At 47.4% G+C, this 65312-nt stretch overlaps 2 protein-coding genes across 2 annotated transcripts; one reads left to right on the forward strand and one right to left on the reverse strand.

Annotated features, from left to right (window-relative positions):
* Nucleotides 1-3749: 3749 nt before the first annotated feature.
* On the reverse strand, nucleotides 3750-10733 carry YAE1 (YAE1 maturation factor of ABCE1). The gene is made up of 3 exons (XM_038745365.1): nucleotides 10555-10733; nucleotides 4959-5080; nucleotides 3750-4231 (listed from the first exon to the last, which is right to left on the reverse strand). The coding sequence occupies exons 1-3, from the start codon at nucleotides 10675-10677 to the stop codon at nucleotides 3796-3798; spliced, it is 681 nt and encodes a 226-aa protein (XP_038601293.1). The 5' UTR covers nucleotides 10678-10733; the 3' UTR covers nucleotides 3750-3795.
* Nucleotides 10734-28652: 17919 nt separating this feature from the next.
* Nucleotides 28653-60263, forward strand: RALA (RAS like proto-oncogene A). The gene is made up of 5 exons (XM_038745368.1): nucleotides 28653-28760; nucleotides 46174-46318; nucleotides 49308-49516; nucleotides 56169-56343; nucleotides 59837-60263. Exons 2-5 carry the CDS (start codon nucleotides 46205-46207, stop codon nucleotides 59957-59959), a joined length of 621 nt encoding a protein of 206 aa, XP_038601296.1. The 5' UTR covers nucleotides 28653-28760; nucleotides 46174-46204; the 3' UTR covers nucleotides 59960-60263.
* Nucleotides 60264-65312: the final 5049 nt, after the last annotated feature.

A 65312-nucleotide genomic window follows, 5' to 3' on the forward strand; every position in this document is an offset into this window, starting at 1 on the left:
GTTCTCAAGCCTTTGGGTCGGCTGAGCACAGTTAGCTAAGGAGTAGAAAAGGAGCTTTCTACTCTGCCGTGTCCCCTATCTGCGATTTAAGATCTGTCTCTCCCACTGTCAGCTCCTCGAAGGCAGAAATCATGTCTACCAAATCTATTGCACTGCACTCTCCCAAGCAGGGCTCTGCACATGGTAAGCACTCAGTAAACGCCATTGATTGATTGAATTCATTCATTCAGTCGTATTTATTGAGCGCTTGCTGTGTGTGAAGCACCTACTATGAGCTGGAAAGCCAGCGGTTGAAACAGGAGCTGCAGGGGGAAAAAAAGATTGACTCCTGAGAGAAGCAGTGTGGCCTGATAGCAGTTCTGCTGCGTGACCTTGGGCAAGACACTTAACTTCTCTGTTTCCTCATCAGTAAAATGGGAATCAAATCCTACGCCCTCTTACCTAGACTGTGAGCCCCAGGTGGGACAGGGACTGTGTTCTACCTAATTATTTTGTATCTACCCCAGCACTTAGAACTGTGTTTGGCACATAGTAAGTGTTTAATACTATAATAATAATTATTATTACCTATGGGGACTGGGACTGTGAGCCCACTGTTGTGTAGGGACCGTCTCTATATGTTGCCAACTTGTACTTCCCAAGTGCTTAGTACAGTGCTCTGCACACAGTAAGCGCTCAATAAATACGATTGAATGAATGACCAGATTTTCAGGGGCCCACGGTAGGACAGGGGTGTGGTAGAGCAGAGAGAGAGGAGGGGAGGAAAGGTGGAGAGACAGGAATACAAGGGAAGAGATTGAGAGAGGTAGAGGGAGAGAAAGAGGGATAGATAGAGAAATCAGAAGAGAAGGCCAGAGAAAGAGGGTGTGAGGGGTCTGGCATACTACCCTCATCATACTGTGGGCAGGGAATGTGTCTATTGTTGTATTGTACTCTCCCAAACACTTAGTACAGTGCTCTACAGACAGTAAGTGCTCAATAAATACGGTTAAATGAATGAAAGAATGACATGCATGAGACCCTTCTGGAAACTCCAGCAATGGGCTGGGAAGGGCCAACAGTAATAATGATGGAGTTTGTTAAGCACTTACGGTGTGCCAAGCACTGTTCTAAGCACTGGAGTAGATACAAGGTAATCAGGTTGTCCCACGTGGGGCTCACAGTCTTAATCCCTATTTTTCAGATGAGGCAACTGAGGCCCAGAGAAGTGAAGTGACTTGCCCGAGGTCACACAGCAGACAAGTGGCCGAGTCACAAGTGGCAGGAGGAGCAGCAGGGAGTCGCTGCGTGTCACTGAGGGAGGCGAAGGCATCAGCACACTTTCCGCCCCAACCCCCATTGCACACTTGTTCCCCCGTCCCCCGTCCTCCTACTTCTCTCGCAGGGCCGCCGTCACCACAACCCTACCACCCGGTCACCGGGTCCCCCTCTCCGCATCGTGGCCGAAAGCGAGAATATAAGTTCTGCCTAGAAGCCTTTAGGGGAAAGTGTCCCATCCCCTTACCTACGCCGGGCTCAGAGGGGCCAAGTAGGGAAGAAGCATGGCCTAGTTGATAGAGCCCGGGCCTCGGAGTCAGAAGGACCTGGGTTCTAATCCCAGCTCCGCCACCTGTCTGTTTGGTGACTTTGGGCAAGTCGCATCACTTCTCTGTGCCTCAGTTGAACCCCATGTGGGACAGGGACTGTGTCCAACCTGATTAGCTTGGGTCTACCCCAGCGCTTAGAACAGTGCTTGACACATTGTAAGCGCTTAACAAATATCATCATTATTATTAGAATGGGAAGCTGGAGCACCGGAGTTGAGGAGAAAGGCTTAGGAGAGGGGCCGTGGGATCAAGCTGGTTATTTTCAATTGCTTCTCTGTGGTGACTCGGTAGAGTGCCGCGGCAGTTAAAGGTTATTTGCTTTTTGTGAGTGCTAATTCCCTACTTTGGCTTTAAGATTTCACAAGCAATTAGACATTCACAAGCATTCACAAGGCATCGAGAAGCAGCGTGGCTCAGTGAAAAAAGCACGGGCATTGGAGTCAGAGGTCATGAGTTCTAATCCTGGCTCCGCCAATTGTCAGCTGTGTGACTTTGGGCAAATCACTTAACTTCTCTGGACCTCAGTTACCTCATCTGGAAAATGGGGATTAAGACTGTGAGACCCCCGTGGGACAACCTGATCACCTTGTAACCTCCCCAGTGCTTAGAACAGTGCTTTGCACATAGCAAGCGCTTAATAAATGCCATCACCATTATTATTATAAAGCAGCTAGCTCATGACAGGGGCTGCATGGTCAGGAAAGGAGGGATCAATCCGGGAAGCCCTACAGTGGGAAGTTGTTGCTGTTTTTTCCAAAGGCCTGTGAGATGAGGAGTGTGACTGGGATGATTGGAGGAGGAGAGGAAGTTCCAAGCAGGAGGAAAAGCGACGAGTCAGAGGTTGGGAGTCAAGAGTAAGGCACAATTAGGATGTTAGCTTGGAAGCAGCAAGGACAAACTGGAGTGAAGCAGAACAGAGTGGAAGCTAAAACGGAGGAAATTGGTGGCAAGGTGGGGGCTTTTAACCCAATGATTAGTAGTCAAATTTATGGAATTAAAGGACCACTGTGTTTTCACAAGAGAAGGGAACGGACCCCTGAGCTATATGGGCAAGACTCCCCTCCTCAAAAATCTCCAGTGGTTGCCTGTCAACCTCAGAATCAAGCAAAAATTCCTCAATCTCTGCTTCAGGGTTATCACTTTGCCCCCTCCTACCTCACCTCCCTCTTCTCCTTCTACAGCCCAACCCACACCCTCCCCTACTCTGTGGCTAACCTCCTCACTGTGCCTCGTTCTCACCTGTTCCGTCGCCAACCTCCAGCCACACTCTTCCCCCGGCTTGGAATGCCCTCCCTCCACACAACTGCCAAACTAGCTCTCTTCCTCCCTTCAAAGCCCTACTGAGAGCTCACCTCCTCCAGGAGGCCTTCCCAGACTAAGCCCCCCCCTTTTTCATCTCCTCCTCCCATCCCCCCCACCCCCCCCACCTCCTTTCCCTCCCCATAGGAGTTGTGTATATTTGTACATATTTATTACTCTATTTATTTGTACATATTTACTATATTTTATTAATGATGTGCATATAGCTATAATTCTATTTATTCTGATGGTATTGACACCTATCTACTTGTTTTGTCTTCATGTCTGTCTCCCCCTTCTAGACTGTGAGCCTGTTGTTGGGTAGGGACCATCTCTATATGTTGCCGATTTGTACTTCCCAAGCGCTTACTGAAGTGCTCTGCACACAGTAAGTGCTCAACAAATACGATTGAATGAATGAATGGCAGCGTCACCATGGCCTGAGGGAGTGCTCGAGGGTGAAATGTCTCTAAGAGCAAGACCGAAGGATATCTTCAGTCAATAGCGCAAACGTTTTGGGGTCAAAGCAGAAGCACACATAGTGAAATGTGTGCTGAGAATCAGCCTTCAAGTGTATGAAACCAATTCCCCCGAGGAGATTATGCAGACTGAAATACCACTAAGGCTCAGGAAATGTTTCCATAACTTCAGAGTAATGAGTGGGTCTGCAATGAGTTACTAAAGAAAGCAGAGAAAGGGGCATCTCTAGGCAGCCTGCTCTGGCAATACAAGAGCCATCATGCCCTCCTACCCCTGGAAGATACCCACGGGGCGATGACAAGGACAATAACACTACTAATAAATTGTCCTACACTGTAAACACCACTGATAGAACAGCATCGGCATGAATGAAAGACACAAGAACGCGCCCGCAAAATAATTTTATCGTATTTTTGTTGGAAAAGCGAACTTAGTTTGTCGATTTCTTGATGTGCTCTAATATGTCCAACGGTATACCGAGCTGCTCCATTAAAGTGGAGGTTTCGTGTACAATCCAGGTGAAAGTCTCCTGCGTGGAACGTATGTGCTCCCGTGTTCTAGGACCTGTAGAGAGTGAACCGTCCGTTCCCCCATCAATTCTGCTACATTTTTTCTCCAGCTCGGCACTGTTCTCCGCAGAGCTTCCCTCTTCAATTTCATCCTCCCTTTTCTGGGTTGGAGCTGCGGCACAAAGGTCCATACCCTGGATAGAATCCAAGATCTCCACAACGTGAACCTCGGAAGTGACAGAAGTCAAACACCTGAGCGCCGAGTCTTCGCACTGGCCGAGCGCGTCCAAGAGGCTGTTGAGTGTCCCGATGGCTGCTGAGCCGTTATCTTGAATGCGACACCAGGAGACCAAGGCGCTGAGAGAGGTCAAATTAAAAAAAAGAGAGTTAAGCAGCGTGGTCTAGAGGAGAGAGCCTGGGACCCAGAGGAACTGGGTTCTAATCCCGGCTCCGCCACCCGCCTGCTGTGGGACCCTGGGTAAGTCATCTAACTTCTCTGGGCCTCAGTTTCCTTAGCTGCAAAATGGCAATAGGACACCTGCTCTCCCTCCTACTCTTATTTTAAAGATATTTGTTACGTGCTTACTGTGTGCCAGGCACTGTATTAAGCACTGGGGTGGATACCAGCAAATCACGTTGGCCACAGTCCCACATGGGGCTCACAGTCTTCATCCCCATTTTACAGATGAGGTAACTGCAGCACAGAGGAAGGGAAGCGACTTGCCCAAGGTCACCCACCAGACAAGGGGCAGAGGCGGGATTAGAACCCAGGTCCTTCTGACTCCTAGGCATATGCACTATCCTACTGAGAAGGTGAGTCCCACGTAGGACAGGGACTGTGTCCGACCTGATTCACTTGTCCCTCCAACAGTACAGGACAAGGAATAAACACTGAACAAATACCATAAAACAAAAACACTACAAACACCCACCACCAGCTAAAAAACCAAAAGACGGAGCAGAGGGCCGCCTAAAAGCTACAGGGGATATCGGTACCATTGTCATCATCATCCATCTCAATCACGTCCTGGGTGCCAGAAGGGGTGCTCAGTAACCGCTAACGACGATGACGTGCTCCCCTTACCTCAATGTTCCCCTGAGCTGTCCGTACACCAGAACTTTCTCGGCCGCCTCCTTGTAACCTTGACGGAAGCCTTCCTGAAGCGCAGAGGCTTTACCTGCGTCCACTCCCTCTCTGTAACCTTCCTAGAAGATAAACAACAAAGGAAAGGACAGTAAACAACCGATGAGAATATGGCATCCTTGACGAGTGGCACAGGCCGAGTGAACTCCGTAGGCCGCGGGAGGAGGGTGGGGAGTCAAAGCAAACATCAATCAATCCGTGGTATTTATTGAGCGCTTACTATGTGCAGAACACTGTATTAAAAGCCGGAAGAGTACGATGCAACAGAATTAGCAGACACATTCCCTAAATTGAAGGGCATTTGGAGAGTGTGGACCTCACGGGGGACAGGAATTCTGCCTGATCCGATTATCTTGGATCTTCCCCCGGCCTTTAGAACAGTGCTCTGTGCACATAGCGCCTGTCAAATTCCACAATCATTAAGTGACACCATCAACAGAAGACTCTCCCAACTCTACAGGCTAGGATGCCCAGCGAATATCTCTGAGTTTGGCTTCCTCAAACTGCTGTAATGCCCCAGGAGGCACAAGCGGGATAATTAAGAGCCGCTTTACCAGCACAAAAATATGAACCAACACGAGGCTGCCCCAGACTGAAGTTAGGAAGCAGGCTGTTTCTGGAAAATCCAAGTACCCAGAGATTTTCATCCAAATATTGGGACGGACTTCCAGGTAGGCGGCTCACTGTCCAGTGAGGCACGAGGGGATGAGGAAGAAGAAAACCCAGGCCTGAAAATTAAAGTGCTTTTGAAAGACTGGGAATTTAGGGACAACAGGGAATCGAGAGGTATCCCGAAGATGCTCAGATCAAGGCATCCAGGAGAGGACTGAGTGTGGATTTTATACTTTTATGGTATTTTTTTTAACTTCTTTGTGCCTCAGTTCCTTCATCTGTAAAATGGGGATTGAGCCTGTGAGCCCCACATGGGACACGGACTGTGTCCAACCCCATTTGCTTGTATAATAATGATGGGATTTGTTAGGCTCTCAACTACGTGCCCGGTACTGTACTAAGCGCTGGGGTGGATACAAGCAGCGTGGCTCGGTGGAAAGAGCCCGGGCTTGGGAGTCAGAGGTCGTAGGTTCTAATCCCGGCTCCGCCACTTGTCATCTGTGTGACTTCGGGCATGTCACTTCACTTCTCTGTGCCTCAGTTCCCTCATCTGTAAAATGGGGATTAAGACTGTGAGCCCCACGTGGGACAACCTGCTTACCTTGTATCCACCCCAGCCACTTAGAACAATGCTTGGCGCATAGCAAGTGCTTAACAAATACCATTATTATTATTATTATTATTATTATTATTATTATTATTATGGGCCAGGCACTGTACTAAGCGCCGGCGTGGATAGAAGCAGATCGGGTTGGACACAGTCCCTGTCCCACATGGGACTCACAGTCTCAATCCCCATTTTATAGATGAGATAAAGCGGCGGGCCTGGGAGTCAAAAGGCTCTAATCTCGGCTCCGCTTGTCTGCTGTGTGACCTTGGGCAAGTCACTTCACTTCTCTGGGCCTCAGATACCTCATCTGTACAATGGGGATGGAAACTGTGAGCCCCATGAGGGACAGGGATGGTGTCCCGCCCAATTTGCTTGTATCCACCCCAGCGCTCAGTACAGCGCCTGGCACAGAGTAACTGCTTAAAAAAAAAAAAAGGTGACTGGTCCAAGGTCACACAGCAGACGAGGGTATCCACCCCAGCGGTCAGAGTAGTGCCTGGCCCGTCGCAAGCCATTCACGAATACGGTGAGTATTGATTTAGGGTTGTCTTCGGAGGGGGCCCTCAGTTACAGTAGAAGCAGCGTGGCTTAGTGGCAAGAGCCCGGGCTTGGGAGTCAGAGGTCGTGGGTTCTAATCCCAATTCAGCTATGTGACTTTGGGCAAGTCACTTCACTTCTCTGTGCCTCAGTTCCCTCATCTGTCAAGTGGGGATGAAGACTGTGAACTCCATGTGGGACAACCTCATCACCTTGTAGCCCCCCCAGCGCTTAGAACAGTGCTTGGCACACAGTAAGCGCTTAACCAATGCCATCATTATTATTTTCTCTGGGCCTCAGTTCCCTCATCTGTAAAATGGGGATGAAGACTGTGAGCTCCATGTGGGACAACCTCATCACCTTGTATCCCCCCCAGCGCTTGGAACAGTGCTTGGCACACAGTAAGCGCTTAACCAATGCCATCATTATTATTTTCTCTGGGCCTCAGTGACCTCATTTGTCAAATGGGAATGAAGAGTGTGAGCCCATGTGGAACAACCTGATTACTCTGTAGCCCCCTCAGCGCTTAGAACAGTGCTTGGCACACAGTAAGCGCTTAACCAATGCCATCATTATTATTATTATTAACTTCTCTGGGCCTCAGTTCCCTCACCTGCAAAATGGGGATGATGACTTAAGAGTCCCACATTGGATACCCTGATCACCTTGTATCCCCTCAACGCTCAGAACAGTGCTCTGCACACAGTAAGCGCTCAATAAATACGACTGAATGAATGCATGAATGAACAGTGCTTGGCACACAGTAAGCGCTTAACAAATGCCATCACTGTTATCATTAACTTCTCTGTGCCTCAGTTCCCTCATCCGTAAAATGGGGAGGAAGAGTGTGAACCCCATGCGGGACAAACTAATTACTCTGTATCCCTCCCAGCGCTCAGAACAGTGCTTAGCGCATAGTAAGTGCTTAACAAATGCCATCATCATCATCATCATTCATTCAGTCATATTTATTGAGTGCTTACTTACTGTGTGCAGAGCACTGTACTAAGCGCTTGGGAAGTACAAGTTGGCAACATATAGAGACAGTCCCTACCCAACAGTGGGCTCACAGTCTGAAAGGGGGAGACAGAGAACAAAACCAAACATACTAACAAAATAAAATTGAATAGATATGTACAAGTAAAATAAAGAGTAATAAATATGTACAAACATATATACATATGTACAGGTGCTGTGGGGAAGAGAAGGAGGTAAGATGACTCTAGACTGCGAGCCCTTCTAGACTGTGAGCCCGCTGTTGGATAGGGACCATCTCTGTGTGTTGCTGACTTGTACTTCCCAAGCGCTTAGTGGGGTTTGTATTGTATTGTACTCTCCCTAGTGCATAGTTTCAGTCTAGAGGAGGGGGTCCTGTGGCATCCCAAGCACATACAGTAAATGCTCAACAAATTCTGTGGATTGATTGACTGATTGACTGACGACCTAGTGGAAAGAGCAGGGACCTGAACAGTGCTGTGCACACAGTAAGCGCTCAATAAATACGATTGACTGACTGATTGATTAGGCCCGTTGTTGGGTCGGGACCGTCTCTCTATGTGTCGCCGACTTGTACTTCCCAAACGCTTAGTATAGTGCTCTGCACACAGTAAGCGCTCAATAAATACGATTGATTCACTGATTGATTGATTAGGCCCGTTGTTGGGTCGGGACCATCTGTGTTGCTGACTTGTACTTCCCAAGCGCTTAGTCCAGTGCTCTGCACACAGTAAGCGCTCAATAAATACGATTGATTAGGCCCGTTGTTGGGTCGGGACCGTCTCTCTGTGTGTTGCCGACTTGTACTTCCCAAGCGCTTAGTCCAGTGCTCTGCACACAGTAAGCGCTCAATAAATATGATTGATTAGGCCTGTTGTTGGGTTGGGACCGTCTCTCTGTGTGTTGCCGACTTGTACTTCCCAAGCGCTTAGTACGGTGCTGTGCACACAGTAAGTGCTCAATAAATACGATTGACTGATTGATTGAGGGGGAGGGAGGGAGGAAGGAAGGGGAGAGGGAGGGAGGAAGGAAGGGGCCTAGAAGGGGGAGAGGAAGGAAGGGGAGAGGGGGAGAGGAAGGAAGGGGCCTAGAAGGGGGAGAGGAAGGAAAGGGCCTAGAAGGGGGAGAGGAAGGAAGGGGAGAGGGGGAGAGGAAGGAAGGGGCCTAGAAGGGGGAGAGGAAGGAAGGGGCCTAGAAGGGGGAGAGGAAGGAAGGGGAGGGGGGAGAGGAAGGAAGGGGCCTAGAAGGGGGAGAGGAAGGAAGGGGCCTAGAAGGGGGAGAGGAAGGAAGGGGAGAGGGGGAGAGGAAGGAAAGGGCCTAGAAGGGGGAGAGGAAGGAAGGGGAGAGGAGGAGAGGAAGGAAGGGGAGAGGGGGAGAGGAAGGAAGGGGCCTAGAAGGGGGAGAGGGAGGAAGGAAGGGGCCTAGAAGGGGGAGAGGAAGGAAGGGGAGAGGGGGAGAGGAAGGAAGGGGCCTAGAAGGGGGAGAGGAAGGAAGGGGCCTAGAAGGGGGAGAGGAAGGAAGGGGCCTAGAAGGGGGAGAGGGAGAAAGGAAGGGGCCTAGAAGAAGGGGGAGAGGAAGGAAGGGGCCTAGAAGGGGGAGAGGAAGGAAGGGGAGAGGGGGAGAGGAAGGAAGGGGCCTAGAAGGGGGAGAGGAAGGAAAGGGCCTAGAAGGGGGAGAGGAAGGAAGGGGAGAGGGGGAGAGGAAGGAAGGGGAGAGGGGGAGAGGAAGGAAGGGGAGAGGGGGAGAGGAAGGAAGGGGCCTAGAAGGGGGAGAGGGAGGAAGGAAGGGGCCTAGAAGGGGGAGAGGAAGGAAGGGGAGAGGGGGAGAGGAAGGAAGGGGCCTAGAAGGGGGAGAGGAAGGAAGGGGCCTAGAAGGGGGAGAGGAAGGAAGGGGCCTAGAAGGGGGAGAGGAAGGAAGGGGCCTGGGAGGGGGGAGAGGAAGGAAGGGGAGGGGGGAGAGGAAGGAAGGGGCCTAGAAGGGGGAGAGGAAGGAAGGGGAGGGGGGAGAGGAAGGAAGGGGCCTAGAAGGGGGAGAGGAAGGAAGGGGAGAGGGGGAGAGGAAGGAAGGGGCCTAGAAGGGGGAGAGGAAGGAAGGGGCCTAGAAGGGGGAGAGGGAGAAAGGAAGGGGCCTAGAAGAAGGGGGAGAGGAAGGAAGGGGCCTAGAAGGGGGAGAGGAAGGAAGGGGAGAGGGGGAGAGGAAGGAAGGGGCCTAGAAGGGGGAGAGGAAGGAAAGGGCCTAGAAGGGGGAGAGGAAGGAAGGGGAGAGGGGGAGAGGAAGGAAGGGGAGAGGGGGAGAGGAAGGAAGGGGCCTAGAAGGGGGAGAGGGAGGAAGGAAGGGGCCTAGAAGGGGGAGAGGAAGGAAGGGGAGAGGGGGGAGAGGAAGGAAGGGGCCTAGAAGGGGGAGAGGAAGGAAGGGGAGAGGGGGAGAGGAAGGAAGGGGCCTAGAAGGGGGAGAGGAAGGAAGGGGCCTAGAAGGGGGAGAGGGAGAAAGGAAGGGGCCTAGAAGAAGGGGGAGAGGAAGGAAGGGGCCTAGAAGGGGGAGAGGAAGGAAGGGGAGAGGGGGAGAGGAAGGAAGGGGCCTAGAAGGGGGAGAGGAAGGAAGGGGAGAGGGGGAGAGGAAGGAAGGGGCCTAGAAGGGGGAGAGGAAGGAAGGGGCCTAGAAGGGGGAGCCAGGCAACCAAAGCAAACACGTGGACAGGCGTCAAGTCGTTCGAATAAACAGAAGTAAAGGTAGATGCCCACGATTAATAGGGCTAGTATTCTCATTTGGTGCGGGCTGGACCTTGAGGCGGTGGTGCATTCGCCTGCGCCAGTCCCGCCGGGACGGCAGCGTCTCGTCCGCCTCCTGGTCGAACACGTCGTCGTCGTCGGGGCCGCCCGAAGGGACCGCCGACACCCACCACATCGCCCGGGACGGGACGGGCCGGGCCGAACGGACCCGAACACCCGAGCCGAGGCCGAACGGAGCCGAGCCGAGCCGAGCCCACCCGAACCCTGCAGGGCTGGGGGGGGGGGGGGGGGGGGGGGCGCGCTCAGCGCCTAGTCCTTCCGGGTCAGAGGGCGCAGCCGTACGGCGGAAGGGCCGCGGCCACGGCCGCCGCCATCTTGACTACGGGTCCCCGGGGAGCCCATTTCCAGCGGGTCCGCCCTGCCGCGTGAAATCAATCAGTCGATCGTATTTATTGAGCGCTTACTGTGTGCAGAGCACTGGACTAAGCGCTTGGGAAGGACAAGTTGGCAACATATAGAGACGGTCCCTACCCAGCAGTGGGCTCACAGTCTAGAAGGGGGAGACAGACAACAAAACATATTAACAAAATAAAATAAATAGAATAAATATGTACAAGTAAAATAAATAGAGTAATCAATCAATCAATCGTATTTATTGATCGCTTACAATCAATCAATCAATCATATTTATTGAGTGCTTACTATGTGCAGAGCACTGTACTAAGCGCTTGGGAAGGACAAGTTGGCAACATGTAGAGACGGTCCCTACCCACCAGTGGGCTCACAGTCTAGAAGGGGGAGACAGACAACAAAACCAAACATACTAACAAAATAAAATGAATGGAATAGATAGGTACAAGTAAAATAAATAAATAGAGTAATAAATATGTACAGACGTATATACATATATGCAGGTGCTGTGGGGAAGGGATGAGGTAAGATGGGGGAATGGAGAGGGGGACGAGGGGGAGAGGAAGGAAGGGGCTCAGTCTGGGAAGGCCTCCTGGAGGAGGTGCGAGCCGCCGCACCCACTGGAGCCTAGTAATAATGATAATACGACTATATGTCAAGTGCTTAATAATCATAAGAGTATACGTCAAGTGCCTAATGATAACAATAAGAAGAAGAATATATGTTACTATGAGACAGGCACTGTAATAATAATAATGATGGTGTTTGCTAAGTGCTTACTTCGTGCCAAGCACTGCATTGATAATAATAATAAGTATATGTTAAGTGCTTACTACATGAAAGGCTCTGTAATAAGAATCATGATGATTCTTGATTCTAAGCGCTTACTACGTGCCAAGCACTGCATTGATAATAATAATAAGAGTATATGTTAAGTGCTTACTACGTGAAAGTCGCTGTAATAATAATCATGATGATGATGGTTTTTCTTAAGCGTGGGCACTTGATAAATACCGTAAGACAAGAAGAAAGCAGAGAAGATGAGAAGGCTCCTGAGTCATTTCTGAAGCTTGACCTCAGCGTCAGCTATTCCCTCCCATCATCTGCCCAGAGGAGGATCTCCAGGAAAGGTCTTCAGACAGGACCGGGCCTTTGGAAAGACATAAATTAACTTCCCATTACCAAAAGGGCTTTTCAAGTACATATTGAATACTGTTATCATTGTTATTATTATTATTATTATCATCCCTCACAATCAATCAATCGTATTTATTGAGTGCTTACTGTGTGCAGAGCACTGTACTAAGCGCTTGGGAAGTACAAGTTGGCAACATATAGAGACGGTCCCTACCCAACAGTGGGCTCACAGTCTGAAAGGGGGAGACAGAGAACAAAACCAAACATACTGACAAAATAAAATAAACAGAATAGATATGTACAAGTAAAATAAATAAATAAATAAATAGAGTAATAAATGTTACTATGAGACAGGCACTGTAATAATAATAATGATGGTGTTTGCTAAGCGCTTACTACGTGCCAAGCATTGCATTGATAATAATAATAAGAGCATATGTTAAGTGCTTACTATGTGAAAGGCGCTGTAATAGTAATCATGATGATGATGGTTTTTCTTAAGCGTAGGCACCTGATAAATACCGTAAGACAAGAAGAAAACAGAGAAGATGAGAAGGCTCCTGAGTCATTTCTGAAGCTTGACCTCAGCGTCAGCTATTCCCTCCCATCATCTGCCCAGAGGAGGATCTCCAGGAAAGGTCTTCAGACAGGACCGGGCCTTTGGAAAGACATAAATTAACTTCCCATTACCAAAAGGGCTTTTCAAGTACATATTGAATACTATTATCATTGTTATTATTATCATCCCTCACAACACAGGTGTACCTACCGATTGTATTATACTTTCCCTAGTGCATAGTTTCAGTCTAGAGGAGGGGGTCCTGTGGCATCCCAAGCACATACAGTAAATGCTCAACAAATTCTGTGGATTGATTGATTGATTGACTGATTGACTCATGACCTAGTGGAAAGAGCAGGGACCTGAAAGGCAGAGGACCTGGGTTAACATCCTGACTCCATCACTTGTCTGCTGGGTGACCTTGGGCAAGTCACTTCACTTCTCTGGGCCTCCGTTCCCTCGTCCGTAAAATGGGGATTGAGATTGTGAGCCCCACCTGGGACAGGGACTGTGTCCAACTCGATTTGCTTGTATCCACCCCAGCACTTAGTACGGTGCCTGCCACATAGTAAGCACTTAACAAATGCCGTCACTGTCATTATTATTATTACTATACCTGCTGTGTGACCTTGGGTAAAGCACTTCACTGATATAGCTTTGGGGACTGAATCGTTCATTCATTCATTCAATCGTACTTATTGAGCGCTTACTGTGTGTAGAGCACTGTACTAAAAGCTCGGGAATAGGATAGTATATAGCATATTACACTATAGTATAGTACAGTATAGAGAAGCAGTGTGATTCAGTGGCAAGAGCCCGGGCTTTGGAGTCAGACGTCAGGGGTTCAGATGCCGCTCCACCGCTTGTCAGCTGTGTGATCTTGGGCAAGTCACTTCACTTCTCTGGGCCTCAGTTCCATCTGTAAAATGGGGATGAAGACTGTGAGCCCCACGGGGGGCAACCTGATCACCTTGTAACCCCCGCAGCGCTTAGAAGAGTGCTTCATTCATTCATTCATTCATTCCGTCGTATTTGTTGAGCGCTTACTGTGTGCAGAGCACTGTTCTAAGCGCTTGGGAAGTAGGGAAGCAGTGTGGCTCAGCGGAAAGAGTCCGGGCTTTGAAGTCAGAGGTCATCGGTTCAAATCCCGGCTCTGCCACTTGTCAGCTGTGTGACTTTGGGCAAGTCACTTCACTTCTCTGGGCCTCAGTTACCTCCTCTGTAAAATGGGGATTGAGACTGTGAGCCCCCCGTGGGACAACCTGATCACCTTGTAAATTCCCCAGCGCTTAGAACCGTGCTTTGCACATAGTAAGCGCTTAATAAATGCCATCATTATTATTATTATTAAGTGTTTACTATGTGCCAAGAACTGTTCTAATAATAACAATGTCCTACTTATTTTATTTTGTTGGTATGTTTGGTTCTGTTCTCTGTCTCTCCCTTTTAGACTGTGAGCCCACTGTTGGGTAGGGACTGTCTCTATGTGATGCCAATTTGTACTTCCCAAGCGCTTAGTACAGTGCTCTGCACATAGTAAGCGCTCAATAAATACGATTGATTGATTGATTGATTGATTGATTAAGCGCTTACTATATGCCAAGCACTGTAATAATAATAATAAAAAGTATACAAGTGCTTACTACGTGAAAGGCACTGTAATAATAATGTTGATGATGGTTTTTGTTAAGCGCTCACTATATGCCAAGCACTGTAATGCTAATAATTATAAAAAGTATATGTTAAGTGCTTACTACGTGAAAGGCGCTGTAATAATAATCATGGTGATGGTTTTAGCGCTTACTATGTGCCAAGAACTGTTCTAATAATAATAATGATGATGGTTTTTGTTAAGTGCTTACTATATGCCAAGCACTGTAATGATAGTAATAATAAAAACTATACAAGTGCTTACTACGTGAAAGGCACTGTAATAATAATGTTGATGATGGTTTTTGTTAAGCGCTTACTATATGCCGAACACTGTAATGATAATAATTATATAAAGTATATGTTAAGTGCTTACTACGTCGCTGTAATAATAATCATGATGATGATGGTTTTTGTTAAGCACTTACTACGTGCCAAGTACTGTTCTAATAATAATAATGATGATGGTTTTTGTTTAGCGCTTACTATATGCCAAGCACTGTAATGATAATAATAATAAAAAGTATATGTTAAGTGCTTACTACGTGAAAGGCACTGTAATAATAATGTTGATGATGGGTATTGATAAGCGCTTACTATGTGCCAAATACTGCTCTAATAATAATAATGATGATGTTTTTTGTTAAGCGCTTACTATATGCCAAGCACTGTAATGATAATAATAATAAGAGTATATGTTAAGTGCTTACTACGTGAAAGGCACTGTAATAATAATGTTGATGATAGTTTTTGATAAGCGCTTACTACGTGCCAAGTACTGTTCTAATAATAATAATGATGATGGCTTTTGTTAAGCGCTTACTATATGCCAAGCCCTGTAATGATAATAATAATAAAAAGTATATAAGTGCTTACTACGTGAAAGGCACTGTAATAATAACGTTGATGATGGTTTTTGATAAGCACTTACTATGTGCCAAGTACTGTTCTAATAATAATAATGATGATGGTTTTTGTTAAGCGCTTACTACGTGCCAAGCACTGTAATGATAATAATGATAAAAAGTATATAAGTGCTTACTACGTGAAAGGCACTGTAATAATAATGTTGATGATGGTTTTTGATAAGCGCTTACTACATGCCAAGTACTGTTCTAATAATAGTAATGACGATGATTTTTAAGCGCTTACTATATGCCAAGCACTGTAATGATAATAATAATAAAAAGTATATGTTAAGTGCTTACTACGTGAAAGGCACTGTAATAATAATGTTGATGATGGGTTTTGTTAAGCGCTTACTATGTGCCAAGTACTGTTCTAATAATAATAATGATGATGGTTTTTGTTAAGCGCTTCCTATGTGCCAAGCACTGTAATGATAATAATAATAGTATATGTTAAGTGCTTGCCAACTTGTACTTCCCAAGTGCTTAATACAGTGCTCTGCACACAGTAAGCACTCAATAAGTACGATTGAATGAATGAGTGAAAGGCACTGTAATAATAATGATGATGATGATTTGTAATAAGCACTTACTATGTGCCAAGTACTGTTCTAATAATAATAATGTTGATGGTTTTTGTTAAGCGCTTATTATGTGGCCGGCACTGCTCGAATAATAATAATAATGAGTATGTGTTAAGTGCTTACTATGTGAAAGGCACTGTAATAATAATTATGGTTTTTGTTAAGCACTTACTATGTGCCAAGTACTGTTCTAATAATAATGATGATGTTGGTTTTTGTTAAGCGCTTACTATGTATCAAGCACTGTAATGATAATAATAATAAAGAGTGCCAAGCACTGTAATGATGATGATAATAATAAAGAGTATATGTTAAGTGCTTACTATCTGACAGGCACTGTAATAATAATAAAAAAATGATGGTTTTTGTTAAGCGCTTCCTATGTGCCAAGCACTGCTCTAATAATAATAATGATGATGGTTTTTGTTAAGCACTTACTATGTGTCAAGGGTTGTAATGATAATAATAATAAAGAGTGCCAAGCACTGTAATGATGATAATAATAATAAAGAGTATATGTTAAGTGCTTACTATGTGACAGGCACTGTAATAATTAATTAAAAATGATGGTTTTTGTTAAGCGCTTACTATGTACCAAATACTGTTCTAATAATAATAATAATGATGATGGTTTTTGTTAAGCACTGTAATAACAATAGTAAGAATAATGATGGTATTTGTTAAGTGCTGACTATGTGCCAAGCACTGTTCTAAGCGTTGGGGTAGATACAAGATAATCCGGTTGTCTCATGTGGGGCTCACACATTCTTGAGTCATCCCAAGCCTGGGTTCTTTCCACTAAGCCCCGGGAGTAATAATAATGATAGCATTTATTAGGAGTAGTTACAACCTAATCCTGTTGGACACAGTCCCAGTCCCACGTGGGGTTCACAGTCTTCACCCCCATTTTACAGTTGAGGGAACTGAATAATAATAATAACAATAAGTACGGTATTTGTTAAGCGCTTACCATGTGCAAGGCCCTGTACTAAGTTCTGGGGTGAATACAAGCAAATCTGGTTGGACACAGTCCCTATGCCACATGGTTCACAATCTTAATCCCCATTTTACAGATGAGGTAACTGAGGCCCAGAGAGGTGAAGTGACTTGCCCGAGGCCACAGAGCGCGCAAGCGGCAGAGCCAGAATTAGAACTGAGGACCTTCTGACTCCCAAGCCCGTGCTGTATCCACGAGGCCGTGCTGCTGGGTTGGATGTACTGAAAGGTAAAGTTTCCAGAATCCGGAACCCCAGTCTCTGGAGTGAGAGCTTGGTTTTTGGCAGGGAATGTGTCTGCTAATGCCGTTGTATTGTAAGGATCAATGGTATTTATTGAGCACTTACTATGTGCAGAGCGTTGTACTAAGGGCTTGGAAAACTCCATTACAACAGAATTAGCAGGTGTGTTCCTTACCCTCCCAAGTTCTGCACACCGTAAGCGTTCAATAAATACTAAGTGATTGATTGGTTCTTGCCAAATCCAACAGCCTCTACTTCATCCTAATTGTCCTTGACCTCTCACCTGCCTTTGACACTGTCGACCACCCCCTTCTCTTGGACATATTATCCAACCTCGGCTTTGGCGGACACTGTCCTCCCCTGGCTCTCCTCCTATCTCTCCGGCTGCTCACTCTCCGTCTCCTTCACGGGCTCCTCCTCGGCCTTCTACCCCCTAACTGTGGAGTCCCTCAGGGTTCAGTTCTGGGTCCCCTTCTATTCTCCATCTACACCCACTCCCTTGGAGAACTCATTCATTCCCTTGGCTTCAACTGCCATCTCTATGTGGATGATGCCCAAATCTGCATCTCCAGCCCTGACCTTTCTCCTTCTCTGCAGTCCCATATCTCTTCTTGCCTTCAGGACATCTCTCCCAGACTGAGCTCCCTTTCTTCCTCTCCCCCTCATCCCCCTCCCCATCCATCCGCCTTACCTCCTTCCCCTCCCCACAGCACCTGTATATATATTTGTACATATTTATTACTCTATTTTACTTGTACATACTTACCATTCTATTTATTTTATTTTGTTAATATGTTTTGTTTTGTTGTCTGTCTCCCCCTTCTAGACTGTGAGCCCGCTGTTGGATAGGGACCATCTCTATATGTTGCCAACTTGGACTTCCCAAGCGCTTAGTACAGTGCTCTGCACACAGTAAGCGCTCAATAAATACAATTGAATGAATGAAAGAATGAATTTCCCGCTGACAACTCAAGCTTAACGTGTCCAAAACAGAACGCCTCATCTCCTACCCAAACCCTGTCCTTTCCCCCGATTTTCCCATGACAGTAGACAGCATCCCCATCCTCCCTATCTCACATGCCCATATCCTTGGCATTTTCCTGGTCTCATCTTTCTCATTCAAAGCACATATTAAATCTGTCACCAAATCTTATTGGTGCAACCTTCACAATATCACCAAAATCCTCCCTTCCCACTCCATCTAAACCGCAGATGTGGGTGCCTAGAACACAGACACAATTTCCCTCTTTATAGTAGAAGAGAGTTGAGTATCTTACTAATTCTAATGGTAGATAAGAATGTTCTAACGCTGTAGGCTCAAAAGAGCAAAAGTGAACTCATTACCCATTGCAAATCTCTCCCTGGTTCTGAATCCTACTCTGACTTAGAATCCAAGTTCCCGTACTCTTAGTCCTTCACCCTCACGGGTCCCAGCTCTGGGGTCAAAAGCTCAGGTAGTGTCCAGAACTTGCTTTTGCCTCCTCGGGCCAAGAGGAGGCCTGGAATAATAGAAATGATGATTGTGGTATTTGTTAGGTAGGCATTTACTATGTAGAACAGTGCTTTGCACATAGTAAGCGCTTAATAAATGCCATTATTAGTATTATTATTACGCAATGCACTGGGGTGGATTCAGGATAATCAGACCACACACAGCCTCCATCCCACACTGGGCTCACAGTGGTAGAAAGTGGGAATTGGGCAAATAGCCCATGGTCTGTCATTCAGGCAGCAATTTTTCTTTTTAATGTTGCTAATGGTATTTGGTAAGCACTTACTATGTGCCAGGCACTGTTCTAAGTGCTGGAGTAGATAATAATAATTGTGATATTTGTTAAGCACTTACTAGGTGCAGAGCACCGTATTCAATGCTCGGGAGAGTGTCATACAACAGAGTTGGCAGACAAGTGTCCTGCCAGCAGGGAGGTTACAGTCTAGACAGCCTTGGGTGCCTGGGACCCCCAACTCCTCATTTCAGGGGCTTCCTCGGAGCTTCAGTGTATCATTTTGTACTTTCCCAACGTGGATGGGGCATGCTGACTGACACGACGGTCCTCTTTCAGTCCACCACAAACCCTGGCTAATGCTGGGGGAAAGATCTGGGTAAGCCTCCGCCAGTTGGAAGCACTTAGTGCAGTGCTCTGCACACAGTAAGTGCTCGATAAATACCGATGATTGGATGGACACCAGTGTTGCCTGAGCACAGGCCTGGGTTCTAATCCCCGCAAGCCTCCTTTTCTGATGTCTGACCTTGGGCGAGTCTCTTCGCTTCTCTGGCCCTCAATTCCCTCATCTGCAAAATAGGGATTAAAGCCTTCTCCCTCCTACATGTGGGGCTCACACGTTCTCTGACTCCCAAGCCTGGGTTCTTTCCACTAAGCCCTGGGAGTAATCATAATGAGAGCATTTATTAGGAGTAGATACAACCTAATCCTGTTGGACACAGTCCCTGTCCCTGAGAGTGCCGTGTGGGATGATCGATCAGTCAATGGTACTTACTGAGCACTTAACAGGACACTTGAGGGGCAAGCCTCTGAACTCCAGAGCCCCAAGAATGACTCAATCTAGGCCACAAAGAGCTTTCTCATGCCTCCTTCCCTCACCACCTCCAAATGAACACCTGTAGCACCCTCCTATCTTTGACTTGCTTCTTGTATATGTAATAGAATCAGAGTTAACTTACAGATGCAGTTCTTCCCAAATGTATGTTTTCCTGGGAGTTTGGGACAGTATCAGTCGTTCGATAGTATTTATCGAGTGCCTCCTGTATGCAGAACACTGTACTAAGCGCTTGGGAGAGTCCAATGCAACAGAGTTGGTAATGGTACTAATAATGATGGCATTTGTTAAGCACTTACCTGGTGCCAGGAACTGTACTAAGCGCTGTGGTAGATACAGACAAATCGGATTGGACACAGTCCCTGTCCCAAGTGGGGCTCACAGTCTCAATCCCCACTTTACAGATGAGGAAACTGAGGCCCTGAGAAGTGAAGGACTTGGCCAAGGTCACACAGCAGACAAGTGGCAGAGCCAGGATTAGAATCCGTGACCTTCTGACTCCCATGTTCCCTGCCCATAACAAGCTTAGAATCTAGAGGGGGAGATGGACATTCATATAAATAATTTCGAGAATGTTGTTAGACCCCTGGGGAATGTTCCCCTGACCACAGCGTCTATTTAGGTAGGATGCATCTATCTCGAGAATCTATGTTGAGTTCAGAAAAACCGGTTATGCTTGTGCACACAGCATCCATCATGGCATATGTACTTTAGGGTGAGTTTTCCTCAGTGAAGATTCATCAGGAACATCACCCCTGTGTTATAGAACTCAGCGTGCTCTAATTGCACCTTCTATGCAAGAACCTCAAAGACATTGTAGACATTAATTCCTCATAACATTCCTGTGAGTCAGACCTCTAGAAAGTCTGGCGTGGTTTCCCAGAGGGAGAAATTAGAGCCCGGAAAAAATGACTTCTCCGAACAGGGGAAATTCATAGATGAAAAGAGGGCTGGATATTGGATCTCTGACTCTTCCCGGTGCTCTCTACAGAAGAAGAATTAAGACGACTATACTGCACTTGAAAGAAATGTAGAAATCATTTTTACAAATGAGGAAATTCAAAATAAAGACATTCATCCTATTATACATATATATATATATAAAGTGTACATTGACCATTGTCATACTGGAAGATGATTCATGTCTGCAGATAAGATCGAAAGGCCCATACAATGGCAGTTCTTTCTAGGGTTTTGTTTTGTTTTTTATGGTATTTCTTAAGCAATTACTGTGTGCCAAGGGTAGATACAAGTTAAGATTGGACACAGTCCCTGCCCCACAGAGGATTAGGGTTCTAATCCTGACTCTGCCATTTACCTGCTGTGTGATCTGGGGCAAATCACTTCACTTCTCTGGGCCTCCGTTCCCTCATCTATAGAATGGGGATTCAAAACCTGTTCTCCCTCCTGTTCAGACTGTGAGCTCCATGCGGGACCTGATTATCTTGTATCTACTCCCACGCTTAGTTAGGTGGTTGGCACATAGTAAGTGCTTAACAAATTCCACAGTTATTCCTCTAGACTGTAATCTCGTTACGGGGAGGGAACCCATCCGCTGATTATGTTGTACTCTATCAAGCGCTTAGTACAATATTCTCCACCTAATAAGTAGTTAATGAATACCATTGATTGATAAGCAGAGACTGAAACCACTGGTAAAGGGGGCTGAGTTGACATCAAAATGGGATGGTGGGTGCGGGGGATCAGACCTACCAGGCAAAAGCAGATTTCTTTTCAGGATTTGGTACCAAGGAGTAAGTTTCAGAGGGGGGCTAAAATGAATTGTGTAGCCTCTTTTACCGGAGGGATTGAGAGATAACAGTCAAGCAATCAATGGTATTTACTGAGCACAGAGCACTGTATTACGTACTTAGAAGAGTACGATACATTAAGTAGACGGTATCCTTGTTCTCAGGGAGCTTACAATCTAGTGATATCAACACACCACATTGAAGAAAAGTACTACAGAGGAAAAGTTTTTTAATTTCAAGCCATTGTTTGAGAACGGAGAATGGCAGCCTCCCCGTAGAAATGGTTTCCTGTCCCATTAATATAGCAACAGGAGTTTTTCTTGGGAAGTCAGCTTGATTTTTTTAGTTTAAGCCATCCTAAAAAATCAAGGATTGTAATTTAAAGTCTTGGAGATTTCATATTAGTATATTTGGAGTTGATCTAAAAAAAAAAAATCACAAGTTGGCTGGAAAACTCCATGTAGGAAATGGACTGGGGCTGGCGGGGCGGTCAGTGACAAGGGAGCAACTGCAAAGAAGGGATTTAATTGGCTAATGTATGGAATCTTCCTCAACTGAGAACTCAGATCAATTGTTGGAGTTAGTGAATACAGAATTTATATACCGTAAATTTAATTATCTTACATCAGAATCAGGAAATTAAATACCTAATTCAATTCCTGTACTGTGTACTAAGCAGTGGAGCAGATACAGCACAATCAGAGAAGAAATCTTCCCTCTCATCTCATGAAATCTCTCTCTCCATCCCTTCTCCCCTCCTTAACGTCCATCTTCAACCGCTCACTCTCCACTGGTTCCTTCCCCTCTGCCTTCAAACATGCCCATGTCTCTCCCATCCTAAAAAAACCCTCTCTTGACCCCACCTCAACTTCTAGTTATCGCCCCATATCCCTCCTACCATTCCTTTCCAAACTCCTTGAATGAGTTGTCTACACTCGCTGCCTCGAATTCCTCAACACCAACTCTCTCCTCGACCCCCTCCAGTCTGGCTTCCGTCCCCTACATTCCACGGAAACTGCCGTCTCAAAGGTCACCAATGACCTCCTGCTTGCCAAATCCAAAGGCTCATACTCTGTCCTAATCCTCCTCGACCTCTCAGCTGCCTTTGACACTGTGGACCACCCCCTTCTCCTCAACACGCTATCCGACCTTGGCTTCACAGACTCCGTCCTCTGCTGGTTCTCCTCTTACCTCTCCGGTCGTTCATTCTCAGTCTCTTTTGCAGGCTCCTCCTCCCCCTCCCATCCTCTTACCGTGGGGGTTTCCCAAGGTTCAGTGCTTGGTCCCCTTCTGTTCTCAATCTACACGCACTCCCTTGGTGACCTCATTCGCTCCCACGGCTTCAACTATCATCTCTACGCTGATGACACCCAGATCTCCATCTCTGCCCCTGCTCTCTCCCCCTCTCTCCAGGCTCGCATCTCCTCCTGCCTTCAGAACATCTCCATTTGGATGTCTGCCCGCCACCTAAAGCTCAACATGTCGAAGACTGAACTCCTTGTCTTCCCTCCCAAACCTTGCCCTCTCCCTGACTTTCCCATCTCTGTTGACAGCACTACCATCCTTCCCGTCTCACAAGCCCCACAACCTTGGTGTCATCCTCGACTCCGCTCTCTCATTCACCCCTCACATCCAAGCCGTCACCAAAACCTGCCGGTCTCAGCTCCGGAACATTGCCAAGATCCGCCCTTTTCCTCTCCATCCCAACCACTACCCTGCTCATTCAAGCTCTCATCCTATCCCGTCTGGACTACTGCATCAGCCTTCTCTCTGATCTCCCATCCTCGTGTCTCTCTCCACTTCAATCCATACTTCATGCTGCTGCCTGGATTATCTTTGTCCAGAAACGCTCTGGGCATACTACTCCCCTCCTCAAAAATCTCCAGTGGCTACCAATCAATCTGCGCATCAGGCAGAAACTCCTCACCCTCGGCTTCAAGGCTGTCCATCACCTCGCCCCCTCCTACCTCACCTCCCTTCTCTCCTTCTCCAGCCCAGCCCGCACCCTCTGCTCCTCCGCCGCTAATCTCCTCACCGTACCTCGCTCTCGCCTGTCCCGCCATCGACCCCCGGCCCACGTCATCCCCTGGGGCCTGGAATGCCCTCCCTCTGCCCATCCGCCAAGCTAGCTCTCTTCCTCCCTTCAAGGCCCTGCTGAGAGCTCACCTCCTCCAGGAGGCCTTCCCAGACTGAACCCCTTCCTTCCTCTCCCCCTCGTCCCCCTCTCCATCCCCCCCATCTTACCTCCTTCCCTTCCCCACAGCACCTGTATATATGTATATATGTTTGTACATATTTATTACTCTATTTATTTATTCATTTTATTCATACATATCTATTCTATTTATTTTATTTTGTTAGTATGTTTGGTTTTGTTCTCTGTCTCCCCCTTTTAGACTGTGAGCCCACTGTTGGGTAGGGACTGTCTCTATATGTTGCCAATTTGTACTTCCCAAGCGCTTAGTACTGTTCTCTGCACATAGTAAGCGCTCAATAAATACGATTGATGATGATGATGATGATGATACAGTCCCTGGAACAAATGCATCTCATGGTTTAACGGTTAATCCCCATTTGATAGATGAGGAAAATGGAGCACAGAGATGTCAAGTGACTTGACGAAGGTCACACAGCAGGCAAGTAATAGAGCCTGCATTAGAGTCCACGACTCGTGACTCACAGGCCCCTGCTCTTACTCAGAGAAGCAGCGTGGCTTAGTGGCAAGAGCCCAGGCTTGGGAGTCAGGGGTTGTGGGTTCTAATCCCTGCTCCGCCCCATCAGCAGTGTGACTTTGGGCAAGTCACTTAACTTTTCTGTGCCTCAGTTCCCTCATCTGTAAAATGGGGATTAAGACTGTGAGCCCCCTGTGGGACAACCAGATTATCTTCTATCTACCCCAGTGCGTAGAACAGTGCTTGGCACATGGTAAGCGCTTAACAAATTATATGTTGCCAACTTGTACTTCCCAAGCGCTTAGTACAGTGCTCTGCACACAGTAAGTGCTCAATAAATACGATTGAATGAATGAATGAACAAATACCATCATTATTAATATTATTATTATTATTACCTGTTCTCCCTCCCCCTTAGTCAGTGACCCCATGTTGGTCAGAAACTGTGCCTGGTCTGATGTATCTATCCCAATGCATATTCATTCACTCATATAGCATAGTGTTTAGCAATAGTATGTAATGGGATAATAATAATAACCATTAGCATTATAATTATTACTACTGCTGCTGCTGCGGACCACCGTAAACTCGGTCAGGGGAACCTGGTTCAAATTAACCGTCGTAACTGCAATATTTGTCTTGCATGTGCTGCATAAAGAAGTGAAGGTAGCTGATTGTGGGAAGGAAATGGGTCTTTATTGTTATTTTGTACTCTCCTAAGCACAGAGTACAGTACTCCACACACAGTAATCGCTCAATAAAATACTCTTGAATCAATTAATATATGAAGTCTGGATGTCTGTATACGTTTGTTATGCTGTTTCCCCAACATGGTTGGAAGGCAACTTTTAGATCTCGGAGATCAGCTTTCTGTATTGTTCCTATGCATATTTCCGAGGTGGTCTTATCGCTGTTTCCTGTGATGAGCAATGTAAAGTTCTGATGTATTTTCACAATGTCCTTAATGGTTATGTTGGATGAATGATGAGATTGGGGCATGTTGGAATGTAGGAGGGAAGAAACATAGGGACAGTGTGGCTCAGTGGAAAGAGCCCAGGCTTGGGAGTCAGAGGTCACGGGTTTTAATCCCGGCTCCGCCACCTGTCAGCTGTGTGGCTTGGTGCACGTCACATAACCTCTCTGTGCCCTCAGTTACCTCAACTGTCAAATGGGGATGAAGACTGTGAGCCCCACGTGGGGACAACCTGATGACCTTGTAACTACCCTAGCGCTTAGAGAAGTGGTTGGCACCTAGTAAGGACTTAACACATACCCTCATTATGATTATTATTACCCCCGGCTCTTGGATCGGTGCTGGGCACATACTAAGCGCTGAACAAATACCGTTGCTGTTATTACCTCAGTTTCCCTATCTGTGAAATGGGAATTAAGACCGTGGGGCGGGGACCGGGTCCAACCCGATTGGCTTGCACCCACCCCGGCGCCCAGGACGCTGCCCGACCCCCAGTAAGCGCTTCTCCCAAGAGCCGTTTACTATTCTATGTATTTTGTTATTAATCATCAATCGTATTTATTGAGCGCTTACTATTAATGTGCATAGAGCTTTAATTCTATTTGTTCTGATGACTTTGACACCTGTCCACATGTTTTGTTTTGTCGTCTGTCTCCCCCTTCTAGACTGGGAGCCCGTTGTTGGGTAGGGACCGTCTCTATATGTTGCCGACTTGTAAATAAATAATGGCATTTATTAAGTGCTTACTATGTGCAAAGCACTGTTCTAAGCACCGGGGAGGTTGATCGGGTTGTCCCGCGGCGGGGGCGGGGGGGGGGGCTCACAGTCTTTATCCCCATTTTCCAGATGAGGTATCTGAGGCCCAGAGAAGTGAAGTGACTTGCCCACAGTCACACAGCTGACAATTGGCGGAGCGGGGATTTGAACCCATGACCTCTGACTCCAAAGCCCGGGCTCTTTAATAATGAGTGATGATGGCATTTGTTAAGTGCTTACTATGTGCCAAGCACTGTTCTAAGCGCCGGGGCGGATACAAGCAGCATGCTCAGTGGAAAGAGCATGGGTTTTGGAGTCAGAGGTCATGGGTTCAGATCCCTGCTTTGGTCAAGTCACTTTGGTCAAGTCACTTAACTTCTCTAGGCCTCAGTTACCTCATCTGTAAAATGGGGATTAAGACTGTGAGCCCCCCGTGGGACAACCTGATCACCTTGTAACTTTGGTCAAGTCACTTTGGTCAAGTCACTTAACTTCTCTAGGCCTCAGTTACCTCATCTGTTAAATGGGGATTAAGACTGTGAGCCCCCCCGCCCCCGTGGGACAACCTGATCACCTTGTAACTACCCTAGCGCTTAGAACAATGCTTTGCACCTAGTAAGTGCTTAATAAATGCCATCATTATTATTATTATTATACAAGGTAATCAGATTGTCCCACATGGGGCTCACAGTCTTTATCCCCGTTTTACAGATGAGGTAACAGGCCCAGAGAAGTGAAGTGACTTGCGCACAGTCACCCAGCTGACAAGTGGCGGAGCTGGGATTAGAACCCATGACCTCTGACTCCCAATCCACCGATCAATCGTATTTATTGAGCGCTTACTGTGTGCAGAGCACTGTACGAAGCGCTTGGGAAGTACAAGTCACGGAGGTTCATGGGTTCATATCCCAGCTCCGCCAACTGTCGGCTGTGTGACTTTGGGCAAGTCACTTCACTTCTCTGTGCCTCAGTTCCCTCATCTGTAAAATGGGGATTAAAACTGTGAGCCCCCTGGGGGACAACCTGATCACCTTGTCACCTCCCCAGCGCTTAGAACAGTGCTTTGCACATAGTAAGCGCTTAATATCATCATCATCATTACAAGTCGGCAACATATAGAGGCCTTCCCAGACTGAGCCCCTTCCTTCCTCTCCCCCTCGTCCCCCTCTCCATCCCCCCCATCTTACCTCCTTCCCTTCCCCACAGCACCTGTATATGTGTATATATGTTTGTACGTATTTATTACTCTATTTATTTATTTATTTTACTTGTATCTATCTATTCTATTTATTTTATTTTGTTAGTATGTTTGGTTTTGTTCTCTGTCTCCCCCTTTTAGACTGTGAGCCCACTGTTGGGTAGGGACCGTCTCTATAGGTTGCCAACTTGTACTTCCCAAGCGCTTAGTACAGTGCTCCGCACAAAGTAAGCGCTCAACAAATACGATTGATGATGATGATTTATTTATTTATTTTACTTGTACCTATCTATTCATTTTATTTTGTTAGTATGCTTGGTCTTGCTCTCCGTCTCCCCCTTTTAGACTGTGAGCCCACTGTTGGGTAGGGACCGTCTCTATATGTTGCCAATTTGTACTTCCCAAGTGCCCAGTACAGTGCTCTGCACACAGTAAGCGCTCAATAAATACGATTGATTGATTGATTGATTGATTGATTAGAGACAGTCTCTACCCAACAGCGGGCTCAAGCCCGGGCTCTTTCCACTGAGCCAACGCTGCTTGTCCTTCCCAGAGAAGCAGCGTGGCTCAGTGGAAAGAGCCCGGGCTTTGGAGTCAGAGGTCACGGGTTCGAATCCCGACTCCCCCACATGTCTGCTGTGTGATCTTGGGCACGTCACTTAACTTCTCTGGGCCTCAGTTCCCTCATCTGTAAAATGGGGGTGAAGACTGTGAGCCCCACGTGGGACAACCTGCTCACCCTGTATCCTCCCCATCATCATCATCATCATCATCAATCAATCGTATTCATTGAGCGCTTACTGTGTGCAGAGCACTGTACTGAACGCTTAAGAACAGTGCTTTGCACATAGTAAGCGCTTAACAAATGCCAATTATTATTATTATTATTCCCAAGCGCTTAGTCCAGTGCGGAGCAGCCGGTAAGCGCTCAATAAATACGACTGAATGAATGAATTTATTACTCTATTTAATTATTTATTTATTTATTTTACTTGCACCTATCTATTCTATTTTACTTTGTTAGTATGTTTGGTTTTGTCCTCTGTCTTCCCCTTTTAGACTGTGAGCCCACTGCTGGGTAGGGACCGTGTCTATATGTTGCCAATCTGTACTTCCCAAGCGCTTAGTCCAGTGCTCCGCACATAGTAAGCGCTCAATAAATACGATTGATGATGATGATGATGATGATGATGATGATGATGATGATGATGAATGAATGAATGAATGAATGAATGAATGAATGAGCCGTGCCTCGGACCACGGGGGCGGGGCGGGGCCCGGCCGCCATCTTGGGGGCGGTGGAGCCGCCGAGGGGACGCACTGCGCAGGCGCTGCCGCCGCCGAGAGGACGCACTGCGCCGAGGGGACGCACTGCGCAGGCGCCGCCGCCGCCGCCGAGGGGACGCACTGCGCAGGCGCCGCCGCCGCCGCCGAGGGGGCGCACCGCGCAGGCGCCGCCGCCGCCGCCGAGGGGACGCACCGCGCAGGCGCCGCCGCCGAGGGGACGCACTGCGCAGGCGCCGCCGCCGCCGCCGCCGAGGGGACGCACTGCGCAGGCGCCGGGCCCGCGGCCGGTTCCGGCTTTGTTCTGCTCCCCACCGGAAGTGGCGGGCTGACCCGGAAGCGATCGGCGGCTGCAGCCGGAAGTGGGCGGGTGGAGCCGCCCGGCCTCGCCTCAGCCCGGCCCCGCCTCAGCCCGGCCCCGCCTCAGCCCGGTCGCCGTTGCCTCAGCCCGGTCGCCGTTGCCACAGCCCTGCCCACGGACCGGGCCGCCTCCGTCCTTCCGTCCTCCGTCCGTCCGTCAGTCCGTCGGTCCGCCCGCCCGCTGCCACCTCCTCGTGCCCTCCTCCTCCGGCCGGCAGGTGAGCGGGGCCCGGGTGGGCGTCACCCGGGAAACCCCCCCCCACCCCTCCTTCCACACTGCCACCTCGCCGTGGGCTGATGCCGTGGCGTTGGCCTCTCCCCGGCGCTTAGCACAGCGTTCTGCACCCAGGAAGACCCCTGTGTGGCCTCGCCCTGTTGCCCGTCTCCCCCCTTCTAGACTGTGCTGAGCGCTGGGATAGACACAGGGTGATCGGGTTGTCCCGCTTGAGGCTCACGGGCTTGGTCCCCATTTTACAGATGAGGGAACTGAGGCCCAATCAGCCGTATTTATTGAGCGCTTACTGGGTGCGGAGCACTGGACTAAGCGCTTGGGAAGACCAAGTTGGCAACATAGAGAGGCGGTCCCTACCCAGCAGTGGGCTCACAGCCTAGAAGGGGGAGACGGACAACAAAACCAAACACACTAACAAAGTAAAATAAATAGAATAGATAGGTACAAGTAAAATAAATAAATCATCATCATCAATCGTATTTATTGAGCGCTTACTGTGTGCGGAGCACTGGACTAAGCGCTTGGGAAGTCCAAGTTGGCAACATAGAGAGGCGGTCCCTACCCACCAGTGGGCTCACAGTCTAGAAGGGGGAGACGGAGAACAAAACCAAACACACTAACAAAATAAAATAAATAGAATAGATAGGTACAAGTAAAATAAATAAATCATCATCATCAATCGTATTTATTGAGCGCTTACTGTGTGCGGAGCACTGGACTAAGCGCTTGGGAAGTCCAAGTTGGCAACACAGAGAGACGGTCCCTACCCAACAGTGGGCTCACCGTCTGAAAGGGGGAGACAGAGAACAAAACCAAACATACCAACAAAATAAAATAAATAGAATAGATATGTACACGTAAAATAAATAGAGTAATAAATATGTACAAACATATATACACATATACAGGTGCTGTGGGGAAGGGAAGGAGGTAAGATGGGGGGGGATGGAGAGGGGGACGAGGGGGAGAGGAGTGAAGTGACTTACTTGAGGCTCCCAAACTTGACCCTGATTATATGTTTGCATGTGAGCCCACTGTTGGATAGGGACCGTCTCTAGATGTTGCCAACTTGTACTTCCCAAGCGCTTAGTACAGTGCTCTGCACACAGTAAGTGCTCAATAAATACGATTGATTGATTACTCTATTTATTTTACTTGTGCATGTTTATTCTATTTATTTTGCTTTGTTAATATGTTTTGTTTGGTTGTCTGTCTCCCGCTTCTAGACTGTGAGACCGCTGTTGGGTAGGGACCGTCTCTATATGTTGCCAACTTGTACTTCCCAAGCGCTTAGTACAGTGCTCTGCACACAGTAAGCGCTCAATAAATACGATTGATTGATTGACTGATTTATTACTCTATTTATTTTACTTGTACATACTTATTCTATTTATTTTATTTTGTTAATGTGTTTGGTTTTGTTCTCCATCTCCCCCTTCTAGACTGTGAGCCCACTGTTGAGTAGGGATTGTCTCTAGATGTTGCCAACTTGGACTTCCCAAGCGCTTAGTACAGTGCTGTGCACACAGTAAGCGCTCAATAAATACAATTGATTGATTGATTACTCTATTGTACTTGTACATATTTATTCTATTGATTTTATTTTGTTAATATGTTTTGTTTTGTTCTCTGTCTCCCCCTTCTAGACTGTGAGCCCACTGTTGGGTAGGGACCGTCCCTAGATGTTGCCAACTTGGACTTCCCAAGCGCTTAGTACAGTGCTCTGCACACAGTAAGCGCTCAATAAATACGATTGATTGATTGAGTGATTACTGTATTTTACTTGTACGTATTTAGTCTATTTTATTTTGTTAATATGTTTTGTTGTCTGTCTCCCCCTTCTAGACTGCGAGCCCACTGTTGAGTAGGGACCGTCTCTGTATGTTGCCAACTTGTCCTTCCCAAGCGCTTAGTACAGTGCTCTGCACACAGTAAGCGCTCAATAAATATGATTGATTGATTGATTGGTTACTCTATTTTACTTGTACATATTCTATTTATTTGATTTTGTTAATATGTTTTGTTTTGTTGTCTGTCTCCCCCTTCTAGACTGTGAGCCCACTATTGAGTAGGGACCATCTCTATATGTTGCCAACTTGTCCTTCCCAAGCGCTTAGTACAGTGCTCTGCACACAGTAAGCGCTCGGTAAATATGATTGATTGATTGATTGACTGTAAGCCTGTCGTTGGGCCGGGACCGTCTCTATAGTGGCCAGAGCTCAGGCTTTGGAGTCAGAGGTCAAGGGTTCAAATCCCGGCGCCACTAATTGTCAGGTATGTGACTTTGGGCGAGTCGCTTCACTTCTCTGGGCCTCAGTTACCTCATCTGTAAAATGGGGATGAAGACTGTGAGCCCCCCGTGGGACAACCTGATCACCTTGTAACCTCCCCAGCACTTAGAACAGTGCTTTGCACATAGTACGTGCTTAATAAATGCCATTATTATTACTATTATTATTAACCTGATCAAGTTGTAACCTCCCCAGTGCTTAATACAGTGCTTTGCACATAGCGCTTAATAAATGCCATTGTATTATTACTTCCCAAGCATGTAGAACAGTGCTCTGCACACACTAAGCGCTCATTAAATACGATTGAATGAATGAATCCGTCCGGGAGGAGCCGCCCGACGCTTCCCCCCCCCCCCCCCTTTCCACTGAGCTCATCCTCTAGACTGGAAGCTCGTTATAGTAATAATAATAATGATGGCATGTAGTAAGCGCTTACTACGTGCAAAGCACTGTTCTAAGTGCCGGGGAGGTTACAAGGTGATCAGGTTGACCCACGTGGGGCTCACAGTCTTCATCCCCATTTGACAGATGAGGTAACTGAGGCCCAGAGAAGTGAAGTGACTTGCCCAAAGTCACCCAGCTGACAAGTGGCAGAGCCGGGATTTGAACCCATGACCTCTGACTCCAAAGCCCGTGTTCTTTCCACTGAGCTACGCTGCTTCAGGGACCGTGGCCACCTAGGCTGTTTTTATTGTACTCACCCGAGCGCTTTAATGCCGTTCTCCGCACGTTGTCTTTAATGAATATCAGTTGGGTAGGGACCGCCTCCATATGTTGCCGACTTGTACTTCCCAAGCACTTAGTACAGTGCTTGGCACACAGTAGGTGCTCAGTAAATACGATTGAATGAATGAATGAATTGATTGGAAGAATCTCGAGAGCAGAACGTGTTTTTTTTTTTCCTTCCCGTGCTCTCTCGCAGGCACCCATACAGTGTTCTGCACACTGGAGTCCAATACGTAATATTACTACTAATAATAATGATGGCATTTATTAAGCGCTTACTATGTGCAAAGCACTGTTCTAAGCACTGGGCATTCATTAAACAGTTCATTAAACAATTCATCAATCACTCATTCATCAGTAAACACCAGGGCATTCATTCAGTGCGCCGTATGTGCTAAAAGCTGGGTTAAATACAAGATAATCAGCCCAGACGCTGGTCCTGTTTCCTGGGGCTCACAGTCCAAGGGAGAACTGATATTTTTTCTGGTATTTGTTAAGCATGTGCTATGTGCCAGGCGCCGTAATAAGCGCTGGGGTAGATTCAGGCTAGTCAGGTTGAACACATTCTGTGTCCCACGTGGGATTCGCAGCTTTAATCCCCAATATCCAGATGAGGTAACTGAGGCACAGAGAAGTAAAGTGACTTGTCCAAGGTAACACAGCAGACAGGTGGCAGAGCCAGGATTAGAACTCAAGTCCCTCTGACCCCCCCCCCCCCCCCCCCCAGCCCTACGCTCTGTCCACTAGGCCATGCTGCTACTAGTCCCTCACCCCCCGGGCTTCCCTTGTTCTTTGCGAGCCCAGCGTAGGCCAGGGCTGGGTATATAATCCCCATTTTACAGGCAGGGAACTGAAGCACAGAGAAGGGACTGGCCCAAGGTCTCCCAGCAGCCAAGTGGGGGAATTGGGTTTAGAACCCAAGTCTCCTGATTCCCAGTCCTGGGCTCTTTCCACTAGACCAGAGTGCTTCTAGTTTCTCCCCTGCACTCTGTCTTAGTTTGGTGGTGCAACCCCCGCCCAAGGCAGGGATGGAGCCCTCTGCTCATGTGTACTCCCTCCCAAGCCCCGGGGGGTCAAGAAGAGCACCGATTTCTGCCGGACGGAGGCCACTGAGGCCCCGTGCTCCCTAAAATCAGTCCTCCCCAGCTCTCTCCTCAGCAAATTTGACAGGCTTCCCTGACAGCTGATACAGCATTAGACTAGCCAACCCCCTGCTCTGTCCTAAGACCGATTTCAGAACCACAGTCAGGTGCTGGTGCCTCTGGTACTCAAAGGAGACGGTGCATCTCTTCAGGGGATGGGGCAGACATCTGCTGGCTACGGTATCTTGTCTCTTGTCCGTTCTCATAAACTGGTTTTCAGATGGGTACGATTTGATTGGGGTGGGGGATTAAGGGGGTTGTAACGTGCATTTACCCGAAACCTGAATTTCCAGACTTGGGAGAAGCTGCTGTTTCATCCAAGGCTGTCGGTGATTAACGTCAAGACCTGCCTGCCCCGCCCTAGTTGTCATCTGAAGAGCGCTTGATTTACAGATTGTATCAGGAGCGCGGAGGGATGTGGGGGTTAATGTGCTTCTTTCTACAAAGCACATAACTTTTTTTCTTTTTGCACGGACTTCTCCCTGCCCCTTCAAAGATCCAAGCCCCCTCCGTACCCCCGCCCCGATAAAATGAAGACGCCTGGCTGCCTGGTGAACAGATTCTCTGGGTTAACGCGGGCAACGGGCAGGCAGTGCCACGGTGCGGAGATTTTTTGGCCTGAGGTCCGGTTACTCTCGAAGGAGTGAAGGGAGGACGGCGGTTGAGGTGGAGAGCGGAGGAAGGGCGGCAGCAGCCCCAGCCTGCCACTGTCGAACTGCCCCTCTGGCCGGACTCACCGATGAGGTGGACCGAGCCAGAGACGGCAGAGAGAGGAGAGGCCTCTGGGAACGCAGCAGGAAATGGCTCCGCAGCCCAGGCGCAAAACTCCCCACCAGCCTTTCGCAGGGATTTAAGTGGCGGGATGGTGCGACTACAGAAGCGAAATGCCCCTCTAGACTGGAAGCTCCTTGTGGGCGGGGAACGTGGCTATCAACTCTGTTCTCTTGGCTTCTCCCAAGAGCTCGGTCCAGTGCCCTGCCCTCAGTAAGCGCTCAGTAAATGCCACTGATTGATTGAAATGTGTTTGGCTGTTGCAGGAGCCCACTGCTGCCTGTCCCATGACCAGAAACTCCACCCAGGCTGCATATTTGGTCTTAAAAGAGACGGCTGAATTTGTCCTTTGGCTTCCGACCTGCCATAGCTATGGAAACAGGCTGGTATCTGGGAGGAATTATATGTGCGCCCGCCCTGATGTCGCAGAGCAATCGGTAGCTGGACGGGCCCTGGGATAAGAGAAGTAGAAAATGACAGTAACGTGAACGGCTGTACTTTTTCGACACGTACGTGCCAAGCACGATCCTGAGCACTGGGGTAGATACAGGGTAAACTGATCGGACACGGTCCCTGCCTGTCATGGGGCTCACTGTTTAAGAGAGAGGCAGGGCTAGTATTGAATCTCCATTTTACTGAGGAGGAAACTGAGGCCCGGAGAGGTGAGTGACTCACGCCAGGTCATACAGCAGCAGGCAAGTGACAGAGCCAGGACTAGAACCTGGGTCCCTTGATGCCCCATTCTAGGCTCTTTCCATTAGGCCAAACTGACTCTCCTCGTCATGTGACAGGAGAAGAGAGCTGGCAACTTGTATGTCCTTTTGTCTCTAAGAAACTGGGGTGGTTTGATCTGGTTGTCTGTCTCCCCCTTCTAGACTGTGAGCCCGCTGTTGGGTAGGGACCGTCTCTATATGTTGCCAACTTGTACTTCCCAAGCGCTTAGGCTTAGTACAGTGCTCTGCACACAATAAGCGCTCAATCAATACGATTGAATGAATGAATGGGAAAGAAGTCCCATAAACAAATTTCTAGAACGCTTACCTGATGTTGTCCAAGTTCGGATTTTTTAAAATTCTTTTTTTTAATTCTTCTGAGGCATGAAAGGGAGATCCGAAGGAGAGTTGCCGCTTCAGATTTTTCCATAGCTGAGGTCTCCTAATGACTCTTCCCTATCTGACATCTGGCTAATTGGTGTTCTTAGTTGTTGGCCGCTACTCCTCCTTGGGACACCAATACACAATTTTAATGAGCTTAATTTGAAGGATGAGGGAATGCAATGGGAATTTTCAGTGTTGAACTTTAACCAGGAAGTGGGTTGTGAAGTTAAGAAGGAAGCAGCGTGTCGCCGTGGATAGAGAAGGACCTGGGTTCTAATCCCAGTTCTGCCATTTGTCTGTTGGGTGACCTCAGACAAGTCACTTAACTTCTCTGTGCCTCAGTTACCTCATCTGGAAAATGAGGATTAAGAGTGTGGGCCCCATGTGGGACAGGGACTGTGCCCAGCCTGATTAACTTGTACCTGCCTCAGTGCTTGAAGCAGTGCTTGGCACATAGTAAGCGTTTAACAACTACCATTATTATTATTCTGCAGTTTTCAGGTACTCTGAGACTCTTGAGTACCTGTATTCACTTCAGCATCCGTCAGCTTTGAGAAGAAAGAAACATCTCATGCTGAAAATGTGTGATTAAATCTTGGAGCTCAAAAATCCAATTTTTCTAGTCTGTGGCTCTGAGTTCAATTTCCTTATCAAATAACTCTAGCTAAATCAATCGCTCCCCCAAAACCGTACAGTTTTTTGCCTGCCACCTCACAGGCTAAGTAGCACACCAGTTCATGTTACAGCGTTCAAAGAATCAAAGCCTTTCTGTATCCTTGCAGAGTTATTATATAAAGAGCCACATATTTCTAGTGTGCTTGTGGTAGAGGCCCAGGACTGAGAGGAAAATGGTAAAATTCAGTTCCCTTTCAGTGTGGGGACCAATTCTCTTTAGGACCAGAAGACAGACAATGCAGTTGCATATTCCAACCCCTGGTGGGAAGGGAAAATGGTTTCTATTCTCCAAGTAACACTTAAATATCAAATAACATTTCTGTAACCTATAACTTTCTCAGTTCCCAAATGAGATAGGTATCACAAAGACTGGGCTTGAATTGTGTTTTGAGGAACAAGCACTGGAAAATCTTGTTCCAGTTTCTTTTCTAAATAAGCGTTCTTAACTTGGTCGTCTACAAGGGAAGAAATGGGTTCTCCTTTGTACCGCCTGGATCAGTGGTATTTATTGAGCGCTTAACAGTGTGCCGAGTGCTGTACTTACGTATTTGGGAGAGTACGCCACAACAGAGTTGGTAGGCACGGTCCCTGCCCATAAGGAGCTGAGAGTCTGGAGGGGGACACAGTTGTGAAAATAAATTGCGGAGAGGTACGTAAGTGCTGTGGGGCCGAGGGTAGGGTGAATAACCAGTTCTTAAAGGGTACAGATCCAAGTCCGTAGCTGACGCAGAAGGGACGTAGGCAATAAGCTCCGTGTGGGCAGGGATTGTGTCTGTTTATCGTTATATTGTATTCTCCCAAGCACTTAGTGCAGTGCTCTGCGCACACTAAGCGCTCAATAAATACAATTGAAAGAATACAGTGCTCAGCACCACGGTAAGTACTCAGTAAATACAACTGATTGAGAGGAAGTAGGGAAAATATGGGCTTTGTCGGGGAAGACCTCTTGGAGGAATCGGGATTTTAATGAGGCTTTGAAAGTTATCTTGTCCTGCTCACTTGTACTAGGCCCTGACCGATAGTATAAAGTGTCCTGCTTTAGGGAAGAGTTAGGGGAAGTAGTGGTTTAGGTGAAACCTCGATGATAGGTAACGAGAGAAGAGAAGCAGGGTGCCGGCCTGCTCTGACCCTCTGGGCCATCAGACAGCTGTCCCCCTGAGCACCCCGAGACCGCAGCCAGGGAGGGAAGCCTTGCCGGGTGGCCGGAGTCATCGAGCAGGCCTGGGACCTTGGGCGAGACACTTCATGGCTTAGTGGATAGAGCACAGGCCTGGGAATCAGAAGGAACTGGGTTCTAATCCTGGCTCCGCCGCATGCCTGCCCTTGAGCAAGCCACTTCGCTTCCCCGGGCCTCACTGTTACCTCATCCGTAAAATGGGGATTAAGACTGTGAGCCCCGTCTGGGACAACCTGATTATTTTGTATCTACCCCTATGCTTAGTATAGTGTCTGGTACATTGTAAGGCAGTTAACAGATATCACAGTTATTTAGCTCAGGTCGAGGGCTACGGGAGGTGGGGGTGGTGGCGGTAGTATTGTGCACAAGTATGTATTAATCAGTCAATCAATCAATCGTATTTATTGAGTGCTGTGTGCAGAGCACTGTACTAAGCACTTGGGAAGTACAAGTTGGCAACATATAGAGACGGTCCCTACCCAACAGTGGGCTCACAGTCTAGAAGGGGGAGACAGAGAACAAAACAAAACATATTAACAAAATGAAATAAGCAGAATAGATATGTACAAGTAAAATAAATAAATAGATAGAGTAATAAATAGGTGCAAACATATATACATGTATACAGGTGCTGTGGGGAAGGGAAGGAGGTAAGGCAGGGGGGGTGGAGAGGGAGAGGAGGGGGAGAGGAAGGAGGGAGCTCAGTCTGGGAAGGCCTCCTGGAGGAGGTGAGCTCTCAGTACGGCCTTGAAGGGAGGAAGAGAGCTAGCTTGGCAGATGGGCAGAGGGAGGGCATTCCAGGCCAGGGGGATGACGTGGGCCGGGGGTCGACGGCGGGACAGGCGAGAACAAGGCACGGTGAAGAGATTAGCGGCAGAGGAGCGGAGGGTGCAGGCTGGGCTGGAGAAGGAGAGAAGGGAGGTGAGGTAGGAGGGGGCGAGGTGATGGACAGCCTTGAAGCCGAGGGTGAGGAGTTTCTTCCTGATGTGCAGGTTGATTGGTAGCCACTGGAGATTTTTGAGGAGGGAAGTAACATGCCCAGAGCGTTTCTGGACAAAGACAATCCGGGCAGTGGCGTGAAGTATGGATTGAATCAATGCCCCATAGTTATCCACTTCGGCCTGGAAGCAGCCCCAGATACTGGGAAGAACGTCATGGGTTCTTCAGGGTCGGAGAAGGTCTATTCAGCAGGCAATGAGTGGAGTGGGAAGGGGGCTCTTGGCCCAAGTGGGATCGACCAGTTAGAGGTTTTTATTGAGAGCTTTCTGGGTGCAGAGCGCTACTAAGCGCTCGAGGCCCGGGAAGAGGGAGCAGGGAGGCCTGCAGGGGATGAAAGCTGGCCACCTCTGTCTCTCCCTCTAGACTGTAAGTTCGTGGGCATGGAGTGTGTCTGTTCATCGTTGTATTGTACTCACCCAAGTGCTCAGTAAGGTGCTCCACACCCAGTAAGCGCTCAGTAAATAGTTGAGTATAGTGCTCTGCACTCAGTAAATATCATTTGTTGACAGTGGGGAGGGAAAGGCTGGACTTTGGGGTGTAGTTTCTAAAATAGTTTAACACTGACCGTAAGAAAATGCTCCTTTTTCTTGGCATTTGAGCCAAACAGTTGGTTTTGGATGTGTCATTGTACACATATTCATTCCATCCTAATGGTGTGGTAAACTCCTCCCAACTTTGAACTGTGGTGCCCAAGGCTGGGCTTTGCTATGTTCTTAAAGCACTTCCTGTCTGTCTTAATTTGATTGTCCCACTTCGGCTCCCCTTCCAGCCAGATTTCCTGCTGCCACTCACTGAGAAAAGTGGTGTTGAGGTGAGATGGGATCTGTTCCAGGACTTCATTGTTGTGGTCTTGTCTAGTCTTGTCATCATCATTATCACTGGTATTATAATAATAATAATAATAATAATGGTATTTGTTAAGCGCTTACTATGTGCAAAGCACTGTTCTAAGCGCTGGGGAGGTTACAGGGTGATTAGATTGTCCCACGGAGGGCTCACAGTTTTCATCACCATTTTACAGATGAGGTAACTGAGGCCCAGAGAAGTTAAGTGACTTGCCCAAAGTCACACAGCTGACAGTTGACGGAGCCAGGAATTTGAACCCATGACCTCTGACTCCAGAGCCCGTGCTCTTTCCACCTAGCCACGCTGCTTCCCCAAGCAGTCTGGAACACTGGAATTTATTGAGCACTTACTGTACGTCCAGAGCACTGTACTCAGTGCTTGGGAGGGCACGGTGTTGTGGACAGGGAATGTGTCTGTTTATTGTTACATTGTACTCTCCCAAGTGCTTAGTACAGTGCTCTGTATACAGTAAGCTCTCAGTAAATATGATGGAATGAATGTCTTCCAACTCAGTTTTATTGTCCTCTCCCAAGCACTTAGTGCACTGCTCTACACGCAGTAAGCGCTCAATACATACCAATGATCCAATACAGCAGAGTTGGTTGACACGTTCCCTGCCCACCTTGAGCCTACAGTCCAGAGGGGAGGCAGACATTCATGTAAATAATTTCTCATATATAACCGCAGATGTGTACATAAGTGCTGTGGGGCTGAAGTTGAGGTGAATGTCACCTGCCCAAAAGATCCAAATGCCTAGACGATTCAGAAGGGAGAGGGAGCCGAGGAAAAGAGGGTTTAATCGGGCTTGCCCATTGATGTGGTTCATAGGTGATAAAAATAATTGTGGTATTTGTTAAGCACTTACTCTGTGCCAAGCACTATACTAAACTCTGGGGTAGATCCAAGCAAATTGGATTGGACACCATCCCTGTCTCACATGAGGTTCACAGCCTTCATCCCCATTTTGCCGGTGAGGTAACTGAGGCACAGAGCAGTGAATTGCCCAAGGTCACACAGCAGACAAGTGACAGAGCTGGGATTAGAACCCCGATCCTTCCGACTCCCAGACCTGAGCTCCAGCCGTTAGGCCACGCTGCTTCCCCATCAGTACGTGTCCCTGGTGGGACAGCCCAGGGAGTCGAATATCAGCCATGTAGCGGGAATGGGTAGCCCATCTTCTACCATTCCCAACAACTTGGATTTAGTCTGAAGGTGACAGGCTCCCAAAGGATATGCTGCCCACATCTTGGTGGGTGATCGTTCTGGATCTATCTGCTTTTTGCCTCCTCTCGTTGTGGGCGGTGAAAGAGACTTCCCTGTGGGATTCGCCCAAGGGCACCCAGTGGACAAGTGGCGGAGTCAGGATTAGAACCCGGGTCCTCTGACTCCCAAGTCCATCCTCCATCCACGAGGCCACTCTGCTTCTCTATTTGTTGCCACTTCTGCTGTATTATCATTATTTTTTTAAATGGTATTTGGCAATTGCTTACTCTGGGCCAGGCACCGTACTAAGTGCTGGGATAGATACAAGATCTGCCAGTGGTGTTCATTGAGCACTGTGTGCAGAGCGCTGTGCTAACTGCATGATTATCAAGTTAGACATAGTCCATGTCCCCAGTGGGACAGCGCCTGGCACAGAGAAAGTGTTTAACAAATGCCATTTTAAAAAAAAAAAAAAAGGCGCTTGGGAGAGTACAATATATGGTTCCTCCATACCTGGAGGCAAAAAGCCCAGGTGTGACCCTCTTCCCCAGCAGCTCCCCTTGTTCTCAGCTAGGCCTGTGGGGCTGGTCGGACAACGAACCCAGGAACCCTAGAATTGGGATGAGGGTGGCACCTGCAGCTGACAGGAGTGGGTGATCAGTCGCGGGGTGTTTGCAGTTGGGGCATTCGGTAAGCGCTTACCATGTGCCGAACGCTATTCTGAAACCTGGGGTAGGACAAAGATCGTCGTGTCTCATGTGGGGCTCATAGTCAGTGGTATTTATTGAGCTGTGGGCAGAGCAGTCTACTGAACGCTTGGGCTAAGATGATACAGCTGCCCCCAATAGCCTTACAGTGGGAGGGAGAATAGGTATTGAATCCGTATGTTGCGGGATGGGGGATCTGGGTCACTGAGAAGGAACTGAGGCACAGAGGAGTGAAGTGACTTGTTGAAGGTAGTTGTAGTTGTAGTGCTCGGCACATAGTAAGCACTTGACAAATGCCACAGCTATTAAATGGTCAAGAGAACAGGAACCTAGAGCTTTCCATAGGGCTTTCGTGAGACCCGCCGACAGGTGACAATGTGGGAGGAACTGGAGGTTAACACTGCCATCGGAAAACAGTTCCAGGCAGACCCATCCCACCTCTCCGGTGGCCGGGAAACAGAGGTATTCCGAGAGTTTCCATAGACTTGATGAATTTGGTCCCTTCACCCACTTAATATGGTTGCAGCAGGAGCCTGAAGGGGCAGGATTCCCAGGATTTCCTCTAGACTATAAGCTCCTTTTGGACAGGGTTCTTGTCTACCAGCTCTATTATATTTACTCCACAAGCGCTTAGTCACTGCACCTCTATCTAGTCACCAACCTCGCACCCACGTCTCATCTCTGGCCTGGAACGCCCTCCCTCTTTAGATCCAACAGACAATGACTCTCCTCACCTTCAAAGCCTTACTGAAGGCACACCTCCTCTGAGAGGCCTTCCCTGACTTTCATATTCTCCCACTCCCTCCTGCACCGCCTTGACTTGCTCCCCTTATTCATCCCCCCCTCCGAGCTCCACAGCACTACGTACGTATCTGTAATTGTATTTATTCATATCAGTGTCTGTCTCCCCCTCTAGACTGTAAGCTTGTTGTGGGCAGGGAATGTGCCGGTTTTACTCTTCCGTTGTACTCTCCCCAGCAATTAGCACAGTGCTCCGCACACAGTAAGCACTCAGTGAATACGACTGACTGACCGACTGCTCTGCACGTAGTAAGCTCTCCCTAAATGCCACAGGTTGATTGAAGAAATCCAAGTCCCGTGCCGAGAAGTAGCAAAGTGAGAGGAAGTAAATGGGCTTTTTCCATCCTCAAAGTTGGCAACCTAAGAGCAGTCTTTGTTCGACAGGTACGCCCTGTTTTATTAAGCAGTGAACTTCAAGTTCTCTGAGAGCCCTAAATGCACTGTGCCCAAAGCACAGTCCCTTCTGAGCTAGTGGGAAGTAGCATGGCCTACTGGAAAGAGCCCAGGCCTGTGATTCAGGACCTGGGTTCTGATCCCACTTGTCCGCTGCATGTCCTTGGGCAAATCACTTTTCTTCTCTGGGCCTCAGTTTCCTCGTCTGCAAAGTGGGGATTCAACTCCTGTTCTCCCTCCTTCTTAGACTGTGAGCCCCACGTGGGACAAGGGACTCAGTCCAACCTGATGATCTTGTACTTACTGCAATGCTTGGTTCAGTGCTCGGCGCAGAGTAAGCACTTAACAAGTACCAGTAAAAAATCCCCAGCAACCCAGCAGGTCCCGAAAGGGTAAGGAGAGAGCCTCAGCTTCCCATTCATCCTCTCCCAAAAGAAACGGAGGGGGTGGCGGCAAAGTCACTTCGATTCTCTGTGTCTGTTACCAAATGAATCTGCAAAATGGGAATTAAGACTGTGAGCCCCATGTGGGATAGGGACTGTGTCCAACCTGATTAGCTTGTATCTACCCCAGTGCTTAGTACAGTGCCTGGAACATAGTAAGCGCTTTAACAAATGCCATTCAAAAAAAAACAAAAAACCCTGGACCGGAGGGACCTGGGCTCATCTCACCGAGGTAACATTGGAGCTGGCCCCTCTAGTGACCATTCTTCCTCCGTCATTCCCGGATGATGGTTCAGCACAGGTCCTGAAGGCTTTAGAAACCTTGCCGTTCCGGTCTGGAGTTCAGATCCCCCTGGCCCTGGATGACAGTGGGTCTGCTTGCCTCCTCTTCTGTGCCCATTCCAGAAGACCCACGTAAAGAACGATTTACACCTCGCATTGCGCCGTGCCATGTAATGGGTGATTGATGACCACTGGACACTCCCTTCATCAAGGAGAAACTCTGGATTTGCTCCTTTGAAACCAACGTACTTGCTGTGCCTCATTTCTTGTCACTCTCGTTGCCGATTTGTATCTACTCTAGCGCTTAGTACAGTGCCTGACACATAGTAAGCACTTGACAAGTACCATAAACAAAAAATTGAAGGGTGCCCCTGGGGGGCTTTCAGTTTCCACTGACATATACGTTTTACTTCAGATGAAGTAGAAATCAACTACCTTATCAAGAAACCTCTCTGACTTGTTAAAAAATATATTATTATTGCTGTGTTACTTCTGTCATTGAGTACACAACTCTGAGTAGTTTTGGAACCTAAAAGGGTGGGGGAGGGTGTTTGATCTTGATTTAGGAACCAATCTCCAATTTATGACATTATTTGGATGAGAAAATTGGTTCTGACTTGTGTTTCGGAAACCAAATGTAGGTCTGAAGACTGCCTGTACTATGTTCATTCAGTCGTATTTATTGAGCGCAGAGCACCGTACTAAGCATTTGGCAAGTACAGTTAGGCAACAGAGACAGTCCCTACCCAACAATAGGCTCACGGTCTAGAAGGGGGAGACAGATGACAAAACAAGTAGACAGGCATCAATACCATTAAAATAGATAAACGTCTGATCATAGAGGTGATTTGCTGACTGAGTAACCAAGATTAATTTTCCCCACTTCTAGAAGTCAGTCAATCAGTGGTATATACTGAGTGCTCACAGTGTAGAGCACTGTACTAAGCTCTTGGGAGAGTACATTACAATAGAGGTCGCAGACGTGTTCCTGCCCCCCACAATGAGCTTAGAGTTTAGAGGAGTTCTTGCGGTTTGAGAAATGAACATAGTTGAATCAAGTACACTTCTACCCGCAAGACTCTGTAACTGTGGAACAGACCATAAAATCCTGAAAAATAGCATAGCAAAATAAATAACCGAATCATAATTGAAGAAACAAATGCCACAATCATCATATTTTAGTTTAAGGTGCATGATAAGTAGTAGATGAAAAAATAGTGTTGGTGAAGTTCTTGGGAAGTATGTGGGTCACACAAAACAAAGAATTGACGAGGGTCATGTCCGTGTGGAAAACAGACCATGAAATACTTAAAAATAGCAGTCGCTAAATAAATAAGTGAACCACAATTGAAGAAGAATAGATACAAATGTTGTGTAGGTGGAGATGAAGAAGTTCATGAGCGCTAGAGTTGGATGAAGGCCTGAGGTGAGTCAAGTAGCCAGGCGTTTAATCGTGGAGGCCTTTTTGGAGGAGGAGGGATTTGAGGGGAGGTTTCGAGGGGGGTAGAGCTGGGGTCTCTGTGACGTGGGGAGAGAAGTAGGGAGTTCCAGGCCGGGAGAAGAGAGAAAACAAGGGGATCCCAGTCCTATCCTGGGATCTCTAGATTGAAAGATTTTGTGGAGATTTCTCAGAGAGCCATTTGGAAGATTTATTTCCGGACTCCTCATTATAAGATTCTGCTTGGTAAAGACTTTCAAATAAATTTGCGGTGACGGAAAATGATTCCATGATTCCATGCATTTCCTTCCATTTTCTTTCCCATGGAAAGAAGCAACATGGCCTAATGGAAAGAGCACCCCTCCAAGTCGGGGGACCTGGCTTCTAATCCCTGTTCTTCCAAATGCTTGCAGTGTCACCTGAAGCAAGTCACTTCATTTCTGTGCCTCACTTCTGTTCCTCCTCCTACTTAGACTGTGAGGCCTTTACAGGACAGGGACTGTGTCTAGCCTAATTCACTTGTTATCTGTCCCAGTCCTTAGAACAGTGTTTAATACATAGTAAGTGCTTAACAGGTACCATTAAATTTAAAAAAATCCATCTAGCCCAGTACTCTGTCTTGGATAAAGGCAGCCAGGAATGCATGGGAGAACAGTACAATAGTTTCTTTTATATGCATCTTCTCAGCCTCATAAGGTCCCGAACCCTAACCTCTAATAATCTTTCTAGACCCGTCATCCAGTAATATAACCCAACTCTACTTGAACCTGTTATCATCTTTGGCCTGCATTGCTTCCTGGGGTCGCCAATTCCCTGCCATCATCACCTATCTGTAGGCCTTTGTCTTTTTGCTTCAAACTTACCATCTTCCGGCTCGACTAGATACCCTCAAATTGTGGTTAAGAAAAAATATGGTATTTGTTAAGCACTTACTCTGTGACAAGCACTAAGTTCTGGGGTAGATACCAGTTAATAAGGTTGGACACAGTTTCTGTCCCACATGGGGCTCACAGTATAAGTAAAAGAGGAAGTAGGATTTAAACCCCATTTTATAGAGGAGATAAATGAGACACAGAGAAGTGAAGTAACTTGCCCAAGGTTACACAGCAGGTCAGTGGCAGAGCCAGGATTAGAATCCAGGTCTTCCAACTCTCAGGTCCGTGATCTATCCATGCTGCTTCTCTGGTAATTTGGAGAATGCTGACCCGTCTTCACCCTGTCTGAATGCATCGTGAGTTTTTGCTGAGTGGCCATTGACACTGACCCGCAACTGAGGAGACCTAGCCTGGACCCAGACATCTTTTATATTGTTCTCTCCCAAGCATTTAGTACGGTGCTCTACACACAGAAAGCGCTCGCTAAATACAATTGACTGATTGATTGACTCATTGAACGAGCGGAGGTCTGTCACCCTAGAGCTTGTGCTCCTGGAATAGTGCCAGGGAACAGGTAGGAAGCATTGAGTGTGAGAAACAGCGTGGCTTAGTGGAATCAGTACTGGACATGGGAGTCAGAGGACATAGGTTCTAATCCCGCCTCCATCACTTGTCTGCTGTATGACCTGGCAAGTCTCACCACTTCTCTGTGCCTCCGTTGCCTCATCTGCAAATAGGGATTAAAACTGGGAGTCCTATGTGGGACAGGGACTGCGTCCAACCTAATTATCTTGTGTCTACCCCAGGGCTTAGTACAGGACCTGGCACATAGTAACCACTTAACACATTCCTTTTGGGAAAAAAAAAAAGGCACTCTGGGAGCCAGAGTTTTAGAAGCCTCGGCCAGGGGAAGGGGGGAAAACCTGATTTTTGCCACTCAGAGATGACAGTTGTGCCTCGAGCCTCCACTTGCAATACCCTCTCTCTGGCTTCTGGACTCTTAATTATCCCAAATCTATTGCTCCCTGTGGCTGAGTGACTGGAGGCTTCACCTGCAAAGCTTCCCATCCCAATCAATTTGTCATTTGGTTTTGGGGAGGGGAGTAAAGATGGCCTATCACCATTATGTACCTGAAACTGTAGTACAGGAAAGAGTATCAGCAGCCATAGGTCTGTCTGCTCTCTACTTGCTTGTTTCCCCCAAATGAGTGCACTTGATTTATCATGGGCAAAATTAAAACAAAAGTTAAATCGGGCAAGTCCCTTCACTTCTCTGTGCCTTAGTGTCCTTAACTGTAAAATGGAGATTCGATCCCTGTTCTCCCCTCCTACTTAGACTTTGAGCCCCATGTGGGACAGGGACTGTGTCCAATCCGACTTATATCTACTAGAACAGTGCTTGACACACAGTAAGTCCTTAAATGCCATTAGAAAACAGTTAGGGTGTATTTTCCACCCCAAAAGATCCCCTTCACACATTGGAGTTCTGTTGAAAAAAATTGACTAATGCAGTTATGTTTTCCTCCTCTCCAGATTGAGTTGCACAAGAGGAAAAAGAGCCAAGATGGCAGCGAATAAGCCAAAGGGTCAGAATTCCTTAGCCCTGCACAAAGTCATCATGGTGGGCAGCGGCGGTGTGGGGAAATCGGCTTTGACTCTGCAGTTCATGTACGACGAGGTAAGACAAGTATCTGATTCATTGTAAACTAGATTCCTCATGGCAAATGGATCTGAAACACGGTCCCGACCCCCATACAGTGAGACTGCTGGGGCAGGGGCCTCTCTGAAGGCTGTGAGACACATCGCAAGAAGCGAGGGGAGGCAGGCATCTGGGGAGGTGGGCGGGTTGGGGGGGAGGCCATTGGGCAGGTCCACGTGGGTGTCGACGTCTCTGGGGATCAGCGTCGAAGAATAGAATGAGATAAAGAAAAGGAAAGGGGTCAAAGTCACACTTCTAAAAGGGGAACAGGAAACAAGGAGTTGTTGATGACAGCTAGGTAATGGGCAGGGATAGTAGAGGCGGGCAACAATGACTTTTTTAATGGCATTCAGTGTTTATTACATGCTAGGCACTGTTCTAAGCATCGGGGGAGGTACAAGCTATTCAAGTGGGACACAGTCCATGTCCCCAATGGGGCTAATAGTCGTCACCCCCATTTTAGCAGATGAGGGAACAGAGGCCCAGAGAAGGGCAGTGACTTGTCCGTGGTCACACAGCAGACAAATGGTGGAGCCGGGACTAGAACCAGGTCCTTCTGACTGCCTGACCTGGGCTCTATCCACTAGGCCACGCTGCTGGGATGGAGTGCATGGGTTGGGAAGAAGGCTGGCTCCCCCCGACTCACGGGGAAGGGGAGCGGAGTGTGGGAGATGGGGAGGACCCCTTGGGAGAGGGCAGCAGAGGACAGAGTGCTGTCTGAGGGGCCTCAGGGTCAGCAGGAGCAACTGAGGCAAGAGTAGTCTGGGATGAAAGGGTGCAGCTAAATGCTATTTAAGTTCTTTCTGCTGTCTGCTTCCCTCTCAGACTGGGAGCCATGTAGGGCAGGTACTTCGTCTGACAAGAGCCCAGTGCTTAATGCAGTGCTCAGCACATAGGAAGCACTTAACAAACACAATTATATCATTACTTGCTCTATACTAAGCATTTAGGTAGCTTCAATACCTGTCATCCCTCCTACTTAGACTATAAGCTCCAAGTGGGACAGGCACTATGACCTGATTAGCTTGCATCCATCGCAGCACTTAGAACGATGCTTGACGTTTAGTAAGCACTTAACAAATACCATATATTATTATCATTATTATTCAGTGTCAGCAGTTCATTCATTTATTCAGTCATATTTATTGAGTGCTAACTGTGTGCAGAGCACTATCTGAGAATACTGTACAACAATAAACAGACACGTTCCCTGCTCACAACGAGCTTACAGTCTAGAGGGAGGCCCCTGTCCTTCATGGAGTTCACAGTCCAATGCGGGGGAAGATCAGGGATCTTATCCCCAGTTTTACCCAGAAGTGAAGGGATTTGCCCACAGTCCCACAACGGGCAAGTGGCAGAGGTAGGATTGGAACTCAGGTCTCCAGGTCTCCAGGCCCATGCTCCTTCCACACTGCTTCTTTAATGATGGGTCTGCTAGTGGTAAAGCAAGAGTTTATCAACAGCAGCATCCGTCCAGGTTTTGAGTGAGTGGGGAAGAAGGCAGGTGTCAGGGGTAGAAACAGGTGGGCTAGGGTTGAGGAATCTGGATGATGTTGGGCATGGGAGTAATTTATATTAATGTCTGTCTCCCCCTCTAGACTGTAAGCTCGTTGGGCAGGGAAGTGTGTCTTGTTCTGTGCCAAGCACTTAGTAAGAAGTGCTTAGTAAGAACCCAAGGAAGATGGTTCTGAGGGACCCATCCCGAGGGTTAGTGCCGTCTGAGAGGACTCGAAGCTTCCAACCTGAATGACAATAATAAAAATGGTATTTAAGTGCTTACTAGGAGCCAGGCACTGTTCTGGAGGCACTGTAAGTGCTATCGACCGTAAGCTCCTTGTGGGCAGGGATCATGTTGAACAGCTCTATTACATTATGCTTTGCTATGTGTCTGCTGTGGGATCTTGGGCAGCTCCCTTCACTTTTCTGAGCCTCATTTCCTCCCTCTGTAAAATGGAGGTGTGAGTCCCACGTGGGACATGGACTGTGTCCATCCTCATATCTACCCCAGTGCTTAGTACAGTGCCTGCCACATAACTGCTTTACAAATACCATAAAAAGTTTTTTGGAAGAAGCACTTAGTACAGTGCCTGGCAGGTAGTAAGCACTTAACATATACCATTTAAAAAAGCACTTAGCATAGTGCTGCGTACACAGCGCTCAGTAAATACCAGAAATGGATTGATTATCCGCCGCTTCGGGTGTCGGGACAGGGTGGGATCAACTGCTTCCGGACCCTGCAGTGACTGGAGCAGGCCGAGAACAGCCAGACTGGAAAACGGAATCGAAGGTGCCCTAGTTTAAGGGAAACCGTGTTCTCATTATGTAGTTGACTAGCGGAGATGTCTAGATCGTAGTACTAGAATTTACTGGTATGTCTCCCGGGGACAGGACTGATCTTAGTGGCTGTAGAATTGGGGCGAATGCTGGCCCCCCAGGAGGCTGCTCAATAGAGGGGCATGGGTGTGCCCTTATAATTATCTGGGTAAAGCTGAGGGTCCTCTGTCCAGATGTCCCAGTGGAGACCTATTTCCTCTGGAAGTTACACTTGGATTTGCACTCTTTATTCGCCCCTCCCTCAGCCCCATAGCACTTACATTCATATCCTTCAGTTACGTTAATGTCTGCCTCCCCCTCTAGACTGTAATCTCCTTGTGGGCAGGGACTGTTATTCTCTACCCTTCCCTGTACTTAGTACAGTGTTCTCTGCCCACAGTAAGCACTCAGTAGATAGCACTGATTGAGAAAAGAGATCCGATGCTGTCCAGAAGCAGTGTCGTCTACCTGCAGCGTCTGCTGCTAAGTCCCGAATGGGGGCTCGTGTTGAGATCCAGAGTGAGCTGGTCAGTTTTCCACAGCCAAGCAATTAATTATGCTTGGCGGTGCTTATTTTAAACCGTTATCTCTCTGGGAGACAGTATTGCAAACGGGCTAAAATAGAGCAACGGCAACCGTTTTATACCCTTTCCAGTTCGTAGAAGATTACGAGCCCACCAAAGCCGACAGCTACCGGAAGAAGGTGGTCCTGGACGGAGAAGAAGTCCAGATCGATATCTTAGATACCGCGGGGCAGGAAGACTACGCCGCAATAAGAGATAACTACTTTCGGAGCGGGGAGGGTTTTCTCTGCGTCTTCTCCATCACAGAACTGGAATCTTTCGCAGCCACGGCGGACTTCAGGTACAGTAAGGGGAAACGATTTTGCTACGCCGAGTGCTGTAGAACCAAGCTTTGGGGCCCTGAAGCAAGATGGGAAATATCTTCACGGCCCACGATCTGTTGCTGGCTCAGTCGCGTTTGATGTAGTCATTCAGCATCCTCTAATAATGGAAATGGCCCCTGGGTTGATCGAAGTGGCATTTCTCGTTCTCTCTCCGGTTTAGAGTCAGCTGCTCCTCTCCTTCTTTGGCCCTGTAGTCCTCCGGGATTCCGGGTCTGTCCGGGTGCCCTGCTGGGTGAGGCCTAGCTGGCATCTTGACATAAGTTGACCCAAGGTTGTGGGCATGGGGTTGAATCTATACTTCCCTTTCTCGGTAAGCCGAGCAACCGCAGAGGAGACCTGAGGGGCAAGGGAGAAGCAGCATAGCCTAGTGGAAAGAGCACTTGGGCCTGCAAGCCAGGGAACCTGGGTTCCAATCCCGGCCCTGCCAATTGCTTGCCGTGTGACCTTTGGCTAGTCACTTCACTTCTCTGTGCCTCAGTTCTCCTGTTCTCCCTCTGACTTAGACTGAGCAGGTTAGGGACTGTGTCCAACCTAATTCACTTGCACCTACCCCGACATTTAGAATTGCGTTTGACACGTAGTAAGCGCTTAACAAATACCATAAAAAGTACGAGGGGGATTTCTCCCCCATCAGATCATGAGCGGGGACCCCTTGTAAGGTGGGGTCCTGTCTTTGTCTGTTGTCCTCTTCCCAACACTCCGTTTGCACTCTGTCCATACAGTAGGCTCCCAAATGCTGTTGATCGATAAGGAACTGTTAATGCTATACATTAGGAATTGATGTGTGAGAAATGAAGGGCCATTTCTAGTCCTTGGAAATATCAGGTCCCCTCATAATTCAATCTAGACTGTAAGCTCTCTGTGGACAGGGAATGTGTGTGCCAGCACTTTTGTGGTGTACTCTCCCAAGCATTTGGCACAGCATTCTGCACACGGCAAGCAGTCACATACCATCGATTGAAGTGCTTAGTACAGTACTCTACACATAGTAAGTGCCCAATAAATTCTGTTGATTGATTGAAATAAATGGACTAAACCTATTTTAACTGAGAAATGTCCTTGGCTCATTTTCCAAAAAAAAAAAAAAAAAATAAGTGAATTCAGTGTCACCATGTCATTCTTGTACCCTCCTGCCCCCAAAATGGCCAGTGCTCATCTTAAACGCTAGGTTATAGTAAGGGGAGTGTTTCTGGCTTGCAATCAATCAGTGGTATTTCTTGAGAGTGTTTACTGTGCGCAGAACACTGTACTAAGTGCTTGGGAAAGAACACCACAGTAGAGTTGGTAGGCATAATCCCTGCCTTAAGGCACTTAGAGTCTTACATTAATACCTAGCAACACAAGGGACAAGGTGATTATATATATAAATTTACTAAAACACAAGTACATTCGTTCATTCAATTATTGAGTGCTTTCTGTGTACAGAGCACTGTACTAAGCGCTTGGGAAGTACAAGTCAGCAACATATAGAGACGGTAAGTACTTAAAACAGGAGCCTTTGCTATATAAACAACAAGCATGAGACAGTTCTGAAGAGCACGGCATATTCCATATTCTTAAATGACCCCTGTCTCCAGGGAATGACCTCCTGTCCTAAATCAGGGGGTCCCTTCCTATTTTTCCTGATTTGTTTCTTGAATCCATCATCACGTACCATGCAGCTCCTTGCACCTCCAGCTTGAAATCTTACTACTGAGGGTAAGAGGGAACCCAGACTTCCCATCTGCAAACTCAGAACTTTCCATTTCTCTTTTTCCCTCGCTTCTGGCCTTCCCTTCATCCAGTTCCTCCTTTAGAGTGGCTCTTACCCTTTCCTCAAGCTATTTCTAAGGTTGCCCAAATTTTTCTGGCATGGGGTAACCAAGGCAACATGGAGGAACTTCACTCCAACATTCCTCTCCGGGGCTGTGTCCTTTTGACCCCTAGGAAAAAAAAAAAACCTTTAAGAATTAACCCAAGGATTTACAGACCTGTTGCTCTCTGTCACCATCAGCTGGGTCATCGCACTTGGTGGAGCGTATTTCCTGCAAGGTGCTCAGTAAATGGTGCTCCTCCCCCCTTATGTAGTGGTAAAACCAAGTCTTAACTTTCTAACAAGAAGTGGCTGACTGCTTTCGGGGTTGCTGAGTTGTCTAGGATTAGGGCAAAGTGTACAGATCTTGAAATTATGTATTTATGAATTACTTACATTGCAGTCCAGAGGGAGAGAAAGACATTAAACTTGTTATGGGCAGCAAACATGCCCACTAATTGGGTTGTATTGTACTCTCCCAGGCTCTTAGTACAGTGCTTGACACATAGCGCTCAGTAAATACCATTGATTGATTGAGTTGGGAGTCCAGTAGTGCCAGCCAGGGAGAGGGCACTGGAGACCTTGATGAACCCAGTGGTCTCGGAAGCAAAGTGTAAATCTAAAGTCTTTCAATTTTCCAAACCATTTTCTTGACTCCTCTCCGGTGTTTGCGTAGTTCGGAAGCCCTCATCAGGGGAAACGTCACCAATGAAAGAGACTGTTTTTTTGTAAGGGGCTGCTGAATCCACCCCTTGGCCTCTCGGTTTGGGCTTGAGAGAGGTGTGATCTCCCACTTAGTTCATTCATTCATTCATTCAGTCGTATTTATTGAGCGCTTACCGTGTGCAGAGCACTGTACTAAGCGCTTGGGAAGTACAAGTCGGCAACATATAGAGACGGTCCCTACCCAACAACGGGCCCCATTGCTGAGCCAGGCAGGCAAATCCAGGTAGTGACTGTAGGTCACTTTCCTGGGTCAATTTGCATGGCTGATTTGGCTACAACAGAGTGGAACTACTGCTCCACTGGCACTCCCTTCCTATCGAGGCATGACCTAACTGGTTAGATGGCTTCTTATCTTTTTCACGCTCCTCACCACTTTATGCTGTGTCTCCGCAATGACCCTGGCCCCTGCCCACTTTAAGAAATCCCTTTTCCAAAACGGTATCCGTACCAGATTACCATGAACACACCATGTACGTTACACACGCTGCCCTAGTTTCAGTAATAGTAAGATCATTATCCTAACCTTGCTTCGTGTGTTTTGGATGTTTAATCTGATTTACTAAAATATTTAAAGCGCTTAGAACAGTGCTTTGCACATAGTAAGCGCTTAACAAATACCATCATTATCATTATTTAAAACTTCGGGCAGGGGGCCGGTGTGAAGTGTGTGCCTGATTTTCTATTTAGCGATTAGGGTTTTCTTGAGGTTTTACTGTTCTATTTCCCCTGGACAAATCTCTTACTATCACCGCGCCTCTTCTTCCGCTACCAAAGGGAGATGTTCTCCTGTGTCTGTCTTTCCCTGATTAGTTTTAACTTCCTCAGAGCCCCTCCCTACCTGTCTTTTTTTTTTTTAACATTCTGCAAGCACCGGCCAGTCCAAGGAATCAGTCGGTCAATCCATGGTATTTATTGAGCGCTAACCGTGAGCAGTGCTCTGTACTAAGCACTTAGGAGAAAACAGTAGAACAGAGTTGGTAGACACAACGAGCTCTGTAAGGAATTAAGAGAACCCAGCAGCAGCCATTGCAGGAACTTGAGGGACGGAATTCCCATTGGCATCCAGAGTGGTCATAGTATAACCCGTCTAACGCTCAGATCCTTGGCCCGCTAGCTCACAGGGTGGACCTCTTTGGAGGAAGGGCGAGCAGGAATTGTGCGAATTAAAGCTGTGGGTTCGGTCTGTCCCTGGAGTAAGGCCTACACCTAGAAAGATGAACATGTAAGCAATTCTGCTTTCCCCAAGCCAAGACTCAGAGACGGACAGAAGACATTAAGGGGCCTTCTGCTCTTCAAGCCTCCCTTCCCCTCCCTCCTTCCCCCTCGGCTCTCCACGGTCCAGCTCTGAAAATGACTATTCTGGGCAAGCCATAACCCAGCCCCTAAGGTGGAAGTGTTGGGGTTGAGCTGTGACTGAAGCATGTGTGGTGTGTAAGGTGTAGTGCCCTGGTTAGACTCCCAAGAGGTCTGAAAGAGTTAATGATCTTACCCAAGTGCCTAACTTCCTGTCAAGGAGGGACTTCAGCATTATGATAATCAGTTTTCCTTTGTGCTCTGCCCCCCCCCAATATGAAACTCAAACCGCACAGACTCTGTCTAGACCATTTTGTGTTGAGTGGTCCTATCCTGACCTCAAGGCAGGTTCATTCATTCATTAATTCAGTCGTATTTATTGAGCACTTCATGCAAAGCACTGTACTTTGGGAGAGAATGCTTGGGAGAGTACAATATAACAAGAAACAGGCACATTCTTCTAGACTGTGAGCCCACTGTTGGGTAGGGACCGTCTCTATATGTTGCCAACTTGTACTTCCCAAGCGCTTAGTACAGTGCTCTGCACACAGTAAGCGCTCAATAAATACGATTGATTGATTCCTTCCCCCAACGAGCTCACAGTCTAGCGATCTTATAGTAACAGGCCTTGTTAGTATGTTTCCATCCCATCAATTCCCTCAATATTATCATTATTATTATTATACTTGTTAAGCATTTTATATGTGCCAAACACTGTTCTAAGTGCTGGAGTAGATACAGGTTAGTCAGGTTGGGCACAATCCCCATCCCGTATGGGGCTCACACTCTTAATCCCCATTTTACTGATGAGGTAACTGAGGCCCAGAGAAGTGCGGTGACTTGCCCAAAGTCACACAACAGACTTGTGGCAGAGCCTGGATTCGAACCCAGGTCCTTCTGGCTTCCAGGCCCGTGCTCTATCCACTAAGCCATGTTGCTTCTCTGATGGCAGAAGCAGGGAAACCCGTATGAAGGGCCAAGTTTGAGTTGAATTTTGATTTAATAAGAGAAACAGATACCCTATTCAGCCCTTAACCTTGGCATTTGCCTCAAATCATCTCTCTCTTTCAACCCATATATTCAGTCTTCCACCAAATCCTGTCACTTCTCTCTTCACCAAGTCTCTAAAATCCAAACTGCTACCATGCTGAGCCAAGCACCTATCATAGCAGAAACTCCTCACCGTCGGCTTTAAAGCACTCAATCAGCTCACCTCCTCCTGTCGTACCTTGCTGATTTCCCGCTACAACCCAGCCCACACACTTTGCTCTCTGTCTGCTCACTGTATCGCTCGATCTCATCTGTCTTGTCTCCGATCCCTCACCCACATCCTCCCTCTGGCCTGGCACTCCCTTCCTCTTTATATATGTCAAATGGTCACTCTCCCCACCTTCAAATCACATCTCCAAGATACCTCCCCCGATTATGTTGTCTTTCCCCCTACTTCCTCTCCCTTCTGTATCACTTATACACTTGGCTCCAAATCCTTTCAGCATTTGATATTTACCCCACGCTCAGCCTCCGAGCACTTACGTACATATCGTGGTGTGGTGGCTAGAGTCCGGACCTGGGAGCCTGAAGGTCATGGGTTTCAATCCTGGCTCTGCCACTTGTCTGCTGTGTGACCCTGGGCAAGTCACTTCACTTCTCTGGGCCTGTCACCTCATCTGTAAAATGGGGATTGAGACTCTAAGCCCCATGTGAGTCAGGGACTATGTCCATCCCTATCTCCTTGTATCCACCCTAGTGCTTAATACAGTGCCTGGCACATAGTAAATGCTTAACAAATACCATCACAATTTTTATTATTATTTATCCTTAATGCATGTCTCCCCCACTATCCTCTAAAGCTCCTTGTGGGCAGGGAACATGTCTTACCAACTCTCTTGTACTGTGCTCTCCCAAATGCTTAGTACAGTGTTCTGCCCGCAGTGAGCCCTCGATAAATACCAGTGATTGATCAATATTCAGTGGGCATTCTGTGTATAAAATATGTCCTTAAGTTCCAAGAATGCTCTTCTAATAGTGAGTACTTAAAGCTAGCTATACAAATTCATTCATTCATTCAGTCATATTTATTGAGTGCTTACTGTGTGCAGAGCACTGTACTAAGCGCTTGGAAAGTACAAGTTGGCAACATATAGACATGGTCCCTACCTAACTGCAGGCTCACGGTCTATCTATATCTATCTGTCTGTCTGTCTGTCTGTCTATCTATATATAGAGATAAATAGATAGATATATACACACACACACACATGTACTTAAACTGTGAGCCCCATGAAGGACAGGGACTGTGTCCAACATAATTAACTTGTACTTACCCCAGCACTTAGAACAGTGTTTGGTACATAAGTGCTTAACAAATACCATTGAAACAATAGCTGTCCTCTAGTCTGTCAGCTCTTTGTGGGCAGGGAATGAGTCTGTTATATAGTTGTATTGTACTCTCCCAAACACTGAGTACAGTGCTCTGCACGGTAAGCTCTCAATAAATGCATCTGACTGACTGACTAAGGTCCAGAGACAATGGTGATCGTGAAACTGATTTTGTTAGAAGCTTCACTTAAACTTAATTCCGTATCTGATTCCATTTTGGAGACAGGGACAGCACCTTGGAACGTTTTGGCAGGATAATAGAGAAATTCATTAAAATGACCAGAACCTTCAGGAATAAATAGAATCATCCTTATGGAATTAGGTTACAAGTAGCTCCCAACAACTGATTTATTTTTTTTTTTAGCCTGACTTCCCTGTAATCTAGAGCGATTGCTGATACTTCCTTTCACTCTTTCCAGGGAACAGATTTTAAGAGTAAAGGAGGATGAGAACGTCCCTTTCCTTCTAGTTGGAAATAAATCTGACCTAGAAGACAAAAGACAAGTTTCCGTCGAAGAGGCAAAAAACCGAGCTGACCAGTGGAACGTTAATTACGTGGAGACGTCCGCTAAGACCCGAGCCAATGTGGACAAGGTAGGAGCTGGCCGCTCTCCGCTCCCCCCTCTGAGTGCACTCTCTGGGCCAGGCCAGCACGGTGTCATGGCACACGGGTCTTGGGTGGTCCCGACGTTCGTCCCCCGTCATGACTGCCTGGTACAAAGAGGATGGGATTGGCCCATGGGCCTGGCACCTGTTTAGTACAAACTCCACTCTCATCTCCTCAGCAGTTGACTTCCCCTGGCTCTTGCCCAAGCCTATTTCTAGGGCATCCCTTTATGAGAGAAGAAGCGTGCCCTAGTGGAATGAGCCTCGGCTTCAGAGGCAGAGGTCCTGGGTTTTAATGCCGGCTCCGCCACACTCCTGCTGTGCAACCATGGGCAAGGCACTTCACTTCTCTAGGCCTCATTTCCATCATCTGCAAAATGGGGATTCGATACCTGTTCTCCTTCCTTCTTAATCCGTGTGGGACCTGATTAGCTTGGGTCTACCCCAGTGCGTGGCATATAGTAAGTGCTTAACAAATGCCATTGTTATGATGATGATGATTATCATTATTTCTGTTGTTATAATTCCCCGGGCTTCAGTTTCCTCATCTATCAAGTGGGGATTCAATCGCCGGTCTCCCTCCTACCTAGAACGTGAGCCCCATGTGGGAGAGGGACTGTGTCTGTATCTATCCCAGCGCTTAGAACAGTGCTTTGACACATAGCAAGTGCTTAAACAACTTATTGTTTGTTACTGTTCGTTCCCAATCTCCCAGGACAGAGCTCTGAACACGGAGGGTGCTCAGCCGATACTGCTGAGTGAGTTTTTGACCGCGTCTTTGACCGCCATTTTCAACAGGTTTCTCTAGCTACTGGGTAAAAATTGTCTTCTGTCCCTATGTCCTAGGGCCTTTGATTCTTTTGGATTTAACAGGGAGTAAAGGGCTTAACTGCTTTAGTGCCTGCAGCGGGCCGGCCCACTGGTCAAAGAAGACTTTCAGCTCAAAGCACTTGATGATAAACTCCAACTCGAAGTGTCCTGATTTTGAAGAAACCCCCAGAGGCAGACTCACCTCCCTTTGGCAACTGTGGAAAACTTCTTTGTTTTCAGCTTATTTTTTTCTCCCTTCTTAAAGCCCTTTCCCATTTCTCCCGGCTACTCTTGAAAATGTAAATATGTAATTCATATTTTATGGTATTTGGTTAGCACACATTATGCGTCGGGAACTGTTCTAAGAGCTTTGGAGTTAGCGACAAGGTCAGGCACAGTCCCTGTCCTACACGGGGCTCACGGTCTAAATAGGAGGGAGAACAGGGATTGAATCCCCATTTTGCAGTTGAGGAAACTGAGGCCCAGAGAAGTGAAGTGCCTTGCCCAAGATTCCACAGCAGACCAGTGGTGGAGCCGGGATTAGAAGCCCAGGTCCTTCTGATTCCCAGGCCCATACTCTATCCACTAGGACACAGTGCTTCTCTTATTTGCTTGAATAAGAAGGGAGAAAGGGAACTTGATGGGTAAGGCCCACAGTGCAGTCGTATATTTTTTTTTATGGTATTTAATCACTTGCTATGTGCCCGGCACTGTACTAAGCGCTGGGAAAGCTACAAGTTAATGAGGTTGGACACAGTTCATGTCCCACGGGGAACTCACAGTCTTAACCCTCATTATATAGAGGAGGGAACTGAGGCGCAGGGAAGTGAAATGACTTGCCCAGGGTCACAGAGCAGAGAAGTGGCAGAGCTGGGAATAGAACCCAGATCCTTCTGACTCCCAGGCCGGTGCTGTTCTGTAGAATCCCAGTGGCAGATCTATCCTCGGAAAAGGTGTGGGTTGAGAGTGAGCCCTAACTGTGTGAACGGTGATTCTCGAGGAATCCACCAATGGTATTTATCGAGCGCTTACTGCATGCAGAGCACTGGACTGAGCACTTGGGACCTGATCTGATCTGTGCCCACAGGGACCTTACAATCTAATGGATCTCCCACACCAACTCTATCACACTGTCCTCTCCCGAGGCCTTAGTACAGTGCTCTGCACTCAGTAAGCGCTCAAGAAATATCATTGATAGTTAAATGAGAACCAAAGCGTCGTGTGGGAAAAGGATGAGCTCCACCCAGTTAAATCCAGCTAGAGGTTGCAGGTACCCAGTCTGGAGGAACTGCTGTAAGCGTGCCCTGCTCCTTCAGAAAAGGGTCTCTGCTCCGAGAGACCACCTCACCAGCTGACCAGAAGAGCCCCTCCCCTCCAAAGCCCTCTCGGGCTAGTTGAATTGGGCGGAAGGTAGATATGCACCCTCCTTGTCCTTGGACTGATGGATGCCGGGTAGTTGCCCGCCCAGCTGGGTTTTGTGCCCTCTCCTCTCCCCACCCAGGGTGAGTAGTCACATATTCTCTGGAGAAGCCACCTGGACATTTACCTCACTGACATAATCAGTGGCCACTTGAAGGAAATAGGCTGGAACTCGAAGAACTGGACCCTTCTGTGGGGAAAAATAAATCTTTGCAGGCTTGAGCAGCCGATGGGGTTTGATTCAAAGGAGTGCCATCCCCAGCACTGAGGGCATGTAACAACCCATTTGTGTAGACTGCAACCTTTTTGGGTTGTTTGTTTGTTTTTCCAAACCTGTGACTTCTGCAGGCCAGCGGTAATGACTCTTCCTCGCTCTGTAGCGCTGAGCAAGTCCCTTGGCCTGCCTTGTGCCTCACTTTCCCCTTACATAACCACCTGTTAGGGAGTTGGGGAAATAAGATGATGTCAGGAAAGAACTCCGACCTCCTGAAACATGTTCTCCAACTTCACAAACTCCAGTCATCGAGAGTCTGGAATTCCTGGAAATTAGGTCAGAGAAAATTCATCCCAAACATGCCAATTTGTACTTCCCAAGCGCTTAGTACAGTGCTCTGCACACAGTAAGCGCTCAATAAATACGATTGATGATGAAGATGATGTAGTTTCCTTCCCCATTTCAGCAGTTTGGGGCCCATTCTATGGATGTTAAATGTAAAAGTACTCCGCCTTCTCAATTTGGCTTTTACCCGAGATCATTGCAGATTTTAACATATGCTTCTCCCAGCGGGTTGCATTTTATTTGATACTTAAAACGCAGTTCAAAAGGATCCTAGTGGTTTCTAACTAGCCCTGATGTGCTACAGGATTTCTGAATCTGTGTTTTGGGATTAGAAACGGTCTTCCTAGAATATGCATTTCAAATACCGTAGGTATGCGGGACTGCAGGCTCCACAAGTAAGCGTCCGTGCAGTTAAAGGAGAGCAGACGAGGTGACCTGGGGAGAGAGTCGACCAATGGCAGAGGCTGTGGGGGCTTCCAGGATGAGGGGTTCTCCCCTCTCCACCTTCCCAGGTGATCAGCCCATGCCGCTTCTCTTAACTAACCCAAACCAACTGGTAGGCGGTTCATTTATCCCTAAACCATATGTAGCTACTGGGCATAGATCCGTATAAAGGCCAACTGGGTGATATTTTGTGTGTGCCTGCACACACTGAACATGCTGACCGTTGTATCTCACCTCCCTTTTTTTCAGGTGTTTTTTGATTTAATGAGAGAAATCAGGGCCAGAAAGATGGAAGACAGCAAAGAGAAGAACGGGAAGAAGAAGAGGAAAAGCTTAGCCAAGAGAATCAGAGAAAGATGTTGCATTTTATAATTAAAGCCGAAGCTCCTTTCTTATCGTGACCGTACTAAAAGTATAATTTATAAGCATCGCCACTGAAGGCTCGCGGAACTGAAGTTACTTTTAATATTTTGGAAGTTGCTGTGTGTCACTAAAGCATGAATTGGAACTGCACTGAAAGTCAGATTCACTGAAAAAATCATTAGTGTCTTCGAGAAACAAAGATCAACCCATTTCATAATCGCCTTCATTGTCAGGGGCCTCCTGAGTGTAATGTATTTCATGGGCAGTTTTCCTGAACTGTGTAAGATAGCTACCCGTGGTCCGGGGAAGGATGCCTGGGCCGGCGGTGTGGGGGGGGGGGTTCGTGGGCAGGATGGAAGGAAGGAAGGTAGCCTCCAGCGGTTTCATTATAAAGGATAAATTTCATGTCTCGGAAAGTCGTCTCGGGCTTGTCTTCCACCGCCTTGAAAAATGACGACGGTAAACAGGTCAACGGAAACAGGCGTGCGGCCTCTCTGTCGCCAAGCCTCCCAAATTCAAGGAGAAAAGATGACGGGGTCTTTGCCTGCAGCTGCCTGGCGACTCCCGTATGGGATTGTGTCACCCGGTGGCTAGCGTAAAGTGGTGTGAGCTTTTGCTAACGGCGCTGGGTGGCTATGCCTTAATTTACCAATCGAAAGAGGAAGAAGCCGAGCTGGGCCTCCTCGCCTAGATCCACGGCGACCAGCCGTCTTTAGATGGAGGGCCAGTCTTGTGTAACGCCTGCCTGCTAGAGGCCCGTGGGAACTTCAAACCTGTGCCATACTTGAAAAGAAAGATCCAGATCCCATCCAATAAAAAAAAAAGGGGGGGGGGGGAACGTTTAAAGGAGAGAGCCAGCACTCCCGCGTCAGAAATGGGCGAGGCCTGCTCTCGGAGGATGTGTAACCCGGTTTCCTCCGGCCTTGGATCCTCCTGGGGCTCCAGCGCTCCCCTTTCACAGGTGGGTGGCTAGAGCCTCGTCGTCCGATGGGTATCTCCTTGGAGTTGGGGGGAGCGAAAGCGTGCCGCGAATGCTTTTTGCGTTGGCATACGTTGGAGGAGTTTTCACGTGGACCATCTCTGATCTTTGTCCTCGTAAAGGAGCGTGGTGGGACTGTATCGGAGTACTATTTGTTTTAGTGCGCGTTTGTCATGGAGAACCGTGAAACTTATTTCTTCCCCCTAATTATCAACTCTTCATTTCAAAACACCCCCTTGGGGATGCAGTACTACAATACAGCCCCTCCGTGACACCCTTATGGGTACATGTTTAGGTATTAATTGGTGACGTTTGACATGTAAGTTCAAAAGCCTTTAGAATCTCTCCAGGCAATGCCACGAAACTTTCTCGTTTATGTTGTGACATTATCACAGTAATACTAGCACAAAGACAGACCAGCACATTGTTTTTACTTGTTTTTTTTGTTGTTGTTGTTGTTGTTGTTTGGGTTTTTTACACTTTTTGGAGGGGGGTGAGAGAAAAGTACACTACATAAACCTAGAACTGACCATTTACAGGTGTTTTGAGGCATTCAATGTGAGAAGTGTATGCGTAAAAGAAAGTTTAGGGAATCAGCTCTTTAGGAATTTCACACGGCTTGTCGAGTTAAATATTTATCATTGAAGGGTTTGTATGTACACTCATTTAGTAGGTTATATTATGTGCAGAATTAAAGTTTCTGATGTACTAATGGCCACCTAGGTCGTATACCCAAGTGTGTATTCATTTTCCGGTCTTCTTTAACGAGGGTTCCAACCACTAATGTTATGACTTCGCTTTGAAAACTGTATTCGGGGAGTTGAGGTGCTATGAAGCCTCTCGACAAAACTACATCGTATGTCGTAGGCTGATGCCGTTTCCCAGTTGTTTTACTTACTATTTGAGCCATTTAAAGACCAATAAACTTATTATTTTTTTTTCTAGTATTTTGTGTTATTTGATATTCAGAAAATCGCACGTTTACCTGTACAACTTCTAATTCAGCCCATCGGACCCCCTCTGCCCCAAAATCAAATCCTCAAAACCTTTGGAGTATTTTCAGAGTTATTTGGGGTCCAATTTTTGTAAACCCAATCTCTGGACAGATGCATTCATAATACTGTGTTTATAGACTTGAATATCGCTTATAATAATAATAATATTGATCATCATCATCAATCATCAATCGTATTTATTGAGCACTTACTGTGTGCAGAGCACTGTACTAAGCGCTTGGGAAGTACAAGTTGGCAACATATAGAGACAGTCCCTACCCCGTAGTGGGCTCACAGTCTAAAAGGGGGAGACAGAGAAGAAAACCAAACATACTAACAAAATAAATAGAATAGATATGTACAAGTAAAATAAACAAATATGGCATTCATTAGGCGCTTACTATGTGCAAAGCACTGTTCTAAGTGCTGGGGAGGTTACAAGGTGATCAGCTTGTCCCACGGGGGGGCTCACAGTCCCCATTTTACAGATGAGGTAACTGAGGCACAGAGAAGTTAAGTGACTTGCCCAAAGTCACACAGGTGAGAAGTGGTGGAGCCAGAATTTGAACCCATGACCTCTGACTCCAAAGTCCGTGCTCTTTCCAGTGAGCCACGCTGCTTCTCCGTGTTCTTATGTGACATGGATAGGAGAATCAATCAGTGGTATTTACTGAGCGCTTACTGTGAGCCAAGTACTGTCCTAAGTGCACAGTACAACAGAGTTGGTAGACACGTTCCCTGACCACAGTGAATTAACAGTCTACAGGAGAAGAATTTAGGAGAAGTTATGTGGCACCATTTCATGCAGCTTCATATTGGTGGGGACTGTTGATGTTGTGATGTACCCTGCAAGAAACGTGGCAGATCAGCCTGCAGGTTGGCTCCAGAATGGTTTTATTCCATTTTTAAAAATCCACCACAAGCAACAGCTTCATGTTTCATAGTCAATTCAGATGAATTGAAGATATTTTCACATGCAGATGTGGCAATAAACGATTGTCTTTCCTACATTTTTTAACAATAATAATAATTATGGTATTTCTGAAGTCCTTATGTGCCAAGCACTGTTCTAAGCACTAGGGAAGATCCAAGGCTATCAGATTAATCAATCAATCAATCATATTTATTGAGCGCTTACTGTGTGCAGAGCACTGTACTAAGCGCTTGGGAAGTACAAGTTGGCAACACCTAGAGACGGTCCCTACCCAACAGCGGGCTCACAGTCTAGAAGGGGGAGACAGGCAACAAAACATATTAACAAAATAAATAAAATCAATAGAATAGATATGTACAAGTACAATAAATAAATAAAATGAATAAATAAATAGAGTAATAAATACATACAAGCATATATACATATATACAGGTGCTGTGGGGAAGGGAAGGAGGTAAGGTTGTAATAATAATGACGATGATGGCATTTGTTAAGTGTTTACTATGTTCTCAAGGCCCTTATACAGTCTCTTAACGGTATTCATTCTATTCAATTGTATTTATCAAGTACTTAATAATGATGATGGCATTTGTTAAGTGTTTACTATGTTCTCAAGGCCCTTACACAGTCTCTTAACGGTATTCATTCTATTCAATCGTATTTAACAAGTACTTAATAATACTACTAATAATAATGATAATAATGGCATTTGTTAAGCACTTACTATGTGCCAAGCACTGTTCTAAGTGCTGGGGAGGTTACGAGGTGATCAGGTTGTCCCACGGGGGGCTCCCAGTCCTAATCCCCATTTTACAGATGAGCTAACTGTGGCTCAGAGAAGTGAAGTGACTTGCCCAAGGTCACACCGCAGACACGTGGCGGAGCCGGCATTGGAACCCACGACCTCGGACTCCCAAGCCTGGGCTCTTTCCACTGATTACACAAAGTCCCTCTCCTGCATGAGGCTGTCTAAATTGTGGGGAGTATGATTTAATCCCCACTTTACAGAGACGTTATCTGAGATCACACAGCAGACAAACGGTAGAGCCAGGATTAGAACCTAGGTGCTCTGACTTCCAGGCGTGTGTGTGTGTGTGTGTGTGTGTGTGTGTGTGTGTGTGTGTGTGTGTGTGTAAATGAAATATAATTTGTTAAGCGCTTACTATGTGCCAAGCACTGGGGTAGATACAGGGTAATCAGGTTGTCCCACGTGGAGCTCACATTTTTAATCCCCATTTTACAGATGAGGTATCTGAGGCTCAAAGAAAAAGTGACTTGCCCAAGGTCACAGAGCAGACAAGTGGCGGAGCAGGGATTAGAACCCATGTCCTCTGAGTCCCAAGCCCGTGCTCTTTCCACTAATGGGCTTTACTTCCATCTTCAACAGCTCACTCTCCACTGGTTCCTTCCCCTCTGCCTTCAAACATGCCCATGTCTCTCCCATCCTAAAAAACCCCTCTCTTGACCCCACCTCACCTTCTAGTTATCGCCCCATATCCCTCCTACCATTCCTTTCCAAACTCCTTGAACGAGTTGTCTACACGCGCTGCCTTGAATTCCTCGACACCAACTCTCTCCTCGACCCCCTCCAGTCTGGCTTCCGTCCCCTACATTCCACGGAAACTGCGCTCTCAAAGGTCACCAGTGACCTCCTGCTTGCCAAATCCAACGGCTCATATTCTGTCCTAATCCTCCTCGACCTCTCAGCTGCCTTCGACACTGTGGACCACCCCCTTCTCCTCAACACGCTATCTGACCTTGGCTTCACAGACTCTGTCCTCTCCTGGTTCTCCTCTTATCTCTCCGGTCGTTCATTCTCAGTCTCTTTTGCAGGCTCCTCCTCCCCCTCCCATCCCCTTACTGTGGGGGTTCCCCAAGGTTCAGTGCTTGGTCCCCTTCTGTTCTCGATCTACACGCACTCCCTTGGTGACCTCATTCGCTCCCACAGCTTCCACTATCATCTCTACGCTGATGACACCCAGATCTCCATCTCTACCCCTGCTCTCTCCCCCTCTCTCCAGGCTCGCATCTCCTCCTGCCTTCAGGACATCTCCATCTGGATGTCTGCCCGCCACCTAAAGCTCAACATGTTCAAGACTGAACTCCTTGTCTTCCTTCCCAAACCCTGCCCTCTCCCTGACTTTCCCATCACTGTTGACGGCACTACCATCCTTCCCGTCTCACAAGCCCGCAACCTTGGTGTCATCCTCGACTCCGCTCTCTCATTCACCCCTCACATCCAAGCCGTCACCAAAACCTGCCGGTCTCAGCTCCGCAAGATTGCCAAGATCCGCCCTTTCCTCTCCATCCATACCGCTACCCTGCTCGTTCAAGCTCTCATCCTATCCCGTCTGGACTACTGCACCAGCCTTCTCTCTGATCTCCCATCCTCATGTCTCTCCCGACTTCAATCCATACTTCACGCAGCTGCCCGGATTATCTTTGTCCAGAAAC

This window comes from Tachyglossus aculeatus, chromosome 4, assembly GCF_015852505.1.
Source record: "Tachyglossus aculeatus isolate mTacAcu1 chromosome 4, mTacAcu1.pri, whole genome shotgun sequence".
Lineage (NCBI taxonomy): Eukaryota > Metazoa > Chordata > Mammalia > Monotremata > Tachyglossidae > Tachyglossus > Tachyglossus aculeatus.

Coding starts and splice junctions, on each gene's coding strand:
- YAE1 (XM_038745365.1), bottom strand. CDS start 10,677: ATGTGGTGGGTGTCGGCGGTCCCTTCGGGCGGCCCCGACGACGACGAC. Junction 5,081..10,554: donor GAATGCACCACCGCCTCAAG/GTCCAGCCCGCA, acceptor TTTATCTTCTAG/GAAGGTTACAGAGAGGGAGT. Junction 4,232..4,958: donor CAGCTCAGGGGAACATTGAG/GTAAGGGGAGCA, acceptor GACCTCTCTCAG/CGCCTTGGTCTCCTGGTGTC.
- RALA (XM_038745368.1), top strand. CDS start 46,205: ATGGCAGCGAATAAGCCAAAGGGTCAGAATTCCTTAGCCCTGCACAAA. Junction 46,319..49,307: donor TGCAGTTCATGTACGACGAG/GTAAGACAAGTA, acceptor TACCCTTTCCAG/TTCGTAGAAGATTACGAGCC. Junction 49,517..56,168: donor GCAGCCACGGCGGACTTCAG/GTACAGTAAGGG, acceptor CACTCTTTCCAG/GGAACAGATTTTAAGAGTAA.